Genomic DNA, 72,089 nt, shown 5'->3' with positions numbered 1-72,089 from the left:
ACCTTCAAATTGCAAAATTTTGCCAAATAGAGCCAAACCCTTCCAGAAATATCGAAATGTCAATCCGGGCATACGCCCAAGTCCAAAATTACCATCCGCACCTTATAGAGCCATCAAATTCGCGATCTGTGGTCAAATATACAAAGGTCAAACTTGGTTAACTCTTCCAACTTAAAGCTTTCTAGTTGAGAATCATTCATCCAAATCAATCCCGAAATACTCGAAAATCAAAACTGACAATACATGCAAGTCATAATATACCATATGAACATACTCATGACGTGAAACCACCATATTGAATGCAAATGCTTAAAACGATTGGTTGGGTCCTTGCCTTCTCCCCCACTTAAACATATGTTCATCCTCGAACGTGCCAAAAGTCATTCCAAAGCCATCAAACCACTATATAAACTCACCATACACCTACCCATGGGTTATCTTACGTCACCTCAATCCATATAAGCCCGACAACATATCCTAATTGATGATTCCCCCTCCAATCTTAGTCCATAAACCTTAGAACTCAATCTCCAACATCTGGAATTCATCATGAGACCCAATTCTCGCATCTATACATTGTATAAGTCTAACAAGTTGTATCAAGCCATAACCATAACTCAAGATATAATTACATGACACCATATAACGTAGATAATCAAAGCAATAACTTCTTACCAAAATAGCTACTCAATAACAAACTAGGTACCGGTAACTAACCTCATATCAAATAAAACCTTGTTCTAAACCTTCGTACACTGCCAATGATGAAGGAAACACGTAGAAACTCATAACCACTCATCAGATCAACAAGTCGTGGAGCTCTCTCGCCTGACAAGAAACATTGCCAAATTCTAAGCCGAATAGGGGCGTCGTTCTTCCAAACATACCTTAATCAAATTCGATAGCACTCATTCCAGGTCCCATAACCTCATATCATCTAGTACAAGCTGCTCGACTGACATGCAACACCAGCACTACCTTGAGCTACTTACAGTGCAATTTGTGCACCAAACAAGTAACAACTCGAATGTACCCAATGATGGAAAAAGAATCAAATGAGAGAACCGTCCTGCAAGCTTAACAGATACCACCACAAAGCCCAATGATATGAACTCATCACATAAAGGAGAAACAAAATGCACGAAATAAGCACAAAGGGTCATATCCCAACATAACTCTCCTGCAATGCGTGACTCAATCCAAACACCGATCCACCTGCAATACGTCGAGCCATGATGCTCACAATCAAAAATCATATGCATATCAACAAAAGAAACATGAAGCGCATGACCATTACCATGAATAAACTGATAGCACAATATACCACAAACAATAAGACCATAACCAGGGCGCAATCAACCATTCAATACTCAAAAAGCTATCTCGCTCGAATTCCACCATAAGGCCCAAGCAGAACTGTATCATGTATGTAAATAGTCAACGATCTCACAACCCATCGTAACATAGAAGAGTAACGCATGGACCATATTAGACACAAACAAGTTCAACTATAACCAAATGACACATCCCTTAACAATAGCCGTGCTAAGTAAACAAATCTGACCCAATGTAGAATACACATCCTCATTAGGCCTGCCAATGGCCTCCAAATCAAATTTGATCCTCCCAAAGTAGGTAGATAACCTCCAAAAAGTCCACAATAACCTATCCATAAAACATACGATCAGTTTTTAACTTCTTAACATACCTTCACCGTCTGCAACCGAGGAACAATCTTCCTCTAAGTACCATATCTGATCCCAACTTCACAACTCAAATAACAGACACATCTTTAAGGCATAATCATCTCGCAAGAAATACCCCCCCCCCAAAAAAAATCTCCCGCGCCCCGTAGCAAAATCCGAAAGTCAATAGTCAACAATGTGGCGGTTAGCGTAAGACTAGTCAAGTATCCTCAAGTCAAGGCACAATGCGCCATCTGAAATGTGCACCCTTCTTAGGTGATACCAGATAGTGCTACCATTCTTCTATGCATCTGAAACCGTCTATGCTATCTATAACTAATTACCTTCCCTTCAAAACTGGAACACAAACTTATACATGCAATTCTTAATCCTACACGTCACACCGCATCTATCATGCCATCATATGAAAACCTAAGAACCCCATTATCACTTTGGAATCACAAGTAGGATAGACACCCTATCAACCAGAAACCTTCCATGTGACCCCCATAGAGAAGAAACTCACAACACACAACAAAACTTCCTCATGCATGCAGAGTACGCTATCTGCAAGTCATGACCAAACCATCGCAAACTCTTCGGAATCCATTTGCACATAACCAAATCATTAGAACTAAATCCGTCTAAATCAACCAAGTCATATAGACTGCTATGAGCAAGAGAACTTCAACATGAAAATGCCTGCACTGAAGAATCCTTTAATGAATCTGAAGTTTTTTCTTTCACCTTTCTATTACCGCAATGTATAATCAATAATGATATAGAATTCTGCAAGTCTCGTCACCAACCAATGCAAGCCCCAAGTCCTAGCCAAACACAAATCCAAAAATCCTTAATTACCACATATGATTCCCGAGCCTATTGGAACCTTCTCGAAAGTCATTCACCTTGTTCTAATCCCCAATATGCACCGAACAACCCGTGCTCCACTAGCACATGGATATCTAAAATTAGCAACCAAGCAATTATTTTTTCTTGCACACTACATCCGCAATGAGTATCAAACCTAAATCATCCCAAGACCTCTATATTCTAATAAGGTGTTGTACGAACTTCATCCAACCGATCCCTTGCTCTAAATCATCCGCGATGAAATCTCTCTCAAATCATAGCCACTCCACAAGCTCATCCTACTCCGAGAGTTAATATTACGCCTGACTATGCAATACAATCGTGGATAGCAGACTACCCCACTTGGCTCGAAGCTATAGAACACATCATATGTAACTCATATCACCCTTCCTTTGTAGCTGCACCGGTCTCGCACTGTTAATCAGCTGAATACTTCATAAACACATGTGACTCTAGTCGTAAAACATTGCAAAGACTCAGCCAAGTGCATACTCACCCATGTGACAGTCAAGCCAACATTCCCAAGTGCTCTGAAATGATACTATACGTATTCCACTAAATAGAAGCCTCATACAAAATACACAACCTCAAATCCCACCGGCTAGCCTCAAATAAACATCTTCCCATGACCCTACCACGGTCACTACAACTAAGCAATCAATCCCAAGTCTGCACTCATCAACCAAATACAAGAATCCACTGCATCCCACAAAGGAACAACTGAAAAACTTACCACCACTTCCACTTCCGAGACTAGACGACATAATGCAATTATAATCAAGCATCCATAGACGTTCGTAGTCTATGCACAACACCACAACCCATCGGTACATAGCTTATACTGAGTGCGCAACATCACATATGAGTGAATGGAAGGAAATCTAAGGTATAAGCTTCAAGTTGAAACAATGTCGCATGACAAGGAAATGAATATGGGAAGTTTCATTGATGTCCTGTAGCCTCTCGAAGATATGTATGGACGTCATCATACCGATTTGAAAGACTCTACTAAACTTTCTCGTAACTCATCGAACTTATGAACCCATAGCTCTAATACCAACTTGTCACGACCCAAAATCAACAAAGGCATGATGGCACCTAACCAAAACTTATAGGTAATCCAAGTAACTGTCACACCCCAACCTTGGGAGGTGCGACCGGCACACGATGCCCCAAGGCTCATTCGAACAACCATCTCGATACTTAGACCTCTTCACATGGAATCTGGGCCAATAAGGCCTCCAAGTGTAATACCAAAATTAAAATATGCACAACTAATTATGAAAGAGACATTGACATTTTATACTTATTCATAACCGTTGCCAAGAAGGTCATAACCAACCCTTACATATATCTGAACACCAGTCTACAAGACTCTAAGAGTGCCAAAAATATTTTTAGACACAACTTGGCCGGGACAAGACCCCTACGTACCCAAAATGACTAGAACATACACTTCAGTACCTATCGACATCTAAAACAGCTACTTAGGAGAAGTGGAGTGAGACAACCAACTACTGAAATCAGCACCCTATGAGGGAGGGACGTCAACGGGCCTATTCGTACCTATGGGCATGACCACAACGCACAAAATAAAGGGCGCCAATATGGAAGATGTACTGAGTATGTAAAGATGATAATATACATGTATATTGAAGGCATAACATAAGAAGTATGTGCACACAACTTTAACCTGAATACCAAAGACAAGCATCCCGGGGTGCACAGTGTCCAACCATGAATCTCAAATGTATGAAAGTTTTGTAATATTGAGGCCACTCCTTGGGGATGTGCATTATATACATATTATAGTACTATTCTGCTGCTCTTTGGGGCATATCATATCATATATTTTAGTACCCAGCCTCAAGAGACCTCAGTTATACCCTCTCTCAATAGAACTCAGCATACCTCATCTCAAACGGACTCGGTCATACCCGACTACACAAGGGCTCGATAAAATCTTATATCACATCACTCCATACCCGGCCTCATAGAGGACTCGTGCATACCCGACCTCAGGAGACCTTAACTGTTCCTAGCCTCACTAGGATTCGGCGTAGTTGGCCTTAAGATGACTCGATAGCCTCACATCACACATCATGTTTCATCATACCCAACTGATTAGTGGTTGCACAATAGGTGTCATACCCGAACGACTATAACGAGGCTCGGTAAAATAAAATAGATACACATGTATATAAGTGTAATACAAGATCAATTTCAGGAGACATTAAGATTAAACTCAGAATGAATCATATTTTCCAATCTAAAGATACTATCTAGGAACACCTCAGACTTAAAAGAAACGCCACCAGCAAGGAATGTACAAGAACCAAAACAACATTATCAGGAAGGGCTTCGGACAATCCACTCTAACCACATAGAAGTTTTTCAGAAGGAAATGCTTATATGAAGTCATGCAAAGAAATAAATGTAACAATGCTTATAGTAAGTAACAACGAGTATTGATATATGCAACTAATACAGTCTACAGCTGGACAATGAACACAAAAGTCCTCAATTATCGGATACCTCCTCAAATGGAATACGTAATGGTCAATACCAAATCAATGTCACATCTTAAGTTAGGAAACTCATGAGTACACAGACTCCTTATCAAGCATTTCACATGATTCTTCCAAGGAGAGCGGCCCGATCCCATAAGAGAGTTTCATAGAACTGCCGAGGCGAACATCCTGATCCCATAAGAGCGTGATACATAATTCTACCGAGGCGAATGGCCTGATCCCATAAGAATGTGATACATGATACTACCGAGGCGAATGGCCCGATCCCATAAGTGTGTGTTATAATATCCTACCGAGGCGAATGACCCGATCCCATTAATACGCTCAAATTACACCTAAATGAAGGGTGTAAGGTGGCCGATGTCAAATGTAATAACCCAAATAGGTTGGGGTCGAATCCCACAGGGAATAGGTGCAAAAAGGTTACTTGAATAGTGTGAAACTTGACTTAAGTCGTAATCCTACTCCGGTAGCTTAAAAGAGAGCGTTGTAATTATGAGTTATCGAGAAAACTATTTTGTTATGGTATTGTAATCAAGTTGATTAAGGAAACCAAGGTTGTGTCCCCATCAATGGAATGTAATGCTATCGGTGTTAATATGATATATTCCTAATGGAAGGTCCTTTGATATGCAAATGGTTTCTAAATGACTACCCAATATTTTCCAATAGTTAAGTAGTATTTTCTCTTTATGATTTTCCCAAATATAAAAGAGTTACAATTAAGAACAACCAATTTATGCCAAATAGAACCCACTTATCCCTAAGCGATTCTATTAAACAAGGTTTAAAGCCTTGAGTTTTTGCTATTCAATTCTACCAAACCCTAACCCACTTTTCCAAGTAAAGATATAATGAAATGGCATTAGTCAGTGTTTACAACCACCAACATTAAATGAAGCATGATAAATGAATAAATGCCAACCAACCATTATATATATATTCAAAGGTAAACATCCATTAACATTACAGCCATTTAGGGCCCACAACCTTAGTATTTAAAACTAGCTATTCTGTTACAACCCAAATTCGCATATCATAGATCACGCCGTAAGGTAGTCGACGTAAATCCAAGAAGAGATTATCTTTGAGATGATAATAAGTTAATCATATTGGTCTTAAACGATACAAGGGTGTATAAGAGTGGTTAACAAGTATTTGAAGTTAAACGAATCAAGGATGTTGTAACCCGTATTTTCGGATAACACTAGAGGTGATTAATTGTCCCAAGAGGTAATGTTTTAATGTATTTAAATCATATAATATCCGTATCATAAGTCTTGAAGTCAAGCGAGTTATGAAACAAAAGTTGATAAAAGTTGTCGCAACTTAGGTTTATAATTTTACTTAAACTTTAGGTCAAATGTTATTGCATTTTTCACCAAATGTGCTTGGAATTAAGGGGTGATCTACCTATCAAATTGAAGATCTATGAGTCTAGTTTCCAACGCATTAAACCGTTCGTCGATACGATCTCGGAATAGAGAGATATTTGCGTTTTCGCGAGAGTGCGCCAAGCTGCTCTCTATGGGGCCCACAAAGGCGGTTTAAGACATTTGGACATATATAAGATAACTCAACCCCGTTTTAAGTCATTATTTTTCAGTATATTCAGACCTTATAACCCTAAAAACATTCTCTCAAGGTTCTCTCATGATCCAAGACCCAAACAAAGGGCAAACAACACAAATCAAATGTCGGGAATCCCGTGGTGCTAGTAAGTTTCTTATTTTTCTTGTTGTTGCTGATTTTTGTGTTGTTCCAGCACGTGTGGGAGGTTGTTTTAAGTGCTTTATTTTCTGTAAATACACCTTCAAGTTTTTAAAATCAACCCTAGGTGATTTCAAGTCTTCTAAAGTAATTCTAGTGCCGAAAAACCCGAATTAATTGCTAGTTTCGCTTCCTTGTTCTTGTGGCAGAATTGAAGGGATATTTCGTGGAAAATTAAGGTCAAATTGGAGTTGTTCTTTCTGTTTAAAGGTAAGGAACCTCTTACTCTATATATATTTAAGATTATCCAAGTTGCAGCTAAGTCGTTGAAGCTAGAACTTGTGAAATATATATCGAAAGGCTTGGTAGTAATGTTGTTGGTTGGTGGACTGTTTTGGAGGCTCAATATGATTATTAATGATGTTGTTTGGGCTGTTTGGTGATTGTATTGACTTGTGGGAAGTCATATAAATAGGGGAGGTGCTGTCCGTTTCATCATAAAATAGGTTGTGGTCGATACATAATAGTTACGACGCTTAAACGATAATGATAGTGTCATTTCTCTTATTGTAGACTAAGGAGTTGTGACATTTGTATAGCTTGAGGTTGGGCAGTATATACAAGGTATGTGAGGCTATCCCCTTCATTCTTTTGCACGACTCCAATTGTACATAATGTAATGAACGAGCTCCCAAAGATACTCTACTCTTAGAAGCTAGCAGTACTTACATTGCTGCCCTTCTTATGAAACGATTGATATTGATGTTACTTCTCTTATTCTTATATTATCAATGTTGTTGGTAGTTCCTGATTCTTATAAGATTCTTGATGAAGAGTTAATCCTAATAACGTGTACGAAGGATACCGACCTTACGTCACTCCGAAAGGTTCAAATTATGATTCCAACGAGTCCAGCATGCATCATATATATGTATCTATTTTACTCTACCGAGCCGCGCTATAGTCGGCCGGGTATGGCACCTATTGTGCAACCACTGATCAGTTGGGTTTTACCGAGCTCCACGTGGCCGGGTACGATTCTACCGAGCCCTATGATGGCCGGGTACATTTTACCGAGCCTATTATGGCCGGGTACGATATGATGATGATGATGCCCACAAAGGCATATGTTTTAAACGTTTATGTATATATATATATGTATGTATCATGTATTTCATGTCAGTAGCCCTCAGAGGTACCCAGATGTCACAGGTTGTATATTCTCTATTCGTGTTTACATTACTGTTCTTACTTATGCTTTCTTGCCTCACATACTCAGTACTTTATTCGTACTGACGTCCTTTTTATTTGTGGACGCTGCATGTCGTGCTGCAGGTCCTGATAGACAGGTAGACGTAGCTCCCCCACCACAGTAGGCTGTCCAGTTCAGCGGTTATTGGCGAGATCCCTTCTCCGGACTTGCCGTGGTCTTGGTATGCATTTTTGTTATAGACCTTATGGGTATGTCGGGGCCCTGTTCCGGCAATGTTGTAGCACTTATGTTCTTTTAGAGGCTCATAGACAGGTGTCGACTCATGGTAGCTCGTACCTTATATATAGTTTCTTGACAGTCTTGTCGTCCCATGTTATGTATGTTCATGACATTATCTTTCATTGTTGGATGTTCATGATCCATGTCTACCATTTATATTGATCTTGTCGGCCCTTAAAGATAATAAGGAAGGTTAGATAAAATGTACGTTGGTGCTCGGCAAGTATGGCCCGGGTGCTAGTCATGACCCTCCAGTTGGGTCGTGACAAACTTGGTATCAGAGCAAGTCTGTCCTAGGGGTTGTCTATGAGCCGTGTCTAGTAGAGTTTTGATTATGGATGTGTAGCGCGCCACATTTATAATCAGGAGGCTACGTGACATCTAGGGTTGTTACCTTCTTCCTGAATCTAGATCGTGCGTAGAGTTGAGTCGTAAGTGTTCATATCTAATATTCACCTTGTTTTCTTTTAGCGATGCCTTCGACTAGGAAGCAAGCGATTAGTAAACGGCTTGATACAGCTGTGGGAGAGGGTAACATTCAGGTGCCTCCATCCATAGCAGGCCAAAGTGAGCCTCAGAGTGAGATGCTGTCTCATACCTCTCTGTCTCCTCCAGAGGATATTAGGAGGCACCCAGTACATCCAGTTCCTCCGTCTGGCACTACAGACCACGATATGCGCAGTGCGGTGCAGTTGTTGACTAGCTTGGTAGCTGCTCAGGCTCAGAGGCAGAATACCGGTGCTACTGATAAACCGGTTAGTGCGAGAGTTCGTGATTTTATTAATCTAGACCCTCCAGTGTTTACCGGATCAGACCCCAAGGAGGACCCGCAAACATTTATTAATCAGGTTCATTGTACATTGTGGGTTATGCATGCTAGTGATACGGAGGCAGTAGAGTTGGCTTCTTATCAGTTACGAGATTTAGCGATTTTATAGTATGATAGTTGGGAGAGATTTAGGGGTCCAAATGCTCCTCCAGTCGTGTGGAAGGAATTTTCTGAGGCCTTTCTTCGTCACTACTTGCCAGCTGAGATACGACGAGCTAGAGCTGATAAGTTCTTGAACCTTCGACAGGGTAATATGAGTGTACGAGAGTATAGTATACAGTTTGATTCTTTAGCAAGGTATACTCCCCATATGGTGGCCGAGATGAGTGATAGGGTGCACCTGTTCGTGAACGGGTTGGGACCACATCTGATAAATGAGTGCACAACAGCCTCCTTGGTAGAGGTCATGGATATTTCCCGTATTCAGGCTTATGCCCAGACCCTTCAGGATCATAAGTTATATGCTAAGCTCTCTAAATGTAAATTCTTGCTGAACTCAGTAGCATTCCTTGGCCATGTGATATCTGATGAGGGTATTAGTGTCAACACTCAGAAGATCGATGCAGTGAAGAATTGGCCGAGACCTACAACACCGTCAGAAGTTCGCAGCTTCCTGGGGCTAACAGGATATTATAGGCGGTTTGTAGAAGGGTTTTCCTCTATATCAGCACCATTGACTAAGTTAACACAGAAAGCTACCAAGTTCCAGTGGTCTGATGCTTGTGAACATAGTTTTCAGGAGCTAAAGAATCGATTGACATCCGCGCCAGTGCTCACTCTCCCAGAAGGAGCAGAAGGTTATGTGGTATATTGTGATGCCTCAGGTATAGGTTTGGGGTGCGCATTGATGCAACGTGGGAAGGTGATTGCTTATGCATCAAGACAATTGAAGAAGCATGAAAAGAATTACCCGACTCATGATTTGGAATTGGCTGCAGTAATATATGCTTTGAAGATATGGCGGCACTACTTATACGGCGTCCATGTTGACATCTACACAGATCACAAGAGTTTACAATACATCTTCAAGCAGAAGGAGTTGAATTTGAGGCAGCGTAGGTGTCTTGAATTACTGAAAGACTACGACATCGAGATATTGCACCATCCTGGTAAAGCCAATGTTGTGGCAGACGCTCTCAGCCGTAAGTGAATGGGAAACCTAATACATATTGAGGCAGGTAGACAAGGGTTGACCAAAGAGCTTCACCTGCTGGCCAATATGAGAATCAGATTGTTGGACTCTGATGACGGAGGTGTTACTGTACAGAATACAGCAGAATCATCTTTGGTAGCCGAGGTAAAAGCACGGCAATATGAAGATCCTACCTTAGTAAGATTGAGAGAGGGAATTCAGCAGTGTAAGATTACAGCTTTCAAGATCGGAGGAGATGGGACACTGAGATACCAGGGCCGATTATGTGTACCTAGTGTGGCAGGGTTGCGAGAGAAGATTATGATTGAGATTCACCAGTCCCGATATTCTATCCATCCTGGCTCGACAAAGATGTATCATGACGTTAAGGAGCAGTATTGGTGGGATAACATGAAGAAGTCTATTGCAGAATTTGTAGCCTAGTGTCCTAATTGTCAACAAGTAAAGATCGAGCATCAGAAACCTAGTGGATTGATTCAGAATATAGAGATTCCGACCTGGAAATGGGAGGTGATTAATATGGACTTCATTATTGGATTACCTCGCTCTTATCATAAGTTTGACTCCATCTGGGTGATAGTTGATCGACTTACAAAATCTGCCCATTTTCTACCAGTTAAGACAACTTACACGGCTGAAGATTATGTGAAGTTGTATATCAAGGAGATTGTTAGGCTTCATGGTGTGCCGGTATCTATTATATCAGACCGAGGAGCTCAATTTACGGCTAACTTTTGGAGGTCTTTTCAGAAGGGTTTAGGCACACAAGTAAATCTCAGCACTGCATTCCATCCGCAGACTGACGGACAGGCTGAACGTACCATCCAGATGCTTGAAGATATGCTACGAGCATGTGTTCTAGATTTCAAGGGGAATTGGGATGACCATCTGGCACTTATAGAATTTGCCTACAATAATAGCTATCATTCCAGTATTAAAGTGGCCCCGTATGAGGCACTGTACGGGAGGAGATGTAGATCACCAGTTGGATGGTTCGAAGTCGGTGAGACAGAATTATATGGGCCAGATTTGATTCACCAAGCCATTGAGAAGGTGAAAGTGATACAAGAGCGACTGAGGACGGCACAAAGTAGGCAAAAGTCTTATTCCGACGTCCGACGTCATGATCTGGAATTTGAGGTTGGTGATTGGGTTTTCCTGAAAATCTCGCCGATGAAGGGTGTTATGCGTTTTGGGAAGAAGGGTAAGTTGAGTCCGCGGTATATTGGGCCGTACAAAATTCTTCGACGAATTGGACAGGTTGCTTACGAGTTAGAATTGCCATCTGAATTGGAATTTGTCCACCCGGTATTCCATGTATCTATGTTGAGGAAATGTATTGGAGACCCTTCTCGGGTCGTCCCTATCAAAGATGTACAAGTTACAAAGGATCTATCATATGATGAACTGCCAGTGGCTATATTAGATCGACAAGTCCGCAAGCTGAGAACAAAGGATGTAGCTTCCGTGAAAGTATTATGGAGGAACAAGAATATAGAAGAAATGACATGGGAAGCAGAAGAGGAGATGAAGTCTAAATACCCTTACCTATTCCAGAGTGAAGATAACGAGGATGCCGGGGGAAAGAAGGACGCATTATAAGGTGAAACGGCTCTATGAGGTAAGCAATAGCTTGTGAATACTCTTTTTTTTAATACAAAATGGTGATATGCAGATAATGTACATATCCATAATGCTTTGTATAGTCTTGTATGGCCATAGGTTGGGTTTAACTGCTTGCAAGTTTTGCTAGTGTCCATTTTATAACGGAAACTCAGCCGGAAATCTCCGTCGGAATCCACGATGAGTTAGACACCCCCATAAACCCTTACATTCGAGGACGAATGTTCCTAAGGGGGAGAGGATGTTACAACCCAAATTCGCATATCATAGATCACGCCGTAAGGTAGTCGACGTAAATCCAAGAAGAGATTATCTTTGAGATGATAATAAGTTAATCATATTGGTCTTAAACGATACAAGGGTGTATAAGAGTGGTTAACAAGTATTTGAAGTTAAACGAATCAAGGATGTTGTAACCCGTATTTTCGGATAACACTAGAGGTGATTAATTGTCCCAAGAGGTAATGTTTTAATGTATTTAAATCATATAATATCCGTATCATAAGTCTTGAAGTCAAGCGAGTTATGAAACAAAAGTTGATAAAAGTTGTCGCAACTTAGGTTTATAATTTTACTTAAACTTTAGGTCAAATGTTATTGCATTTTTCACCAAATGTGCTTGGAATTAAGGGGTGATCTACCTATCAAATTGAATATCTATGAGTCTAGTTTCCAACGCATTAAACCGTTCGTCGATACGATCTCGGAATAGAGAGATATTCGCGTTTTCGCGAGAGTGCGCCAAGCTGCTCTCTATGGGGCCCACAAAGGCGGTTTAAGACATTTGGACATATATAAGATAACTCAACCCCGTTTTAAGTCATTATTTTTCAGTATATTCAGACCTTATAACCCTAAAAACATTCTCTCAAGGTTCTCTCATGATCCAAGACCCAAACAAAGGGCAAACAACACAAATCAAATGTCGGGAATCCCGTGGTGCTAGTAAGTTTCTTATTTTTCTTGTTGTTGCTGATTTTTGTGTTGTTCCAGCACGTGTGGGAGGTTGTTTTAAGTGCTTTATTTTCTGTAAATACACCTTCAAGTTTTTAAAATCAACCCTAGGTGATTTCAAGTCTTCTAAAGTAATTCTAGTGCCGAAAAACCCGAATTAATTGCTAGTTTCGCTTCCTTGTTCTTGTGGCAGAATTGAAGGGATATTTCGTGGAAAATTAAGGTCAAATTGGAGTTGTTCTTTCTGTTTAAAGGTAAGGAACCTCTTACTCTATATATATTTAAGATTATCCAAGTTGCAGCTAAGTCGTTGAAGCTAGAACTTGTGAAATATATATCGAAAGGCTTGGTAGTAATGTTGTTGGTTGGTGGACTGTTTTGGAGGCTCAATATGATTATTAATGATGTTGTTTGGGCTGTTTGGTGATTGTATTGACTTGTGGGAAGTCATATAAATAGGGGAGGTGCTGTCCGTTTCATCATAAAATAGGTTGTGGTCGATACATAATAGTTACGACGCTTAAACGATAATGATAGTGTCATTTCTCTTATTGTAGACTAAGGAGTTGTGACATTTGTATAGCTTGAGGTTGGGCAGTATATACAAGGTATGTGAGGCTATCCCCTTCATTCTTTTGCACGACTCCAATTGTACATAATGTAATGAACGAGCTCCCAAAGATACTCTACTCTTAGAAGCTAGCAGTACTTACATTGCTGCCCTTCTTATGAAACGATTGATATTGATGTTACTTCTCTTATTCTTATATTATCAATGTTGTTGGTAGTTCCTGATTCTTATAAGATTCTTGATGAAGAGTTAATCCTAATAACGTGTACGAAGGATACCGACCTTACGTCACTCCGAAAGGTTCAAATTATGATTCCAACGAGTCCAGCATGCATCATATATATGTATCTATTTTACTCTACCGAGCCGCGCTATAGTCGGCCGGGTATGGCACCTATTGTGCAACCACTGATCAGTTGGGTTTTACCGAGCTCCACGTGGCCGGGTACGATTCTACCGAGCCCTATGATGGCCGGGTACATTTTACCGAGCCTATTATGGCCGGGTACGATATGATGATGATGATGCCCACAAAGGCATATGTTTTAAACGTTTATGTATATATATATGTATGTATCATGTATTTCATGTCAGTAGCCCTCAGAGGTACCCAGATGTCACAGGTTGTATATTCTCTATTCGTGTTTACATTACTGTTCTTACTTATGCTTTCTTGCCTCACATACTCAGTACTTTATTCGTACTGACGTCCTTTTTATTTGTGGACGCTGCATGTCGTGCTGCAGGTCCTGATAGACAGGTAGACGTAGCTCCCCCACCACAGTAGGCTGTCCAGTTCAGCGGTTATTGGCGAGATCCCTTCTCCGGACTTGCCGTGGTCTTGGTATGCATTTTTGTTATAGACCTTATGGGTATGTCGGGGCCCTGTTCCGGCAATGTTGTAGCACTTATGTTCTTTTAGAGGCTCATAGACAGGTGTCGACTCATGGTAGCTCGTACCTTATATATAGTTTCTTGACAGTCTTGTCGTCCCATGTTATGTATGTTCATGACATTATCTTTCATTGTTGGATGTTCATGATCCATGTCTACCATTTATATTGATCTTGTCGGCCCTTAAAGATAATAAGGAAGGTTAGATAAAATGTACGTTGGTGCTCGGCAAGTATGGCCCGGGTGCTAGTCATGACCCTCCAGTTGGGTCGTGACAAACTTGGTATCAGAGCAAGTCTGTCCTAGGGGTTGTCTATGAGCCGTGTCTAGTAGAGTTTTGATTATGGATGTGTAGCGCGCCACATTTATAATCAGGAGGCTACGTGACATCTAGGGTTGTTACCTTCTTCCTGAATCTAGATCGTGCGTAGAGTTGAGTCGTAAGTGTTCATATCTAATATTCACCTTGTTTTCTTTTAGCGATGCCTTCGACTAGGAAGCAAGCGATTAGTAAACGGCTTGATACAGCTGTGGGAGAGGGTAACATTCAGGTGCCTCCATCCATAGCAGGCCAAAGTGAGCCTCAGAGTGAGATGCTGTCTCATACCTCTCTGTCTCCTCCAGAGGATATTAGGAGGCACCCAGTACATCCAGTTCCTCCGTCTGGCACTACAGACCACGATATGCGCAGTGCGGTGCAGTTGTTGACTAGCTTGGTAGCTGCTCAGGCTCAGAGGCAGAATACCGGTGCTACTGATAAACCGGTTAGTGCGAGAGTTCGTGATTTTATTAATCTAGACCCTCCAGTGTTTACCGGATCAGACCCCAAGGAGGACCCGCAAACATTTATTAATCAGGTTCATTGTACATTGTGGGTTATGCATGCTAGTGATACGGAGGCAGTAGAGTTGGCTTCTTATCAGTTACGAGATTTAGCGATTTTATAGTATGATAGTTGGGAGAGATTTAGGGGTCCAAATGCTCCTCCAGTCGTGTGGAAGGAATTTTCTGAGGCCTTTCTTCGTCACTACTTGCCAGCTGAGATACGACGAGCTAGAGCTGATAAGTTCTTGAACCTTCGACAGGGTAATATGAGTGTACGAGAGTATAGTATACAGTTTGATTCTTTAGCAAGGTATACTCCCCATATGGTGGCCGAGATGAGTGATAGGGTGCACCTGTTCGTGAACGGGTTGGGACCACATCTGATAAATGAGTGCACAACAGCCTCCTTGGTAGAGGTCATGGATATTTCCCGTATTCAGGCTTATGCCCAGACCCTTCAGGATCATAAGTTATATGCTAAGCTCTCTAAATGTAAATTCTTGCTGAACTCAGTAGCATTCCTTGGCCATGTGATATCTGATGAGGGTATTAGTGTCAACACTCAGAAGATCGATGCAGTGAAGAATTGGCCGAGACCTACAACACCGTCAGAAGTTCGCAGCTTCCTGGGGCTAACAGGATATTATAGGCGGTTTGTAGAAGGGTTTTCCTCTATATCAGCACCATTGACTAAGTTAACACAGAAAGCTACCAAGTTCCAGTGGTCTGATGCTTGTGAACATAGTTTTCAGGAGCTAAAGAATCGATTGACATCCGCGCCAGTGCTCACTCTCCCAGAAGGAGCAGAAGGTTATGTGGTATATTGTGATGCCTCAGGTATAGGTTTGGGGTGCGCATTGATGCAACGTGGGAAGGTGATTGCTTATGCATCAAGACAATTGAAGAAGCATGAAAAGAATTACCCGACTCATGATTTGGAATTGGCTGCAGTAATATATGCTTTGAAGATATGGCGGCACTACTTATACGGCGTCCATGTTGACATCTACACAGATCACAAGAGTTTACAATACATCTTCAAGCAGAAGGAGTTGAATTTGAGGCAGCGTAGGTGTCTTGAATTACTGAAAGACTACGACATCGAGATATTGCACCATCCTGGTAAAGCCAATGTTGTGGCAGACGCTCTCAGCCGTAAGTGAATGGGAAACCTAATACATATTGAGGCAGGTAGACAAGGGTTGACCAAAGAGCTTCACCTGCTGGCCAATATGAGAATCAGATTGTTGGACTCTGATGACGGAGGTGTTACTGTACAGAATACAGCAGAATCATCTTTGGTAGCCGAGGTAAAAGCACGGCAATATGAAGATCCTACCTTAGTAAGATTGAGAGAGGGAATTCAGCAGTGTAAGATTACAGCTTTCAAGATCGGAGGAGATGGGACACTGAGATACCAGGGCCGATTATGTGTACCTAGTGTGGCAGGGTTGCGAGAGAAGATTATGATTGAGATTCACCAGTCCCGATATTCTATCCATCCTGGCTCGACAAAGATGTATCATGACGTTAAGGAGCAGTATTGGTGGGATAACATGAAGAAGTCTATTGCAGAATTTGTAGCCTAGTGTCCTAATTGTCAACAAGTAAAGATCGAGCATCAGAAACCTAGTGGATTGATTCAGAATATAGAGATTCCGACCTGGAAATGGGAGGTGATTAATATGGACTTCATTATTGGATTACCTCGCTCTTATCATAAGTTTGACTCCATCTGGGTGATAGTTGATCGACTTACAAAATCTGCCCATTTTCTACCAGTTAAGACAACTTACACGGCTGAAGATTATGTGAAGTTGTATATCAAGGAGATTGTTAGGCTTCATGGTGTGCCGGTATCTATTATATCAGACCGAGGAGCTCAATTTACGGCTAACTTTTGGAGGTCTTTTCAGAAGGGTTTAGGCACACAAGTAAATCTCAGCACTGCATTCCATCCGCAGACTGACGGACAGGCTGAACGTACCATCCAGATGCTTGAAGATATGCTACGAGCATGTGTTCTAGATTTCAAGGGGAATTGGGATGACCATCTGGCACTTATAGAATTTGCCTACAATAATAGCTATCATTCCAGTATTAAAGTGGCCCCGTATGAGGCACTGTACGGGAGGAGATGTAGATCACCAGTTGGATGGTTCGAAGTCGGTGAGACAGAATTATATGGGCCAGATTTGATTCACCAAGCCATTGAGAAGGTGAAAGTGATACAAGAGCGACTGAGGACGGCACAAAGTAGGCAAAAGTCTTATTCCGACGTCCGACGTCATGATCTGGAATTTGAGGTTGGTGATTGGGTTTTCCTGAAAATCTCGCCGATGAAGGGTGTTATGCGTTTTGGGAAGAAGGGTAAGTTGAGTCCGCGGTATATTGGGCCGTACAAAATTCTTCGACGAATTGGACAGGTTGCTTACGAGTTAGAATTGCCATCTGAATTGGAATTTGTCCACCCGGTATTCCATGTATCTATGTTGAGGAAATGTATTGGAGACCCTTCTCGGGTCGTCCCTATCAAAGATGTACAAGTTACAAAGGATCTATCATATGATGAACTGCCAGTGGCTATATTAGATCGACAAGTCCGCAAGCTGAGAACAAAGGATGTAGCTTCCGTGAAAGTATTATGGAGGAACAAGAATATAGAAGAAATGACATGGGAAGCAGAAGAGGAGATGAAGTCTAAATACCCTTACCTATTCCAGAGTGAAGATAACGAGGATGCCGGGGGAAAGAAGGACGCATTATAAGGTGAAACGGCTCTATGAGGTAAGCAATAGCTTGTGAATACTCTTTTTTTTAATACAAAATGGTGATATGCAGATAATGTACATATCCATAATGCTTTGTATAGTCTTGTATGGCCATAGGTTGGGTTTAACTGCTTGCAAGTTTTGCTAGTGTCCATTTTATAACGGAAACTCAGCCGGAAATCTCCGTCGGAATCCACGATGAGTTAGACACCCCCATAAACCCTTACATTCGAGGACGAATGTTCCTAAGGGGGAGAGGATGTTACAACCCAAATTCGCATATCATAGATCACGCCGTAAGGTAGTCGACGTAAATCCAAGAAGAGATTATCTTTGAGATGATAATAAGTTAATCATATTGGTCTTAAACGATACAAGGGTGTATAAGAGTGGTTAACAAGTATTTGAAGTTAAACGAATCAAGGATGTTGTAACCCGTATTTTCGGATAACACTAGAGGTGATTAATTGTCCCAAGAGGTAATGTTTTAATGTATTTAAATCATATAATATCCGTATCATAAGTCTTGAAGTCAAGCGAGTTATGAAACAAAAGTTGATAAAAGTTGTCGCAACTTAGGTTTATAATTTTACTTAAACTTTAGGTCAAATGTTATTGCATTTTTCACCAAATGTGCTTGGAATTAAGGGGTGATCTACCTATCAAATTGAAGATCTATGAGTCTAGTTTCCAACGCATTAAACCGTTCGTCGATACGATCTCGGAATAGAGAGATATTCGCGTTTTCGCGAGAGTGCGCCAAGCTGCTCTCTATGGGGCCCACAAAGGCGGTTTAAGACATTTGGACATATATAAGATAACTCAACCCCGTTTTAAGTCATTATTTTTCAGTATATTCAGACCTTATAACCCTAAAAACATTCTCTCAAGGTTCTCTCATGATCCAAGACCCAAACAAAGGGCAAACAACACAAATCAAATGTCGGGAATCCCGTGGTGCTAGTAAGTTTCTTATTTTTCTTGTTGTTGCTGATTTTTGTGTTGTTCCAGCACGTGTGGGAGGTTGTTTTAAGTGCTTTATTTTCTGTAAATACACCTTCAAGTTTTTAAAATCAACCCTAGGTGATTTCAAGTCTTCTAAAGTAATTCTAGTGCCGAAAAACCCGAATTAATTGCTAGTTTCGCTTCCTTGTTCTTGTGGCAGAATTGAAGGGATATTTCGTGGAAAATTAAGGTCAAATTGGAGTTGTTCTTTCTGTTTAAAGGTAAGGAACCTCTTACTCTATATATATTTAAGATTATCCAAGTTGCAGCTAAGTCGTTGAAGCTAGAACTTGTGAAATATATATCGAAAGGCTTGGTAGTAATGTTGTTGGTTGGTGGACTGTTTTGGAGGCTCAATATGATTATTAATGATGTTGTTTGGGCTGTTTGGTGATTGTATTGACTTGTGGGAAGTCATATAAATAGGGGAGGTGCTGTCCGTTTCATCATAAAATAGGTTGTGGTCGATACATAATAGTTACGACGCTTAAACGATAATGATAGTGTCATTTCTCTTATTGTAGACTAAGGAGTTGTGACATTTGTATAGCTTGAGGTTGGGCAGTATATACAAGGTATGTGAGGCTATCCCCTTCATTCTTTTGCACGACTCCAATTGTACATAATGTAATGAACGAGCTCCCAAAGATACTCTACTCTTAGAAGCTAGCAGTACTTACATTGCTGCCCTTCTTATGAAACGATTGATATTGATGTTACTTCTCTTATTCTTATATTATCAATGTTGTTGGTAGTTCCTGATTCTTATAAGATTCTTTATGAAGAGTTAATCCTAATAACGTGTACGAAGGATACCGACCTTACGTCACTCCGAAAGGTTCAAATTATGATTCCAACGAGTCCAGCATGCATCATATATATGTATCTATTTTACTCTACCGAGCCGCGCTATAGTCGGCCGGGTATGGCACCTATTGTGCAACCACTGATCAGTTGGGTTTTACCGAGCTCCACGTGGCCGGGTACGATTCTACCGAGCCCTATGATGGCCGGGTACATTTTACCGAGCCTATTATGGCCGGGTACGATATGATGATGATGATGCCCACAAAGGCATATGTTTTAAACGTTTATGTATATATATATGTATGTATCATGTATTTCATGTCAGTAGCCCTCAGAGGTACCCAGATGTCACAGGTTGTATATTCTCTATTCGTGTTTACATTACTGTTCTTACTTATGCTTTCTTGCCTCACATACTCAGTACTTTATTCGTACTGACGTCCTTTTTATTTGTGGACGCTGCATGTCGTGCTGCAGGTCCTGATAGACAGGTAGACGTAGCTCCCCCACCACAGTAGGCTGTCCAGTTCAGCGGTTATTGGCGAGATCCCTTCTCCGGACTTGCCGTGGTCTTGGTATGCATTTTTGTTATAGACCTTATGGGTATGTCGGGGCCCTGTTCCGGCAATGTTGTAGCACTTATGTTCTTTTAGAGGCTCATAGACAGGTGTCGACTCATGGTAGCTCGTACCTTATATATAGTTTCTTGACAGTCTTGTCGTCCCATGTTATGTATGTTCATGACATTATCTTTCATTGTTGGATGTTCATGATCCATGTCTACCATTTATATTGATCTTGTCGGCCCTTAAAGATAATAAGGAAGGTTAGATAAAATGTACGTTGGTGCTCGGCAAGTATGGCCCGGGTGCTAGTCATGACCCTCCAGTTGGGTCGTGACATATTCATACAAGAATCCAAGAACAAAGAAATAAATAAAGTCATAAAGCTTACAAAGAGACAAGATTCTCTCTTCAAATGCTTCCAAAACAATGGTGTATTCAATGCTCTAAATGAAACCTTTTTTTCTAACAAGATGTCCCACAAAAACCCTAGTTATTCTCTTTATAATGGGCTAAAAGTCGGGGTCAGGATATGGCAAAAATACCCCTGCAGATCACATCTGCGATCGCAGAATGGGTCACAGAATCACTTCGCAGCCCGCATAATTACAATACCATCGCATAATTAAGTGTCCAGTTAACCAATTATTCATCGCAGATCTGTTATGCGGTCCGCACGTTGATTTCATGATCGCAGATATTGCAGCAAAATTGCTCTCGCAGAACTCTTCCTTGCACTTATGCGATCATTTTTCTGTCTGCACAAGCTTTATGCGACCACATAATAGATCGCAGACTCCTCTCTAAAAACCTGGGTACAACTGCTTCATTCTGTGGTTGGTATGCGGCCCGCACATCACTTTTGCGGTCGCAAACCTGCCACATTTCTACCCTTCTATGGGTTTTTGTCATCTTTTCTGTGTTCTTGGTTCTTCATGTCTGGTATGCTGCAAAACACCAAAACTACATAAGAAATAACTTAAAATGCTTTATAAGACAAGCGAAAGTCTATGCAATTAGTATCAAAAGAGCCGCAATTCTACGGCACATCAACACCCCTAACTTAGACGCTTGCTTGTCCTCAAGCAACTAAAACAAATTCATCCTATCATATACTAATCTATTTCCGACAGATCACAAAACAGCAGTTACTGTAGATTATGCTGACTGTTAGCTAACAAGCATGTAACTTCTTTTATTCACCCTTCGTGGAAGACAACGATCATTTAGCAACTCTAATAATCAATTTTTAAACTTCGGGCCTCAAACGCAATGACAGAGTGCTATCCACAGCTAGGTATGCATTTGTATCCTACTTCAAGAACCTAACTTCTGCTAAATCTTGCAATTCATGCGTGCTCACAACAAAGAAAATCCCCAACTCAACAAATATGTACAAGGGATCAAACAATCTTGCACTCAGAAAGAAGGCTAAATGCTACAAGTATCAGTCCATATGCTTGCCCTTATTTTAACTCACTGCTATCTCAGGAATAATTGGTTGTAAATCACAAAGGACTTTTCACAGGTTGTAGTGTAAGCTTCGGGACGGGTTGGACGAATATTTGGGAATGTAGTGACTGTACCCTCCTTGAATTCTACATATACTTTGTTTCTTTACCACATAGCACTTATTGACCTCAAGTTACCGACATAGAACCACCTCAACATATTTCTTCAGTTTTCACAAGACTCCACAATTTTTTTTTATATATACAAATATTTTTCTTTTGTTTTTCCTTTGGAGCTTGAATATCTTCATATACAAAACTTTGATTTTTTTTCTTCTACACGCACAGAGCAACCTTACCAATTTCCAATTAACACTGACACCCCCAATTTATGCTGTTAGCCTCATTATTAATCGTTCAAGGAAGGATTGTTTCAACAGAGGGAATTATTTCCCAAAGGGGTAAAGGTTTGTAATTTAGTGGCCAAGTAAAAGGTTGAAGGCTCAACGGGGTTAACTAGGATAATCGATGTACCGGGGAGGTTAATTTGGTAAGCAATTTGTTAGCAATCACAAAGAGAGCCTAAGATCATTTCAACACCCAATCATCAACCTGAGAATTGCATTAAGAAACCAACCGGGCAAGTTCTGGACATCACAAGTTAAGCACATGCATTATTTATACAAATCCTCACTAACTCACAAAGCATGAACTGTTCGACTCTGCATAATTTCCGCCCTCAAGTGAATACAAGGCAACTCAAAGCTTCATCACATGATATTTGAGATTCTTAGTAAGCACAAAGTCAAAGGGTGAGCCTCGATTTCACAAGAATGACTAACCGTTTATTTAAAAAATTAGAAGGGTGCAAGTTATTCAACAAAACTTGTTACATGCTTGAAGCTACAACAAAAACACCAAACAAGTCAAAACATTTTGTGCTACCAAGGGTTCTACTTCATTGTTATATAGAAATCTATACTATTAAGCATGCATTGTCCCCAATACATTGAGAAAGTAAGAGCAAAGTTTAGGGACTTCCTAGGATGCACTGGGCCCTTGGAGGGGCTGGAACATCGGAGGCAGCTGTGGGGTTGGAGGCAGACACTGTGGAAGCAACAGGTGGAACCTCTGTTTGCCTCTGTTGTCCTGTTGATCATCATGCTCCTCAAGAAATCCCTCCTCATCAGTTTCCTCCTCATCAGTTTCCCCCTGATCAATTTCCCTCTCAGACCCTCTGGATTCCTCTTCTGAATGAGTGTCAATGTGCACAACAGAGTCCGAAGCTTGTGAAGCCTCAGTACCATGGGCCACCGGAGCTGACATGAGGTTTGTGAAATCAAGGTCAAGGCTCGGAATGTGGGAGGTACCAGTGCCTTGCTCCCCTTCCTCTGGATGAAAGGAGGTCAAATTAAACTCAAGGTTCTGCACCTTGTGCAACTCTGACTTCAGCTCAGCGACATCATTTTTGAGTTGAGGCATGTCTCAAGCTTCACCTCGCTCGACCCTCTCAAGGCACACTTCAAAGTGCTTGAGTCGATGTTCATAAGATTGATGTTGTTTTTGAAGAACACTCACTGATGTTTGGATAGGGCCCCGTGTTTGCCGGATGAGAGCTATAACTTCTTTCGTCAATCTGTCTATTTTGGCATTGGTATGTTGTGCCAGTAGACCAAGCTTCGAGAGTGCAGGAAATGAGGCAGGTGGTTGCGAAGTGGCTGGTCTGAGAGTGGATGTGGATGTGGCTGGTGCGAAAAGAGCGTCAGGCAGTGATGAAGCAGCAGGTGCTACTGAGGCTGGAGGAGGAGTGAGTGAAGGCTCCAGTGGATTTTCTATCACTTTTTCTATAGCATCATTGATCTGGGTGATGTCAATATCTTTAACAGCTTTTTCGATGCTATCATGTTTGGGGATAGGAGGAACTTTCCCATCTTTACACAAAGCATGGATCAAGCATGTGAAGGAGAGCGATGTTACTTTTTGGTTTGCCCGGATCCCAATCTCACGGAATATAATCTCTCCCACATCAATTTTTATACCCGACATGATGCATGCAATAAGGATTGCCTTCTCGATACTTATGTCGGTTTCATTTCTTGTAGGCACTAGACGAGAGCAGACAAAAGTGAGTGCAAATTGTTCAGTTAATGTAAAAGTGTTCCTTTTGATTATATGTTGTTTACATGAGGCCACAGTTGGTATTATTATGAGTTATGTTACATCGTTGGATTGTGTACATGTTTTTAGGATGTAATTCTGGGGCTCTCTTATAGGTGGATAGGCCTAATTACAAAGGAAACTCTGGTAAAATTTTTGGAAATTTAGGGAGTTAATTAAATTTGGGGTTGCTGGTGTAGGGTATGAAAATGGAGTTGCATAAGGTGCTAATAGTAGACCCTGATCCTCATTCGAGGACGAATGATCTTAAGTGGGGGAGGATATAAGGCCCCGTACAATATTTCCTAAAAAACCGTATTCCGTGATGCCAAAATAGGCGTAGAGGTTAATAATAGTAAAAATTCTTCGCGGCAAGCTTGCTAGATGCGGTTCAGACGTTTTGCATTAAACAGTGCGCTGGGGAGTTGAAGGAAATTGTTGGGCTGAAGTATGCATTTCTGCGGCCATTCTGTAGCCGTAGGACCACTCTGCGGACCACAGACTCGTCGTATAGTGGGCTAGTTTTCTGGGGCATTTTTTATGTCAATTTTGCTGCCAATATGCGACCGCATAACCGTTTTATGGGCCGCACTCTTGTCGCATATCCCGCCTTGGGATTTTTCGGAGGGAGGTTCTGCGGTGCACTATGCGATCGTAGAACCGTTCTATGGTGCATTATGCGGCCGCAGAACAGGTCTGTGGGCCACATACTCGGTCAGTTCTTTTCCAATTTTGGCACCCTAATTTTGCGGCCATTTCGTGAACCGCATAACCATTATGCAGTCGCATATGCGACCGTAGAACCTATTCTAGAACTTCATTTATGAGGTTTTTGAACCCGACCCTATTCCGTTAAAAAACCTACCTTCGACCATTTTGAGCATATTTTCTGATATTTTTAGAGTGATAGAGAGGGTCCTAGAGGGAGAAAGTGATCTTCATCAAATTGCTCTTCAATTCTCACTTTAAACCTTGAAGATTATCAAAAGAGGCACCTAGGTCTTCTTCATAAGAGGTAATATTCTATCATCCAAACTCTTAATTTCAAAATGTAACTAGAATGGGCCATTAGTAAGTTAATTCCTGAGGATGGGAGTGCTTACCTTGCATGCATGTGTTTCTAAGGTATGTGGGGAGGTTGTGAGTTAAAGATAGAAAAGAATATGGTGTGGGTTGGTGGAGTCTTTCATAAAAAGGGTCATGAAACCTTAATACACACATAGTGTTTAATAGAATGCTCAAGTGAGCTAGAATTATGATCATGTTTTCCTAATTTTAGGTTCAATTTTGCTATATTACTAAAATAAATTGAATTTGCTAATATTCCGGAATATATTAGAGTTTTAGGAGGCTCAATTGAGGTATGTTGGCTAAACCCCCCTCCTCTTAGAGTTGAATCCCACGGGTATTCATGCAATCGACGTAAGTCCCAAATTGAACGTCCTAGAAATTTCTATCTCGAATGTGCTTGCTTTGAAAATATATGTGTAATATGTATTCCCATGCTTTCATCATGTTATCTCTTCATCTGAGAAAATGTTCAAAACTTAGAATATGTGCTAAAAATGCCTAGACTTCAAGTCAAATTCGATTAAAGACTGCTATGTCAAATTGTGTGAAAAGCCTCTATGTGCCTTAGATTCTAAATTGCTCACATGTGAAATCATAAGCCTTGAATGAAAAACCGTGTTGTTATTGATGATAGCAATAATGTTGGAATGTGGAAAAGAACTTGAATCATGAAATATGGCCAAGCGCAAAGAATAACTTTATAATTGGGGCCACTAGTTCCATTGTATTTGAAATAGGGGAAAGAAATATGAATTGAGATGATTAATTGAAAAGGGGTGATTTCTCAAATACGATGGCCTAGCCGATCGGGCCGAGATTGGACTCCGTGTAAGAACACGGTGGTATTGTGTATGTAATTGTGAATATGTTAGATGTCTCAAATGAGATGGCCTAGTCGATCGGGCCGAGATCGGGCTCCGTGTAAGAACACAGTGGTATTGTGTATGAAATTGTGAATATGGTTGATGCCTCAAATGAGATGGCCTAGACGATTGGGCCGAGATCGGACTCCATGTAAGAACACGGTGGTATTGTGGATTGTGGCATATTGGTACTAAAAACCATCCTACCTAATAATGCGTGAATTGACTTTAAAAAAATCTATGTGATCCTTAACTTGATGTTGTAATGTTATTTAAAGCTCATGTTGCATTCTTTACTGTCTCCCCCTGTATTGTTGTTCATTCTATTGAGATAGTGTTTAGTTATACATACTAGTACTATTCGACAGTACTAACATCCCTTTTGTCGGGGGCACTGCATCTTTAAATGGATGCAGGTGGTTTAATAGCAGACAGTATTGATCACATATAGTGTTGTATCCTCTTCTTAGCGGACTCGGTGAGCCCCATTTCATTCCGGGGTCATGTACTGTACCTTTTGTTTATTTTGTGGTCACTTTTTTAGGTTTAGCCGGAGCCTTGTTGTCGGCACCATCTTTACTTTCTTTTGTATCTTTAGAGGCTCCGTAGACACTATGTGGGTTGTATATGGGTGCTAGAAAGGTCAAACAGATTATGTTCTATTTTTGATTTTTGTTCCACTAAATCAAAAAATGTATGTATTTGAAACTTAACAGGGAACTAGAAAAATGAAATGGTTTAGTAATGTCTATATATACGGTCCTTCTATTGTTTAGCTAATAAAAGCATGCCTTCTCTTATCATGGGTGAGTTGGGTAGAAAGTATCTAACGGGCTTGCTCGGCCAGGTTCACTCGGTTGAGCGCCGGTCGCACTTTTTGAGGTTGGGGCATGAAAAACTTGGTATCAGAGCCTAAGGTTTTAAAGTGTCCTAGGATGTCTCGGAGCTATGTCAGGTAGAGTCCTTCTTATCGGTGTGTTTTTGACCACATCTATAAGTTGGAGGCTACTTGGACATTTAGGAACAATACCCTTCTTTGATATTCTGGATCGTGCGATGAAACTAAATGTGCAACTGTTCCTCCTCTAACTCGTGCATTCCTTTAACTTTCAGTATATGGCACCTAAGAAGAGAGCAAGAGTTGGCCAATGAGCCAACGCTGCCTTAGGAGTAGAAGTTGACCCTTTATTTGATGATGCGGGTGAACACCCGAGGGGTGAGGATAATCCTTCGACTACTACACTACCTGATTCCACTACACCGGACCAGGCCACACCAGTTCCTACACCTACTGAGGGTGCAACGGTTCCTCTATCTGATAGTCCGATTCCACCTCTAAGCCCCAGCTTTCGGCTCTGGTATTTCTGATGGGGATCTTAGGGGAGCTATTCAGATGCTGACTCAAATAGTGTCTTCTCAGGCCCAAAGGTTGAATGTTGCACCCACATCTTCTAGCCCATAAGGGGATTCTACTAGTTCTAGGGTGAACATGGTTTTGCAGTTGGATCCTCCGGTGTTAACGGGTGCTAATCCTGAGGAGGACCCACAGGACTTCATTGATGAGATGCATAAGACTCTTTGGGTTATGTGCGCTACTGAGACGGAGGGAGTGGAGTTGGCCGCCTACCGCCTACCGCCTGAAAGGGGTGGACTATTCTTGGTTTGAGCTGTGGGAGGACTCTCGGGAGGAGAGGAGCCCTCCAGCGAGATGGAGTGAGTTTGCTGATGCCTTTATAGACCATTTCCTACCTGCCGAGACTAGGGCAACCCATGACGCAGAGTTTGAGAATCTTAAGCAAGGGAGTAGGAGTGTGTGGGGGTATCACAAGGAGTTCGCGCACCTGTCAAAATATGCTATTCACATGTTGCCTACTATGGAGGCTAGAGCGCGCCGGTTTGTGCAGGGCCTTAGCACCTTGGTTATCAATGAGGCCGCTATAACTACCTTGAATTCAGATATGAACTATGGGAAAAAGGTAGCATTTTCTCAAGCTACAGAGGACTGCAAGTTGAAGAACAGAAGGGAGCGAGAGAGTACCAGCAAGGCCCGATCCGCGGGAAACATTGGGGAGTCATTTGATGGGGGAAGATCAGCTTTCAAGGGAGGGTCATCAAGGCCATCCTAGTATTATGCTCAGTCTTCGGCCAGTGCACCGCCAGTGGGGCACTGTCAGCAGCAGGTTAGTCACTTTAGGCCCAATCAGGGCAGCATGGGACCCGACCATCAGGGCCAATCAGGAGGGAGATTCCCGCAGCAGCGGAGGCCCCCATGCCCCAGGTGTGGGAAAATGCACTCAGGGATCTGTTACATGGACTTACCTATATGTTACGAGTGCAGATTGAGGGGTCATATTCAGAGGGAGTGTCGTTCACCCTGCCAGGGTACGGGCAGTGGCACAACACAGCCATCGAGTTCTGCAGCTGCTACATCTTCAGCACCCCCTCCAGCTCGAGGCCCTCCGGCACCAGTAGGGTGTGGTGCAGCTAGGGGTGGTGCATAGAGTTTAGGAGGACCTAGCCGTTTCTATGCTATTAGTGGTTTCCAGAGTGTAGAGGGTTCTCCAGATATAGTCACAGGTATATTGACTTTCCAAACTCAATATGTATATGCTATTATTGATCCCGGTTCCAGCTTGTCTTATGTTACCCCTTGTGTTGCTATGGAATTTGGGATAGAACCGGAATAGCTTCCTGAGTCGTTCTCTGTATCTACTCCGGTTGACGAGTCTATTATGGCCGCACGAGGTTTTAGGGGTTGTGTTGTCATGGTGCGTGGTCGGGACACCGTGGCCGATCTCATTGAATTGGGGATTGTCGATTTTGATGTAATTATGTGGATGGATTGGCTTTATTCGTGTTTTGCTAAGCTCGACTGCCAAACTAGAACTGTGAGGTTGGAATTTCCAATTGAGCTGGTTATTGAGTGGAAGAGGGATAATGTGGTGCCGAAGGGTAGGTTTATTTCTTACCTTAAGGCCACGAAGATGATTATCAAGGAGTGTATCTATCATTTGATCCGGGTTATGGACACCAGTGCTGAAGCGCCTGCACTCGAGTCTGTGCCAGTTGTGAATGAATTTCCAGAGGTCTTTCCTGATCAGCTCCATGAGATTCCGCCAGATAGGGAGATTGATTTTGGGATTGATGTGATGCCAGGCACGCAACCTATATCTATTCCGCCTTACAGGTTGGCACCTGTAGAATTGAAGGAACTAAAGGAACAATTAAAGGATTTGTTAGAAAAGGGGTTAATCCGACCGAGTGTGTCACCATGGGGCACTCCGGTCCTCTTTGTGAGGAAGAAAGATGGATCACTGAGGATGTGTATTGACTACCGGCAGCTCAAAAAAGTCACAATCCATAACAAATACCCACTACCAAGAATAGATGATTTGTTTGATCAGTTACAAGGTGCTAGATACTTCTCCAAAATTGATTTACGATCCGGGTACCACCAATTGAAGATCAGGGAGCAGGATATTCCGAAAACAACTTTCAAAACCTGATATGGGCACTTTGAATTTATGGTAATGTCTTTTGGGCTAACAAAGGCCCTGGCAGCTTTCATGGTCCTTATGAATCGGGTTTTCAAGCGTTTCCTCAACTCATTTGTGATAGTGTTCATTGACGATATTCTTGTGTATTCACTAGGTCAGGAGGACCATGCCGATCATCTCAGGGCAGTTTTGCAGACTCTTCATCATCACCAATTGTATGTGAAGTTTTAAAAGTGTGAATTTTGGCTCGAATCTGTCACATTCTTAGGTCATGTTGTTTCTAGAGAAGGAATTAAGGTTGATCCTCAAAAGATTTTAGCAATAAAGAATTGGCCTAAACCTACAACGCCAACCAAGATTCGCTGTTTCTTGGGCTTAGCATGGTATAGGAAGTTTGTGGATGGGTTCTCTACTCTTGCCTTTCCGTTGTCTAAATTGTCTCAAGAAGCGGTTAAGTTCCAATGGTCCGATGCTTGTGAAAGGAGCTAGCAGGAGTTGAAATCGAGATTTACTACGGCGCCGGTGTTGACCCTGGCAGAGGGTACAGAAGGGTTTGTGGTATATTGTGATGCTTCAAGGATCGGGCTTGGTTGTGTATTAATGCAAAACGGCAAGGTTATAGCCTATGCTTCTAGGCAACTCAAAAATAATGAAAAGAATTATCCAACTCATGACATAGAACTTGCGGCGGTAGTTTTTGCATTGAAAATTTGGCGTCACTATTTGTATGGGGTCCATGTGGAGGTATTCATGGACCACAAGAGTCTTCAATATATTTTCAAACAAAACGAGCTGAATCTGAGGCAGAGAATATGGCTTGAGTTACTCAAGGATTATGACATTGATATTCAATATCACCCGAGAAAAGCCAATGTTAGCACACTTGGAGGTATATCAAAGGCCATTGGCCAAGGAAGTCCATATAGTTTGGGAGTTCGTCTTACAGACTCTAGGAGGGGTAATTGTGCAAAATAGGGCTGAATCATCGCTTGTTGTGGAAGTCAAAGAGAATCAATACAACGATCCATTTTTGGTGCAATTGAAGGAGGGTATTCAAAAACATAAAACTATGGCTTTTACTCTTGGCATGGATGATGGTACACTAAGGTACGAAGGGCGGCTATGTGTTCCGTATGTAGATGGTCTCTGGGAAAGAATCATGACCGAGGATCACGCTTCTAGGTATTTCGTGCATCCAGGTTCTACAAAGATGTATCACGACCTCAAGGAAATCTATTGGTGGAATGGCATGAAAAGGAATGTGGCGGACTTTGTGGCAAGGTGTCCGAATTGTCAGCAAGTGAAGGCGGAACATCAACGGCCTGGTGGGTTGGCACAGAACATAGAAATTCCAATGTGGAAATGGGAGATGATTAATATGGATTATGTGGTAGGATTTCCGCGCACTCCGCGCAAGTTTGACTCAATTTGGGTGATCGTGGACCGACTCACGAAATCAGCACACTTCTTGCCTGTTAAATCTACCGATATAGCGGAACAATATGCTCAGTTGTATATAAAGGAAATAGTCAGTCTACATGGCACTCAAGTTTCTATCATTTCTGATCGAGGGACTCAGTTCACGGCCAATTTTTGGAAGACATTTCAGCAAGGTTTGGGTACTTAGTTAAATCTTAGTACAGCCTTCCATCCACAGACCGACAGGCAAGCAGAGCGGACTATCAGACGCTTGAGGACATGATGTGTGCTTTTGTTCTTGATTTCAAGGGTAGCTGGTATGATCATTTGCCACTCATAGAGTTTGCTTATAACAACAGCTTTTATGCAAGTATTCAGATGGCACCATTTAAGGCATTGTATGGTAGGAGATGTAGATCTCCCATTGGGTGGTTTGAGATTGGGGAAGCAGAGTTGATAGGGCCAGACCTCGTGTATCAGGCTATGGAAAAAGTTAAGACCATTAAGGAGCGGTTGGGAACTGCTCAGAGTCGTCAAAAATCCTATTCGGATGTTCGTCGCAGAGACTTAGAGTTCAAAGAAGATGATTGGGTATTTATGAAGGTTTCCCCTATGAATGGAATAATGCGGTTTGGAAAGAAAGGGAAATTAAATCCGAGGTATGTTGGGCCATACAAAATTATCCAGAGGATCGGTGAGGTGGCGTACAAGCTTGAGCTACCACCCGAGATGTCATTAGTGCACCCGGTATTCCATGTTGAAGACGGTAGTTGGAGATCCGTCCTCTATTATGCCGCTTGAGACCATTGAGGTTAATGAAGAATTGTCATATGACAAAATCCCAGTTGCCATTCTTGATAGACAAGTCTGAAGGTTGAGAAATAAAGAAATTGCCTCCGTGAAAGTGTTATGGCAAAACCAGCAGGTGGAAGAGGCCACTTCGTAGGCCGAGGAACAAATAAAGAAGAAGTATCCTTACTTGTTTGAATAGCTGTGTAATCCTTTCTTTTTATAAACTTGTCGCCTATGAATTTTGTATCACTTGTTCAGTTAATGTAAAGGTGTTCCTTTTGATTATATGTTGTTTACATGAGGCCACGGTTGGTATTATTATGAGTTATGTTACATCGTTGGATTGTGTACATGTTTTTAGGATGTAATTCTGGGGCTCTCTGACAAGTGAATAGGCCTAGTTACAAAGGAAACTCTGGCGAAATATTTTGAAATTGAGGGAGTTAGTTAAATTTGGGGTTGCTGGTGTAGGGCATGAAAATGGAGTTGCATAAGTTGTTAATAGTAGACAGTAATCCTCATTCGAGGAAGAATGATCTTAAGTGCGGGAGGATGTAAGCCCCCTTAAATTTTTTCCTAAAAACCCGAATTTCGTGATGGCAAAGTAGGCGTAGAGGTTAATAATAGTAGAAATTCTTTGGCCATTCTACGGGGAGTTGAAGGAAAATGTTGGGAAGAAGTAGGCAGTTCGGCGGCCATTCTGCAGCCGTAGAACCACTCTGCATACCGCAGAATGGTCGCAGAGTGGGACAGTTTTCTGGGGCATATTTTATTTCAATTTTGCGGCCATTATGCAACCGCATAGCCGTTTCACGGGCCGCACTCTTGTCGCATATACCGCCTTGGTATTTTTCGGAGGGAGGTTCTGCGGTGCACTATGCGATCGCAGAACCGTTCTACGGTGCATTATGCGCCCGCAAAATAGGTTTGCGGGCCACATAGTGACCGAAGACCGAGTCAGTTTTTTTCCAGTTTTGGCACCCCAATTTCGCAGTCATTTCGCGGACCGCATAACCTGTTCCGGAGCTTCATGTTTTGGATTTTTAAACCCGATCCTATTCCGTTAAAAACCTACCTTGGACCATTTTGAGCATAATTTTTGATATTTTTAGAGTGAGAGAGAGAGTCCTAGAGGGAAAAATTGATCTTCCTCCAACTGCTCTTCAATTCTCACATAAAACCTTGAAAATTATCAAGAGAGGAACCTAGATCTTCTTCCTAAGAGGTAAGATTCTATCACCCAAACTCTTAATTTCAAAATGTAACTTGAATAGGCCATTAGTAAGGTAATTCATGGGGATGGGAGTGCTTACCTTGCATGCATGTGTTCCTAAGGTATGTGGGGAGGTTGTGAATTAAAGATAGAAAAGAATGGGGTGTGGATTGGTGGAGTCTTTCATAAAAAGGGTCATGAAACCTTAATACACACAATGTTTGATAGAATGCTCAAGTGAGCTAGAATTATGATCGTTTTCCTAATTTTGGGTTCAATTTTGCTATATTGCTAAAATAGATTGAAGTTGCTAATATTCCGGAACATCTTAGAGTTTTAGGAGGCTCAATTGAGGTATGTTGGCTAAAACCCCCTCTTCTTAGAATTGAATCCCACAGGTATTCATGCAATCGACGTACGTCCCAGATTTAATGTCCTAGAAATTTCTATCCGGAATGTGCTTGCTTTGAAATTATATGTGTAATATGTATTCCCATGCTTTCATCATGTTATCTCGTCATCTGAGAAAATGTTCAAAACTTAGAATATGTGCTAAAAATGCCTAGACTTCAAGTCAAATTCGATTAAAGACTGCTATGTCAAATTATGTGAAAAGCCTCTATGTGCCTTAGATTCTAAATTGCTCACATGCTAAATCATAAGCCTTGAATGAAAAACCCTGTTGTTATTGATGATAGCAATAATTTTGAAATATGGAAAAGAACTTGAATCATGAAATACGACCAAGCGTCCAGAATAAATTTATAATTGGGGCCACTCGTGCCATTGTATTGGAAAGAGGGGAAAGAAATATGAATTAAGATAATTAATTGAAAAGGGGTGATGTCTATAATGAGATGGCCTAGCCAATCGGGCCGAAATCGGACTCTATGTAAGAACACGGTGGTATTGGGTATGAAATTGTGAATATGGTTGATGTCTCATATGAGATAGCCTAGCCGATCGGGCCGAGATCGGACTCCGTGTAAGAACACAGTGGTATTGTGGATGAAGATGTGAAAATGGTTGATGTCTCAAATGAGATGGCCTAGCCGATCGGGCCGAGATCAGACTCCGTGTAAGAACACAGTGGTATTGTGGATTGTGGCATATTGGCACTAAAAACCATCCTACCTAATAACTTTGGAATTGGCTTTAAAAAAAATCAATGTGATCCTTAACTTGATGTTGTAATGTTGTTTAAAGCTCATGTTGCATTCTTGACTGTCTCCCCCTGTATTGCTGTTCATTCTATTGAGATAGTGTTTAGTTATACATACTTGTACTATTCGATAGTACTAACGTCCCTTTTGTCGGGGGCCCTGCATCTTTAAATGGATGCAGGTGGTTTCATAGCAGACAGTATTGATTACAGATAGTGCTGCATCCTCTTCTCAGCGGACTCGGTGAGACCCATTTCATTCCGGGGTCATGTATTGTACCTTTTATTTATATTGTGGTCACCCTTTGAGGTATAGCCGGAGCTTTGTTGCCGGCACCATCTTTACTTTCTTTTGTATCTTTAGAGGCACCGTAGACACTATGTGGGTTGTATATGGGTGCTAGAAAGGTCAAACGGATTATGTTGTATTTTGGATTTTTGTTCCACTAAATCACAGAATGTATGTATTTGAAACTTAACAGGGAAGTAGCAAAATGAAACTGTTTAGCAATGTCTATATATATGTTCCTTGTACTGTTTAGCTAATAAAACCATGCCTTATATTATCATGGGTGAGTTGGGTAGAAAGTATCTAACAGGCTTGCTCGGCCAGGTTTACTCGGTTGAGTGCCGGTCGCGCTTCCCGAGGTTGGACATGACAGTATCAATCTCAACACGCTAGACCAAACATGATCATGCACCCATGCTGAACCCACATAATGCACCACATAATTTGTACGCCCATAATAGCATCCACCAACCATAGAAGCTGCAAATTCACTAACCGGATGCTCGTAGTATACCTTATAATGCGCATAAGCCCTGATCCAATCCTCGCGATACTACAACGATGAAAGCGACACGTAGAAGATCATAACCACCGGCCAATCAATAAATCATGGAGTCTCTCCACTTGACAAGAAGCAGTACCTCATTCTGAACTGAATACTGACATTTTCTCTCTAATATAACTTTCATAAATCTGATTGCACCGATTCAGGTCCAATAACGTCGCCTCACCCAGTACAAGCTGCTCGGGCAATAAGCCACCTCAAACACCATATAAAATATCATATGACGTTGTCAATGCGCCAACAAGCTACAACTCGAATATGACCCATAAAGAAGTACGAGCTCTGGCAAAGAATTACCCAGCCCACATAATGAATAAAACAACCAAAATAAGCATAAGAAACCATACTCAACATCTCACTGTTACGGTGTGCAACCCGATCCAAACATCACACTCATGGCGGCATGCCACCCGGTCCACACATAACACTCAATAAGGAAATACCCTTCAAGCCCTAATGTTCAAACCTATGAAATACTCGAATGTCAACCACAAGCATGCTAAGTGCATAAATACAACCTTGGGGAGACGGATAGCGCCATACACTACAAAACTCGAGCTCGACTAAGGTGCAATAAATGACAAGCTACACAGGAACACAACACACGTGTGAATAATCAAGTCATCTCACAAACCACGTCACATAAAAGAGTAGCGCTTAAAATAGACGATGCCAGGAATACCATCCACTACGCCCGAAGACCCGTCCATATGACGAATGAAAACATCTCATATGGTATGAAATATACATTCACATTAGGCCTACCAACGGACCTCAAGACGATTCCGATCGCCTCCAAATGGGTCTATAACTTCCCAAAGATCTACAATGACCATATCCATGACACATATGATTAACCGTCAAATCAGGAACAAACTTCCATAGTCCTCAACCAATGAAATAGAGCGCCTCTCGGACATAAACTCTCCCATCAGCAACAGTACTAGAATCCCCATACCGCTCACTGCACATATCATGCTCCTACGCAAGAGTACAAGAATTTCATCATAATCTCTTGAACCACTAATAGAATAAAAACTTCATCAGCTCGAAACCTTTGACTTAGAACATTTCAGAAGAAGGATCGTCACACACAACCAACATCCCATTCCCGCAAAAGATGCAAAACTCAAGTCGTGCTCTAAACCACCATAATTCTTCTAGAATCCATTTACACATAACAAAGCCATCAGAATCAAATGCCTCCAAATCAATCAAATTGCAGCGACTGTCAAGCCCGTGCGTACAACCACAAATCACCTGCGTAGCCTTACCATACCGAGGGAACCGATTGTTTCAACAACCATGCCGATTCAAACCACTACTAACTTACTCAACTTCTTCCAATTTACTCATGATTTGCCTTCAAAATAATAGCTCTATTCAAACCCTTAACATACCACAAACAACACTCATCCCGAGTGACCCCAAATCACGAGACCACATCGTCTCAATACACATAAGCCATCTAATACTCTCCTCATGCACTCAATATTATCTCCAACTGACACACCTATTCTGAAAGACCTTCTACGAATCCGAAGTTGTTTCCTTTCCCTCTTCCTAACACCGCACCACAAACTCGATGATAATATAGAAATTCTCCAAGTACCCTTCACACTCTACAGCAAAACCCAAATCCTCAACCACATAACGAGCCCGAAAATCCTCGAGCACCACCTTAATTCTCGAATCCACTAGTACCATTATTGAGAGTCGCCTTCTCTCATCCAGTCCCGATTATATATAACCACACTACTAGTGCTCCGTTAGCACATGAACACTCCCAAGAAGAAACCGAAAGAGACTTTTCACTTGTACATCACTCTCAAAGAAAAAACAATTCTTAATCATTCCCCAACCTTCACATAAACTGGTAAGGCAAAAGTATAGCACACACCCATAAAAAGCTCTTGCTCGAATTACCCCTAATGTTCTCTTCCCTAGTTACAACTGATCCACTAGTGTACCAACGATCAAAAATTGCACAGGCATACAACCACATGATCCAATCATAGAAGGTGGGCTCCCCCACTTAGCTTTCCTCTACAATCACATAGATCTAGACCCCACAACGACATCTTCTTCCTAGTTACCACGATCCCACACCATTACTCAGCCAACTTTTTACAAGCTCTTGTTGCACCAATCATAACACATCGCGAATTATCAGCCACAATCTCACGCACAACCTCCTGATAGTCGTACCATCTTCTTCAAGCGATCCAAGATCATATCGCAGTACGTGCCTCCTGTTGGGTAGAAAGTAGAACTCTTCGTAGGAACTTCATCAAAATCACACAACCACTAACCTACTCATAGGAGATAGCCCATCCGTGTAACCACATATCGACCTCCTCCAACGTCATTGCTATAGTTACATCCATCATGAGATCATTTAATCTCCCTGGGTCCACACTGATCCCCCAGCCGTAAGACTCCTTTCATTCACTAACATCACCCAAAGGTCCAACAATATATTTGAAACTCGAAGCAGTATTGCTTCCAAAACAATAATCGAATACTCACAGTTTCCCTACATTCCAATCAAGCCATTCTCGTCACATCAAAAATTCCTAAGTACAGAGACAACCCGAGGGATCATCTCCCTCGAACCATTAACACGGAAAGCGCTGATTCGATCGTGAAGTCACAACACACAGCCATCTCTAATAACATCCTTGTAGGTTCCATCTCACAACACAGTGCCCAGAGGAAAACAAATGAATGCCAACATGCCGATGAGCCTCAATGCATTTAATAAAGGACGGCGACACCACAATATTAACAATAATTCCACCAAATTCAGAAATATCAAATCTCGACCGTAGGAAACACCAATACTAGGCTGAATTGACAAAACACTCCTCCATAAGGCGATGACAATGGTCTGCCCACATTCGCAGGGAAAAGCATCCTACACTGCATTGTAGCATTCTCACAACTTGTCGGTGCTCACTGATAACAAATGCCCGACATCTCGTACGAATGAGTAGGAAGGAACCGAAGGCATAAAATTCAACAAAATCAAATCGCATGGTGAGGAATCAAGGTAGGGCAGTTCTCCTAACAGCCATGTAGTCTCTCAAAGAAAAGTACAGACGTCTATGTACCGATCCGCAAGACTCTACTAGACTTGATCGTGACTCGCGATAGCTAAGTGAACCGAGTGCTTTGATATCAAGCTGTCACGACCCAAATCTTAATATTGGTCATGATGGCGCCCAACGTCACCGTTAGTCAAGCTAACAGTGAACTATCAACTTAATTATTCATTTTATTATTTTAGAAATCATGAATCTTATTAGATAGAGATATCAATGCATTAAAAAATAGTAGATAAGTACAATGTAATTACAATATAAAGTAATAGTATGTCAATGTCAAGCAAACCATAAACAAATTCTAGAACACTCCAAAACCCGGTGTCATAAGTGCATGAGCATATAGTAGGAAGTATAGTAACAATACAACATCTGTCTGGAATACAAGAAGTAAATAATAATGATGAAAGCTCTGTGTGCTGAAAATCATAGCATGGAATGCAGATCACCATAAAGTCCCCTCAGTGCTGCGCCTACGCGCCCAAATGACCACCAAATGAACATGTCAGATCCTGCACATTTAGTGCAGAAGTGCAGCATGAGTACGTAAATCAATGCGTACCCAGTAAGTATCTAGCCTAACCCCGATGAGGTAGTGACGAGGGGTCGACATTGACACTTACTAGTGGTCCAGTAAATAATATATAACTAAGTAGACAAGTATGAAACATGGTAAGTAAATAATGAGTACAAATATTGGAAAATAATACGGTCTATAGCTGAACAATGAACACAAAAGTCCTCAATTATCGGATACCTCCTCAAATGGAATACGTAATGGTCAATACCAAATCAACGGTCACATCTAAAGTCAGGAAACTCATGAGTACGCGGACTCCTTATCAAGTATTTCGCACGATTTTACCGAGGCGAGCGGTCCGATCCCATAAGAGTGATTCATAGAACTGTCGAGGCGAACGACCCGATCCCATAAGAATATGATATGTGATACTGCCGAGGCGAATAGCCCGATCCCATAAGAGTGTGTTACAATATCCTACCGAGGTGAACGACCTAATCTCATAAGAATGTATTATAATATCTTGCCGAGGCGAATGGCCCGATCCCATAAGAGTGTGTTAGAATATCCTGCCGAGGCGAACAACCTGGTCCCATAAGAGTGTGTTACAATATCCTGCCGAGGAGAACGACCCGATCCCATAAGAATGTGTAACAATATCCTGCCGAGGCAAACGGCTCGATCCCATAAGAGTGTGAAGCTTTTACGGGTCTATGACCCCACTCTCGTATATACATTTAAGTTATGGAATTCAAAAAAACTTTTCGATGAGTACGCACAACACGGGAGATATCCGCAAGAGAAGTAAAACTCTTACGGCTAATCAAGTAGCTCGTCAAATATCTAAAATAGTGAGTCCAGTCTCAGGTCATAATGTATATTAGAGTAATTAAACAGGCAAGAATAACCCAATTAGTACAATTAAAGCATTGCGTGAATCTAAGTCTACCCGGACATAATCAGGAGCTCTAGCATACACACGAAGACTCGTCACCTCATACGTGCATACCTCCCACAACATGTAGCACATAACAAATATAACACCTATGGGGTAATTTCCCCCTCACAAGGTTAGACAGGAGACTTACCTCGCCTTGAGGTTCCAATAACCGGCTCCAATGCCTCTATAATTCCTCAATTCAATGCCAAACGATATGGAACTAGTCAAACAACATGCAAGCCGATAAAAATATACCCCAACAGTCATAATTAAATAATTTATAACAATTTCCAACTTCGCTTGAAAGGTCAACAAAGTCAATCCTTGGGCCCACGTACTCGGATTCTGAATATTTTTTAAGATAAAGTTTACCCATAATGCCACAAACTCAAATATATGATTTATTCCTAATTTCATGTCCAATTTTGTGGTCAAAATTCAAAAATACCATTTTTAGGTTTTCTTCCAAAAATTCCACAATTTCTATCAAATTCCATGTTAAAATCCATATATAACCTCCTTTTATCACTTGATCACAACCACGAACTTAAATTCTCTCTACATGGGCAACTACAAAGAACAATAACTTCACAGACAAAAATGGTCACTAATCCCCCGTCCGGTGGTGAAAAGCCACGCGACCAGTCCCAACAATTGTGTATCAACCATGCCCACAAACCCTAGGTAGGCGCCCCTATAGTTTCTTCCCCATCAGCTGCAGAAATCAACAATGGTGGAATTATCAGCTCGCCTAAAAATCGCCATAAGAGAGCAGGAATAATCCACAACGTCTCTGGGTCAAATCGACCAATTCATAGTCATGGCGATGGCTCAACACATCATTTACAATCAACCCACAGAGTCTCAGACAACACCATAATAGGAATCCTCCACTCTGAGCAGGGGAACAATGCCGACAAACAGTTGTTGGTCGCACATGGAGCTGCAAATGTCCAAATTGGTCAAAGACAATGTCAATCCGCTACAATTGATCTGGATATTGATCCCAAAACCTCAAACAACAACCACACTGAACAATTCGTTACAACATGGCGGAACACAATATACGCAGAAACGAATATGCCATATGTTCGACGAAATGCCAAGGTCAGTTTTGATGTCAATTTAATGAACAGATGAATGGTTGAGCTTCATAAAGTCATGTTGAGATTAGTCATCATGAAAAATCACAAAAACTCTCAACAAAAGGGAGTGATGCAAAGATATCACCTATAGCAGCAACATTGTTACAGGGACATATTTCTACTATGCGTTATGAGCTTCGAGATGAGCTCAATCCATGTGAGATACATGTCACCAACGGTAACAAGGTCATTAACAAGCCACTAAGCGGCCCTACTCCATTGCCTTCAGGATGTCATAAGTACAGGCAAGATACAAAACAAGTAGGGTCACAAACTGCCAATTGTGGAGAATACACTAGTGAACCATCCCAACACCATCTCAAAAATATCCCTCCCAACCAAAATCCAACTACTACTGAAAGCCTACCTCCACTGCAATATATTAGCCAACAACCTCCCTCAAAACCTACATACAAGGTCCCAAAGATTTTTGCTAATTATGATAAACTAATTCACCCACAGACTAGTAAAAAATCTTCAACTTCAGACCAACAGTTCCAGATTCAACCAGCCAAAATAGATGCCTAACCCAATCCTAAAGATAACAATATAAAGCCAAATAAGCCAGCAAACTACCATGCACCACCACCTCCAACTATCACCCAATCCTTAGCTACAAAATTGAGAGCCAGGCAGGCTACGTAAATAGCTCCAATAGAGTTCACACCACCAAGAATAACCACAAAACAGGGTCAAGCAGCTATAATCTTCACTAAAAATGATTATATGATCACTTTAGCCAACATATGTCAATACACAATCATTGGTAAATTCGTCAACACTATGCCTAGAATGGAACAGATAAGGAGAAGCTTCACATATCAAACTGAGCTCAAAGGAGGAGTTAAGGTAGCACACTTCAATGCCAGAACACTGTAAATTGACCTAGACAATGAGTACGACCACACATCTGTCTGGACCAAAAACTTCATGTACATCCAGGGTCAAAGAATGGAATTACAGGCATGGACTCCAACCTTCAAGCCTAATGAGGATACTCCAATTTTACTAGTTTGGATAGTCATCCCTGAACTTCTATGGCATTGCTACTAAAGAGAGGTATTGTCAATGTTGTTATCACCAGTTAGTAAGGTCCTTCACCTAGACCTTGCCTCAATGCAAAAAACCAGGGGAAGGGTAGCCAAAGTAAGGATGCAAGTGGACTTAACACAAACAAAACATCACCATGTGTGGCTTGGATTTGATGAGAATTAGGATGTCAATGGGGATGGCCAGTGGTTGGAAGTGGTGTATGAAGATCTTCCACCTTACTGCTTTCATTGCAGACACTTGGGACATGAAGACTACTACTGCTCTAACAGGAAAAGAGAGGAGGAAGAAAAGAGTAAAGCTGCTGCAGATTCATTAAACAAAAGTGATAGCCAAAATACAATCAGGAATACAAATACAAATGGACCACAGAAACAACAAGATCTGTTCTAGTTTTTGTCGAACGATCATGAGTTACTGAGTGGTTTGCTCGGGCCAGTACGACACTGGGTGCCAGCCACACCTCCTCAGGTTTGGGCGTGACAAAGTGGTATTAAAGCAGGTCGTGTCCTAGGAATCTACAAGTTCGTGTCTAGTAGAGTTTCACTTATGCGTGTGATGTGCTCCACACTTATAATTGAGATGCTACAGGGCATTTAGGAAATGGTACCCTTATTTCATTTCCAGATCATGCCATAGAGCTGAGTCATAAGAAGTCCGTATGAAGCTCCCGCTGGATTGTGTACACACTAGAGGTGCAAGTATTATAGTAAAGCTTTAAGGTATGGATGTGAATTCCACCTATGTGGAAAGGAGGTTATGAAAGCGAAAAATGATACGATGTGAGATTTAAAGGTACGTAAGGTAAATGTGAAGAAGGTACGAGATAATCAAGTGCAGAACGTTGTGAATAGTCCAAACTTTTGATAGAGGGTTAGAAGCACCGTGATTCAGTATCTAGAAATGATAGTGGTGTCGTCAGTAGCATATTTTCCACCCTATGGTTTCCAAGAACCAAGAGGTCTAGTTAATAGAGTAAAGTAGAGTTATAGATGACGTGATGTTTCGCTTGAGGTTCCAGAATAACATAAGAAAATCTATGGTGCTAGCAAGTTAAAGGAATGTTGCGAATAGTATAAATAGATATGTGTTGGTCGCAAGCTAACGTATGTGAGAGAGACAAGGTTTTAAGTAGATAAGAGTAAGGATAAGAAAAGGTGAGCGAGAATTTGACGAGAATAGGTAAGGCCTCGGGATTAAGCCCATCAAAATAAGAGAGTTGATGGTTTCCGTAAGTTATAGAAAGCTCAGTATAGCCCGAATGAATTGAGGATTTTAAGACTAGGAGAATTTAGAAGAGATGGAGTGCTGCCCTGGTAGTAGAATAAGAGTGTAGTTGTGATCAATGATAGGAGGATGACGTTTAGGCCTTTAATTGCATAATGATTCGAGGAGAAGTGATTTTATTAATTGTATGGGATTAGAATACACCCTTTAAGATGAATCACATTAAGATGCTATGAAATATGGTTATTGAAGTATAGTAGCGTCCCTATGAAGGTCAAGCAAATAACTTCAGATGTTCCCTAATGAGATGTGAGCCCTGGTGACGGTGTATTACGTAAGAGGTTTCAAGTTATCGATGGTAGATTATAGATCGATATTAAGGTGAATCAATAATAAATGAATAAAAGTTCCAAAGTATGAGATGAGATTAGGCTGTCATTCTTAAGATGAACACTAATAAGGAAGTATTAAAGGACTTAGATTTATACATATAGGATAAGCAGCGAGAGAGTAACTTGGAGTTAGGTAGCAGACCTCGGTAATAATAAAACAAATTAAGTATTATGGTACAATATGACCAACCTAGATGCATTAAAGCCATAAGGATAGACAACCGAGGCTATGAAACAAAATATAGCAATAGTTGTATGTTCCACAAAGTACCAAGTTAGTTAATAAAGAACCAACCGACCAGGATCAAGATCTTGAAACGAAAACGTGGATTATGGGTTTATTTCAAGAAACATCGTATCTTAAGGACTCGAAATCTGATGGATCAAAAATGAGGTGAATGTTAACGATCATAACTATAAGAAATACTATTTATTCACTCAAAACAAGTAAATATTGATGTTGTACCTATTTGATGAAAGTTCGGATTCTAGGATATTAAACGAGCAAATTTAGATCAAGAAATGTGTTCTTGAATGATCTTTCAAGAACTACAATGTTCCTAAAGTCACCACTTGGAATCAACTAACATGATAAAGAAATACCACCCGCAATTGAAAACAAGATAAAGACTATCACCACCTTGCTTGGAACCAAAAACAAGGATAAAAAAACAAAATAGAGAAAAATACTTTATTGCAAATAAGGGCAAAGCTCTGAAAAGGGGATTATTATTCTATAAAGCATGATAACCCTTTATATTTTCCCTAGGATATCTTCTTTTATGACTGTAATAATATTCTAATAAGGAAATAAAATAGCTAAAGACAAGAAAAGTAAGATCCCCATTCTTCAAGGAAAAGAAACTAGAATCCTAGTAAAAGGAAAAATCCTTATTCTAAAAGGAATAAGATAAATCCTATTTTAAGAAGGGAGGGTCTTCGCTTTTTTAAATCAATCTTGGACTTTTTGAACTTGAAAACACGTCCACACATCTATTCTTGGGCATATAGGAACTTGTTTTTGGCAAGTTAAATAACAAAAGGCTAATATAGCTTCTTGATTTGCATCATTCTCCTGGTTGAAAAGGACTCGTCCTCGAGTCTATAGACTCTATAAACGGTGAAAGGTCAACAACATTAGATATTCGTGATACCCCATAATCGTTCGGAAGATCCCTAAACTTTGATTGAGTAACAATTTTTGCCCATCAGTTTGAGGATGATTAAATTAGCTATAAACTTTGTACCAAGCTTAGTCCATAATGTACGCTAAAAATGACTGAGAAACTTAGTGTCGTAATCAGAAGCAATGCTTCTTGGAATGCCGTGTAACTTGACAATATTGTTAAAGAAGAAAATAGCCACATGAGTTGCATTACTTGTCTTGTTACATGGCATAAAGTGTGCCATCTCAGAGAATCTATTAACAACTACAAAGATAGCATCCTTACCTCCTTGAGTCCTTAGCGTTCCAAGCATAATGTCCATGCTAATATGTTCCCACGGTGTTGTAGGAATTGGCAAAGGCTCATATAATCCCTTATTGCTCCCATGCATTTTTGCTTTTCTACATGTTTCACAACGCTCAATCAGCCTCAACACATCTTTGTTCAATTTAGGCCAGTAGAAGTTTTCTTGAATCATCTTCATTGTTTTAGAATGGCCAAAATGACCAGCTAATCCACCCTCATGTGCTTCCCTCACAATGGACTCCCTTAAAGAGCTTTGTGGTATGCAAAGCTGCGTTCCATAGTAAAGAAACCCTTCTCTAATCACAAACATTATTTGTGGACCCTCCAAGCATCTCTTCCAAATATTTATAAAGTCTAGATCTTCTTCATAAAGCTCCTTGATGTGGTCAAATCCAAATACATTGGTTTGCATTGTAAGAAGTAAACACGGTCTTCTACTAAGAGCATCAGCCACTTGATTGAGACTTCTAGTTTTGTGCTTGATTACAAACTGAAAATTCTGAAGGAACTCTACCCATTTTGCATGCCTTGTGTTGAGGTTTTGTTGGTGACTAAGATATTTTTGTGTCTCATGATCAGAATATAGCATAAAGTCTATTGGTAATAAATAATGACTCCAATGTTATAACACGTGAACAATAGCACAGAACTCTTTTTCATAGGTGGAGTACTTCAATTTAGATCCACTTAGCTTCTCGTTAAAATAAACCACAGGTTTACCCTCCTGGCTAAGAACTCCTCCAACACCAACACCTAAAGCATCACATTCAACTTCAAATAAAACATCAATGTTGGGAAACTGAAGGATATGATCTTGTGTCATCTTCTTCTTTATCAATTAAAAATTCTTCTAAGCTTCCTCATTCCACTTGAAGATTCCTCATTTCAAACACTCAGTTATAGGGGTAACCAAAGTACTGAAACTTTTGATAAATCATCAATAGAAAGAAACCATTCCATGAAAGATCCTTATATCCGAAATTGACCTAGGAGTTGGCCAAATTATGATTGCCTCAATCTTGCTTGGGTAATCTTGAATACCAACACTAGTTATTATGTAACCAATAAATCAAACATTGTTAGTATGAAATATGCACTTCTTGAGTTGTGCATATAGCTTCTCTCTCCTTAAATTTTCAAGAACCTACTCCAAGTTCTTCCCATGTTCAACATCTTATTTGCTATAAATTAGGATATCGTCAAAGTACACAACAACAAAGTTCCCAATGAATGGTCTAAACACATAAGCCATAAACCTCATGAATGTTCTAGGAGTGTTAGACAAACCAAAAGGCATTACCAACCAATCATACAAGCCTTGGCTAGTCTTGAAGGCAGTTTTCCATTCATCACCTTCTCTCATACGAATCTGGTGATATCACACTTCAAATCAATCTTTAAAAAGATCTTAGAACTATGTAATTGGTCAAATAGATCACCTAACCTTGGGATTAGGAAATGATATTTAATAGTGATCTTGTTGATTGCTTGACTATCAACACACATCTTCAAAGTGCCATTTTTCTTAGGAACAAGCAAAGCAGATAAGGCACTGGGACTAAGGCTCTCCCTTATTAAACCCCTCTCTAATATCTCTTCGACTTGCCTTTGGAGTTCAGCTTGTTGTGTACGATTCATCCTACAAGCTGCTTTGTTTGGCAATGATGCTCCCGTTATACGGTAAATTGGATGTTGAATATTGCGCATGGGTAGAAGTTCTAACGAAACTAGGTTCCATCACGACTAGGTGGGATCTAGGGTCGTGACAAGTTAGTATCAGAGCTCTAGATTCGTAGGTCTACTTGTCATGAGCAAGCATCTAGTAGAGTCTTGCGGATCGATACGATGACGTCCATACTTATCTTTGAGAGGCTACAAGGCATATAGGACAACTTCTCTTTCTTTTTCATCATTATCGTACGAATTTGTTTCAGCTTGAAGTCTAGATCTTTACTTTCTTTCTGTTCGATTCATATGTTATATAGAGTAATAGGTATTAGTTGTGCACCAACGTCTTGTGATGTCGTGGATGAGGTGCAAGATATGTTTCTATGTTGTGAAGGTAGGGCAGTGTGGAGAACATGAGGCTAGGTTTAGACATAGCTTTGGCTCAAAAAATTCAATTGTATGAGTGTGTACCTTTGGACTCTTACATCCGGTAGTGTCCCTAAACATGGGGCTGATGGCTCAGTGAGTGGAAATATAGCTAGACTGAGAACTACACTTACATGGTTTGGATGTGACGATAAGGATTTTCTTTGGATGCAAAGGGCTATGGATTCTTGATTATCGTCTCGGTGTGTTGTATAGTCTTAAGAGGTGGATGTGTTGGTAGATCTTTCAATTGTTCATTTGAGGAATGAAATGGATTCTAATATCTTGATGACGAGTGTAGACTTGGGAAGATTAATTGATTGCCTAATGGTTTTGACCATGGTTAAATCATAAAAAGTTGTCAATTTGAGGCTAAGTAGGTGAATTAATTCCTACATGAGAATTTGGGGTTGTACGGTTCTTATGAGGCTCCTATATAGAGTTTTTCTTTTTTCTGGTGTAATGTATGTATTACACTATGAGTTCAGATCGCTTGAGGAAGTTGGCAGGACTATCACAAGGATTATGCATTTGGGCTGGTGTTTTGAAATAGTATCACTGGTGATATTTAAGCTTATGAGAAATTCAGCTGAGTAACATGCGAGACTATGAAAGTTAATAAGGATGATGTGATTCTTCGAGTTAACAAAGAACCAACCGACCAGGATCAAGGTCTTGAAACGAAAAATGTAGTTTAAGGGCTGATTTCAAGAAACAATATATCTCAAGTTTAAGGACTCAAAATCAGATGATTCAAAAATATTGTAAAAGATAACGATCAGAACTATAAGAAAGACTATTTATTTGCTCAAAAAATGTAAATATTGATGTTGTACCGGTTCAATGAAAGTTCTGATTCTAGGATATTAAACGAATGAATGTATATCAAGAAATGTTTCCTTGAATGATAAATAACTAATAAGTTCCTAAAGTCACCACTTGGAATAAATTAACGTGATAAATAAACACTACCCACAATTGAAAAAAAGATAAAGACTATTACCACCTTGATTGGAACCAAAAACAAGGATAAAGAAGAAAAACTAGAGAAAAATACTCTATTGCAAATTAGGGCAATGCTTTAAAACGTGAATTATTGTTCTATAAGGCATGAGAACCCTTTATATAGACCTGGGATTTCTTCTTTGATGAGTGTAATCCTATTCTAACAAGGAAATAAAATAGCTAAAGACAAGAAAAGCAAAATTCCCATTCTACGAGGAAAAGAAACTGCAATCCTACTAAAAGGAAAACTTCTTATTCTAAAAGGAATAAAATAAATTATATTATAATAAGGAAAGGGTCTTGGCTTCTTGAAATCAAACTTGGGCTTTTTGAACATGAAAAAACGTCCACACACCTATTCTTGGGCATATAGGAACTAATTCTTTGCGAGCTAAAGAATAAAAGGCTAATATAGCTTCTTGATTTGCATCAACGGAGGAGTATTGTGGGTTATCATATGATGTGTTTGTGACTTCAAGCCAAGTTTGGGAGTCTACCACAGACAATCAGATCATATGGGCATACGTTACTGTAGTTCCTAGACTTGAATACGCTTGTGGGTTTGACACTATTTGAGAATGGTGTCAGGCAAGGAATTGATGGATGCATTGATGTAATATACGTTATCGATATATGAAGGTCGCGGAGTTATGTTTGGAAATGATTCCTTGTGCTTAATTCGTGTGTTTTGCTTATCCCTTGTGGGATTGTCACGCTCATCCTCGGGAAGCGTGACCGGCACTCAACCGAGTGAACCCGACCGAGAAAGCCTATTAGATACTTCCTACCCAATTAACCCATGATCAAGAAAAGACATGATTTCATTAATTATACAGTAGGAATCTCATTCATACAATCCTAAATCATTTCATTAGTCATTGCGCCTTTAAGTCTCAAAATACACATTTCTTATAGTTCAAGTGGAACAAGTGATCAAACACAACATAACTTGTTTAACATTCCCAACACCCATATACAACCCACATAGTGTCTACAGAGCCTCTAAAGATACAAAAGAGAGTAAAGATGGTGTCGGCAACAAGGCCCCGACTATACCTCAAAACGTGACCATAATATAAACAAAAGGTACAATACATGACCCCGGAATGAAATGGGACTCACCAAGTCCGCTGAGAAGAGGATGCAACACTATCTGTGATCAATACTGTCTGCTATGTAACCAGCTGCATCCATTTAAAGATGCAGCGCCCCCGACAAAAGGGATATTAGTACCGTCGAATAACACTAGTATATAAAGCTAAACACCAACTCAATAGAATGAATAATAATAATACAAGAGGAACAGTCAAGATTTCAATAAGGGCTTCAAATAATATTAGAACAACAAGTTAAGGATCGTATACGTTTCCAAGTAAATTTCCATATTATTAGGTTGGGTGATCTTTAGTACCGATATTCCACAATCCACAATACCTCCGTATTCTTACACGGAGTCCGATCTCGACCCGATCAGCTAGGTCGTCTCATTTGAGACATTACCACAATTTTGTTATAATTTGCAGCACAGTACTACCATGTGTGCGGCATGTCATCTGATCACGGCCCGATCGGCTAGGCAATCTCATTTGAGACATCAACCATTTTCACAATTTCATCCACAATACCACCGTATTCTTACACGGAGTCCGATCTTAGCCCGGTCGGCTAGGACATCTCATTTGAGACATTACCTTTTTTAGTCAATCATTTCACATCGTACTTCTTTCATATACTTTCAATTCATTGGCACTAGTGATTATGATTACAAAGTCATTCTTGTCACGTGGCCGTATTTCATAGTTCCAGTCCCTTTTTTTCACATTCAAATATCATTATCATTATCCACAACAATAAGGCTTCCCATTCAAGACATTAATTCACATATGAGCAATTTGGGAATTTTAGGCACATAGAGGCTTTTCATATAATTTGGCATAACAACCTTTATTTCAATCTTGATATGAAGTCTTAACATTTCTAACACATATTTCACATTTTTAACACATCCTCAAATAACAAGATAACATGATGAAGTATTTAGAATAAATATTGAACTTACATCCTTCAACACAAACACAGTAGAAATCGCCAATTCTATAATGATCAAGGGCTTACTTCCAATTACATGAACACCGTGGGATTTGATTCTAAGAAGGAGGAGATTTAGCCAACATACCTCAATTGAGCTTCTCAAACTCTAAAATGACCCGGAATTCTTAGCAACTTCAATCTATTTTAGAAATATAATAAGTTGGACCAAAATTAGGAAGATGGTCATGATTCTAGCTCATTTGAGCATATTATCAAACACTAGGTGTGCATCAATGTTTTAAGGCCCTTTTTATGGAAGATTCCACCATTCCCCAACCCATTCTCTAACATTTTTAGCTCACAATCTTCCCACATACTACAAGGATATATGCCTGCAAGGAAACCACTCACATCCCCATGAATTACCTTACTAATGGCCCATTCTAGTTACATTTTGAAATTAAGAGTTTGGGTGATAGAATCTTACCTCTTAGGAAGAAGACCTAGGTGCCTCTCTTGATAATCTTCATGATTTTAAGTGAGAGTTGAAGAGCAATGTGATGAAGATCACTTTTCCCTCTAGGACCCTCTCTCGCACTCTAAAAATATCATAAAATATGATCAAAATGGTCTATGGGATGTGTTTTAACGGAATAGGGTCGGGTTTAAAAACTCCAAAATTGAAGCTCCGGAACAGGTTCTGCGATCGCATAGTGGTTATACGGTCCGTGAAATGACCGCGAAAATGGGTGCCAGAGCTGGAAAAAAATTGATCGGGTCTGCAGTCACTATGCGGCCCACAGACCTGTTTTGCGGTCGCATAATGCGCCGCAGAACGGTTCTGCGATCGCATAGTGCACCGCAGAACTTCCCTCCGAAAAATCCTAAGGCAGGATATGTGGAATGAGTACGGCAGCAAAATAGTTATGCGGTCGTATAATGGCCGAGAAATTGGGCATCAAAAATGCCCCAGAAATCTGCCCCACTCTGCGACCAGTCTGTGGTCTGCAGAGTGGTTCTGCGGCCACAGAATGGACCACAGAAATGCGTACTTCTGCCCAACATTTTCCTGCAACTCCCAGCGCAGTTTTCAATCCATAAAGTCCAAACCGGGTTTTTACTATTATAGAATTTCTTTTATTTTAACCTCTATGCCTACTTTGGCATCACGGAAACTGGGTTTTTTTTTAGGAAGAAAAAAAAAATTACGGGGCCTTACAGGGATGGGTTCATAGCATTGTGCTTTTGTTGTTGTATCTGTTAACTTGTTGTGGACAATTTTCGTATTTGGTTCTCTCCCCATTATTGGTCATATTCGAGTTGTTGTTTGGTGCACAAATTGCATTATATGTAGTTCTATGTGGCATTTGGTGTGGCCTATCAGTCCAGCAACTTGTTGTGAGTGAAACAAGGTTATTGGATCTGGAATTAGTGCAATAAGATTTGGATTATGTATGTTTGGAAGAAGAATGTCATTAGTAAGCTCAGAATTTGGCAATAGTTCTTGTCGGGTGAGGGACGACTTATTGATTTGAAGGGTGGATATGAGTTTCTACATGTTTATTTCATCACTAGCAGTGTTGCGGAGGTTTGGAACAAGGTTTCATGTGATATGAGGTATATTACTGGGGTTTGGTTGTGAGCACCTATTATGGCCAGGGGATATTGCTATGAGTATATGAGGTATAGGGTACATTGTGTGGTTATATTTTGGGAGACATTTATGGTTTGACCCAGCTTATGGGGATTGTACAACGTATATATACAAGGATCAGATCTTAGAGGGAGTTCCAGAAGTTGGAATTGAGTTCTAATGATTGTAAGCTAAGGTTTGAAGGAACAATCTCCAGTCAAGATTTCGTTATGGGCTTATATGGATTGAGGTGATGTGAGATCACCCATGAATATGTGTATGATGAGATTATACAGCGATTTGGAAGCTTTGTAATGACTCATGGCACGTTCGAGGACGAACGTAAGTTTAAGTGGGGGAGAATGTAACGATCTGACTGTCGTTTTGACCTTTAAAATTTCTTTTGGTTGCTTGAGACCTTGAGTAGATTCATATGATTCATTATGACTAGAAAATATGGTTGGTTTTGATTTTTGAGTGGTTCAGGATTGATTTGGAAGAGTGATTCTAAATTTGGAAGCTTTAAGTTGGAAGAGTTGACCAACTTTTGACTTTTGAGTAAACTACCTCGGAATTGAGATTTTACGATTTCAATAGGTTCATATGGTGATTTTGGGCTTGGGCATATGTTCGTATTTAAATTTGGATGTTTCTATAAGGTTTTGGCTTAATTTGTCGAAAGTTGCCAATTTGAACGACTGGAGAGTTCATAGGTTTGACTGCAAGTTGACTTTTGTGTTATCAAAACCATATTGTTGTTTTGAGACCTTGGGTAGTTTGTTATGTTGATTGGAACTTGAGTACAAGGTTTGGTTGGGATCCAGAATGTCTAAGGGTGATTCAGATGCGTTTGGCGAAGTTAGAACGTTTGATAGTTAAGAGAATGATTTAATTTTTGATTATTGGTTTTGATGTTGTTTGTGATATTTTGAGCCTTTGCATAAGTTTTAGTACGGAGTAATCCTACCACAAAATCCATATTAATCATTTCCCACTACCATATTGGATTTTCTATATTTTATGCCAACCCACCAGGCCGTTGGCGTTCGGCCTTGACTTGCTGACAATTCGGACACCTTGCCACAAAGTCTGCCATATTTCTTTTCATGCCATTCCACCAATAGACTTCCTTGAGATCAAGATACATCTTCGTAGAACGTGGGTGCACGGAATACCTAGAAGTGTGAGCCTCGGTCATGATTCTTTCCCGGAGACCATCTACAATTGGAACACATGGCCGCCCTTGGTACCTTATTGTACCATCATCCGTGCCAAGAATAAAAGCCATTGTTTTATGTTTGTGAATCCACTCCTTCAACTGTACCAACAATTGATCATCGTATTGCCTCTCTTTGTCTTCCACAACAAGCAATGAACCCTATTTTGCACAACTACACCTCCTTCACTAGTGTCCGCAAGACGAACTCCCAAACTAGCTAAATGGTGAACCTCCCTGGCCAACGGCCTCTGACATGCCTCCAAGTGAGCCAAACTACCCATAGATTTTCGGTTAAGAGCATCCGCTACCACATTGGCTTTCCCCAGGTGATATAGGATATCGATGTCATAGTCCATGAGTAACTCAAGCCATCTTCTCTTCCTCAAATTTAGCACCTTCTATTTGAAAATATATTGAAGGCTCTTATGGTCTGTGAATACATCCACATGGACCCCACTGCCGCAAGTTCTAAGTCATGTGTTGGATAATTATTTTCATGATTCTTGAGTTTCCTAGAAGCATAAGCTATCACCTTGCCATGTTGCATTAATACACACCCAAGCCCGATCCTTGAAGCATCGCAATATACCACAAACCCTTGTGTAACCTCTGGTAGGGTCAACACTGGCGTCGTAGTCAATCTTGATTTGAACTCCTTGAAGCTCCTTTCACAAGCATCAGACCATTGGAATTTAACTGCTTTCTGAGTCAATTTAGTCAACGGAGAGGCAAGAGTAGAGAACCCCTCCAAAATCTTCATGTAATACCCTGCTAAAGCCAAGAAACTGCGAATCTCGGTTGGCTTTGTAGGTCTAGGCCAATTCTTCACTCCTGAAATCTTTTGAGGATCCACTTTAATTCCTTCTTTGCAGACAACATGACCCAAGAATGTGACATATTCGAGCCAAAATTCACACTTTGAAAATTTCGCGTACAGTTGGTGCTGATGAAGAGTCTGCAACACTGCCATGACATGATCGGCATGGTCCTCCCGACCTTGTGAATACACAAGAATATCGTCAATGAACACTATCACAAAGGAGTCGAGGAAAGGCTGAAAACCCGATTCATAAGGTCCATGAAAGCTGTCGCGGCATTAGTTAGCCCGAAAGATATTACCAGAAATTCAAAATGCTCATACAGGGTTCTGAAAGTTGTTTTCGGAATATCCTGCTCCCTGATCTTCAATTGGTGATACCCAGATCGTAAATCAATTTTGGTGAAGTATCTAGCACACTGTAACTGATCGAACAAATCATCTATTCTTGGTAACGGTTACTTATTTTTGATTGTGACTTTGTTGAGCTACCGGTAGTCAGTACACATACTAAGCGATCCATCTTTCTTCCTTACAAAGAGAATCGGTGCGCCCCATGGTGACACACTCTATCGGATGAAACCCTTCTCTAACAAATCCTTCAATTGCTCCTTTAGTTCCTTTAATTCTGCTGGTGCCATCCTGTAGGGCGGAATGGATATAGGCTGCATGCCTGGCATCACATCAATCTCAAAATCAATCTCCCTATCTAGCGGAATCACAGGGAGCTCATCAGGAAAGACCTCTGGAAATTCATTCATAACTGGCACAGACTCGAGTGTAGGCGCCTCAGCATTGGTGTCTGTGACCCGGATCAAATGATAGATACACCCCTTGTTAATCATCTTTGTGGCCTTAAGGTAAGAAATAAACCTACCCTTCGGCACCACATTATCCCCCTTCCAATCAACAACCAGCTCATTTGGAAATTCAAACCTCACAGTTCTAGTTTGGCAGTCGAGCTTAGCAAAACATGAATAAAGCCAATCCATCCCCAAAATTACGTCAAAATCGACCATCCCCAATTCAATGAGATCGGCCACGGTGTCCTGACCATGTACCTTGACAATACAACTCCTATAAACCCGTGCGGCCATAATAGACTCGCCAACTGGAGTAGATACAGAGAACGACTCATGAAATCGTTCCGGTTCTATCTCAAATTCCATAGTAACATAAGGGGTAACATAGGACAAGGTGGAGCCGGGATCAATAAGGGCATATACATCATGAGATTGGACAGTCAATATACCTGTGACAATATCTGGAGAAGCCTCTGCACTCTGGCGACCACTCATAGCATAGAAACGGCTGGGTCCTCCTGAACTCTGTGCGCCACCCCTAGCTGCACCATGCCCTGCTAGTGCTAGAGTGACTCGAGCTAAAGGGGGTGCTGAAGATGTAGCAGCTGCAAAACTGGATGGATGTGTTGTGCCCCTGCCCGCATCCTGGCAGGATAATCGACACTCCCTCTGAATATGACCCCTCATTCTGCACCCATAACATATAGGTAGGTCCATATAGCAGATTCCCAAGTGCATATTCCCACACCTGGGGCATGGGGGCCTCTGCTGCTGCTGGAATCTCCACCCTGATCGGCCATGCTGGTGGGGTCCCCTGCTGCCCTGATTGGTCCTAAAATGACTCCCCTGCTGCTAACTGGGCCCTGCTGGCGGTGCATTGGCTGAAGTCTGAGCAAAAGACTAGGATGGCCCTGATGACCCTCCCCTAAAAGCTGATTTTCCCCCACCAAATGACTCCCCAAAGTTGCCCGCGAACTGGGCCTTGCTGGTACCCTCTCGCTCCATTGTGTTCTTCAATTTACTGTCCTCTATAGCTTGAGCAAATGCTACCATCTTCCTATAGTTCATATCTGAATTCAAAGCAGCTATAGTGGCTAAATTCATAACTAAGGGGCTAAGGCCCTGCATAAACCGCCGCACTCTAGACTCCATAGTGGGCAACATGAGAATGGCATATTTAGACAGACGCGCGAAATAAATATGATACTCCCACACACTCTTACTACCTTGCTTAAGGATCTCAAACTCTGTGGCATGGGCTGCACTAGTCCCGGCCGGTAAGAAATGGTCCATGAAAGCGTGAGCAAACTCACTCCACCTCGCTGGAGGGCTCCCCTCTTCCCGAGAGTCCTCCCACAGCTCAAACCAAGAATAGGCCACCCCTTTCAGTTGGTAGGTGGCCAAATCCACTCCCTACGTCTCAGTAGTGCATATAACACGGAGAGTCTTATGCATCACATCAATGAAGTCCTGTGGGTCCTCCTCAGGATTAGCACCCGTGAACACCGAAGGATCCAACTGAAGAAACCTGTTCACCCTGGAACCACTAGAATCCCCTTGCTGGCTTGAAGAAGTGGGTGCAACATTTGATCTCTGGGCTTGAGAAGCCACTATCTGTGTTAGCATCTGGATAGCTCCCCTAAGATCAACATCAGAAACATCAGAATCGAAAGCTGGGGCTGGTGATGGAATCGGAATATCAGTTGGAGGAATCGCTGCACCCTCGGTAGGTGTAGGAACTTGTGTGGCATGGTCAGGTGTAGTGGAATCAGGTAGTGTAGCAGTTGGGGGAATATCATCACCCCTCGGGTATTCACTCGCATCATCAAATAAAGGGCCAATTGCCACTCCCGAGGCGGCATTGGCTCCTTGGCTAGTTTTTGCTCTCTTCTTAGGTGCCATGTACTGTACTGAAAGTTAAAGCAATGCACATGTTAGAGGAGGAACAGTTTCACAATCCGTTTCATCGCACGATCTAGAATATCAAAGAAGGGTGTTATTCCTAAATGTCCAAGTAGCCTCCAACTTATAGATGTGGTCGATAACACACCGATAAGAAGGGCTCTACTAGACACGGTTCCGAGATATCCTAGGACACTTTAAAACCTTAGGTTCTGATACCAAGTTTGTCACGCCCCAAACACGGGGAGCGCGACCGGCGCTCAATTGAGTGAACCCGGTCGAGCAAGCCTGTTAGACACTTTCTACCCAAATCACCCATGATTAAGAGGAGGCATGATTTCATTAATTAGACAGTAGGAATATCATATACATACAATAAAAGAACCTTTCTATTAGCTTCTTGACCTTTAATATCTCAAAATACACAACCCTTTATAGTCTAAAGTGGAACGATAAATCAAAAACACAACATAATCTGTTTGACTTTTCTAGCACCCATGTACAAACAAAAGAGAGTTATGATGGTGACGGCAATAAGGCCCCGACTAGACCTCAAAACATAATAACAAAATGTACAAAAGATACATGACCCCGGAATAAGGTGGGGCGCACCAAGTATTCTAAGAGGAAGGTGGACTGCTATCACTGATCAACACTGCCTGCTATGGAATCACCTGCATCTATTTAAAGATGCAGCGCCCCGGCAAAAGGGACGTTAGTACTGTCGAATAGTACTATTATGTAAAGCTAAACACAATCTCAATAGAATGAATAATAATACAAGGGGAAACCAGTCATGAGTTCAATAAGAGCTTCAAACAATACTAAAACGTCAAATAAGGATCACATAAGTTTTCAAGTCAATTTCCATGTTATTAGGTTGGGTGATATTTAGGGCCGATATTCCACAATTTCACAATACCACCGTATTCTTACACGGAGTCCGATCACGACCCGATCGGCTAGGTTGTCTCACTTGAGACATCAACCATAACCACAATTTCAATTATCTTTTTTCAGCACAGTGTGCGGCATGGCATCCGATTACGGCCCGATCGGCTAGGCCATCTCACCCAAGTCGTTACCTTTTTCAGTCAATCAATTCACATCGTACTTCTTTCATATCCTTTCAATTCATTGGCACTAGTGATCATGATTACAATGTCATTAAACACATTCAACACATTAAATTCACATATGAACAATTTGAAAATCTTAGGCAAATAGAGGCTTTTCATATAATTTGGCATAACAGCCTTTATTTCGAACTTGACATGAAGTCTTAACATTTCTAACCCATATTCCACATTTTGAACACATCTTCGAATGGAATGATGACATGATGAAAACATTTAGAATAAATATTGAACATACATCCTTCAACACAACCAAATTAGGAATAGCTAATTCAATAATGATCAAGAACATACACCAATTACATGGACATCGTGAGATTCGATTCTAAGAAGAAGGGGGTTTATCCTTAAACTTTACCACATTCCTAAATTCTTCCTACTGTGTACATGATCTTCCTACTGTCTAATTAATGAAACTATGTCTTCTCTTGATCATGGGTGAGTTGGGTAGAAAGTATCTAATAGTCTTGCTTGACCGGGCTCGGTTGAGCGCCGGTCGTGCTTCCCATGTTTGGGGCATGATAAACGTGGTATCATAGCCTAAGGTTTTAAGGTGTCCTAGGATTTCTCGGAGCTGTGTCTAGTAGAGTCCTCCTTATCGGTGTGTTGTCGACCACTTCTATAAGTTGGAGGCTACTTGGACATTTTTGAATAATACCCTTCTTTGATATTCTGGACCGTGTGATGAAACTGATTGTGAAACGGTTCCTCATCTAGCTCGTGCATTCCTTTAAATTTTAGTACATGGCACTTAAGAATAGAGCAAGAATTGGCCAAGGAGTCAATGTCGCCTCAGGAGTGGCAGTTGACCCTTTATTTGATGATGCGGGTGAATACCCGAGGGGCGAGGATAATCCCCCAACGGCTACACTGCCTGATTCCACTACTCCTAACAAGGCCACACCAGTTCCTGCACCTACTGAGGGTGCAATGGTTCCTCCAACTGTTATTCCGGTTCCACCTCCAGCCCCAGCTTCCATATCTGGTATTTCTGACGGGGATCTTAAGGGAGCCATCCAGATGCTGACACAGATAGTTGCTTCTCAGGCCCAGAGATCACATGGAGTTCACGCGCCTATCAAAATATTTTATTCACATATTGTCGACTATGAAGGCTAGAGTGCGCCATTTCGTGCAGGGCCTTAGCCCCTTGGTTATCAATGAGGCTACTACAGCTGCCTTGGATACTGATATGAACTATGGGAAGATGGTAGCATTTGATCAAGCTACAGAGAACCGTATGTTTAAGAACATAATGGAGCGAGAGGGTAGCAATAAGGCCCGATCCGCGGGGAACTTTGGGGAGTCATTTGGTGGTGGAAGATCAGCTTTTAGGGGAGGTTTATCAGGGTCATCCTAGTCTTTTGCTCAGTCATCCACCACTGCACCACCAGTAGGGCCCAGTCAGCAGCAGGGGAGTCATTTCAGGCCCAATCTGGGCAGTAGGGCACCCCACCAGCAGGGCCGATTAGGAGGGAGATTCCAGCAGCATCGGAGGCCCCCATTGATGTTTGGCTATAATTCCATATTTTTATTGCATTACTTACCTTACATTTAGGTGTTTTAATGCTAAACTATACTATATTTGTGCTTAACTGAGTTTATTTTATGTGTAGGTACTTTGGAGATAAAATTTGGGAGCAAAATAATATTGCAAAATGTATTTTATACATTACAATGATTAGAACATGAGTATGAAATTAAGACATAATGATAGGATGGAAGAAAACGGTGAAATAAACCAAGGGAGGTGAAGACATTACCTTGGAAAAGGATGGGCACATGGAAGGGAAGGTCTTTATGGCACAAAGCAATTGGAATGACTATTGTTGGAGGCAAAGAATGGACATTGTAACAATAAGAGTTGAAGTAGCGAAACATTTAATCCAAGCAACGTAGGCAATTTTCCTAGCGTGAAAGCTCACGCCGCATGGTCCAACGCGAGAAATTCAGGCGTTTCACGCTACGAGGCCCGAGTTTAGTTTTCAAGCCTATTTTGTCTCCTATTTGGTTTTGAACTTAGTTATATCATCTAGGTCTTTACCCTACACAAATAAATAGTCATTAAACACCATTTTAAGGGGGATCAGACGTTTTTTAGAGGAGATCGGATTTTAGACCTGGGGAGAGCACATAGCCGCCATGGAGGTCGGAATTTATCAGATTCCATCTTTCTTCCATCAAACTTAGTAATCCTTACTTTTTCTTGATGATTTGTTGTTTTGCTACCATGTCTATGTGGAGCTAAACTTCACGTTCTAGGGTTGTGGTTGGCATGAATATTGAAGTTTATTAATTATATTACCGTTAATTTGAGTTATCATCTTTGGTTGTTTCTCTAATTCTGTGCATAATTGCTTAATTATTTGGACATCAGTTATGTTCTATTTACTATCAATTATTTGGACATCAGTTGAGTTCTATTTACTATCTATGCTATTCTTGGTAAAGTCGTGTTTAGATTAGAGTAGAATTAGAGAAAGCTTGTTTCTAAACCCGTGGCCCTGGAAAAGATTTCACGGTTATGATAGGAATACCGTAGGAATATAGGGTTGATATATTATGGATAGACGGATAGTATTGTGGGAACATGCTATTTATTTGAACAATACGGTCAACTAGAAATCGTAGATAATTTGGATTAACAGGTGTAATTACAAACTCAATAGGATTGATAAACCCACCACAACACTGGAATCTATATCTCCCTTGGTTACGTGTTTAATTTTCGCAATAGTAGATTAATAGAAAAACGTCACTCTTAAATATCTTGGACGATTAATTGATTTTAGCTTTCTTAGTTGACAATTGATCTAAGTCTTTGTGGGTTCGACATCTAACTTTCGAGTCACTTTATTACTTGAGGACCATGTATACTTGCGTGTACTTGGGGAACCAGCAAGTTTTTGGCACCGTTGTCGGGGACTTAGTTATTGATTGTTTATATAAGTTTAGCTATTAATTGATTTTTGTTCAAATTTTTAATTTTCTTATTTAGTTAGTATTTTTTTTCTTTTACTTACTTTCACATGGCATCTTGGAATGTAAATTGTTCGAATGATGGTTATTCTCATTTTGATGATCATTATCCATATTGTGGAGGACCCCACTGGTGGAAAAATTGTCAGAATATCCTCGGGAGCGAGTTGTGCGCACAATCTCAATCCTTTGAGTGGAATATTTGTATTATGTGTGGTGGTCAAGGTGGTTATTGGGATGGCTGTCCTAATTCTTTTTATCCTTCTTCAAGCCCTAATTATGATGTTTCTGATAATTTTTGTGAGTTTGATAGGAACAAAGTGGAGAATGTGGAATATGATGCTCATATAATGGATATGATGAGGAAAAATAATGGAGCAAACTCAATTTTTAAGGGAGCAAACTCATGAACGTCGAAAAGAGATGGAAAATCTCAAGGCAATAAATAAGAGAATAAAGGCCAAAATAGAAAAATGGGTTGAAACATCCGATGATCAACAAGCTGTAGCCTTAGTTGATAGTCAGGAAGAGCTTCAAATTAAAGAAGAGAGTGAGTTCCAACAAGAGAAAATTTTCAAAGAAGAGGAGATTTTGAGCCAAACTTTGTTAATGGAACAAGCTGAACGATTAGAAATATATGAAGCTCGACGTGAGAAACTTACAAATGGGATAAGAGACTTAATAGAAGGGAGAGTTGAATTGGGACAAGAGCTCGAAAAATTTGGTACTTCTATTCACAACTTGGGAGCTCAATTGATTGCAAAGGTTTATGCGTCTAACGTCCAACAAAATAGTTCTGAGCTGTGTGAAACTGGAAAGGAGCTTATACGCTAAATTGAGGAGCTAAGAGCGGAGAGTCAATCATTCGACCATACTTTTATTAATGATGTCCGTGTTGAGGAAAGCACTCTAGAGTCATGTGATGAAGTAGATAATATTATATATGAAGACTCTAGTCTATGTACATATGAGAATGTAAAGAATGATGCAATTCTATATTTGGGGCGTACTGGTCCTCATTCCATGTATTTTTCAACGTTGTGTTTGGATGATGACATGGAAATCGAGTTATCTGAGCCTTTGGAGGAGTCAATGGACGAGGAACGGGGTGCCTATATTCTTGAATTTATTGTACTAAAAAGCAAAAATTACATTCCTCATCCAAAGGTCAAGAGGTGTCGAGCGAAAATTTTATTGCTTGGCCTGGTTGTTTTTGTAGCCCCGCCGAAGGAGCATAGCCATAGACTGGATACCCTATTGAGTGCTCAATTCATAAGTTCGAGGTGGAGGAAAGAGTAGTTCAAGTCGTGCCGCGACATTAAATTAGGTGCTTGTTGAGAGGCATCCCATCTTTACTTCTTTCTTTTATTTTTATTTTTATCTTATTATTTTTGTAGTGTTTTTCTTGTTTTGTAGGACTATGAGCATAGGAGGCAAAGCCATTGGAAGTGTGAAAAAGGACTATGCATGGGGAAAGTCTGAGTACCCATGGGAAAAATATAGGATTTTTCCCGACGATGGATCTACTAGACAGTTTTCTTGAGGGATTTAAGTCTAAAGAAAAAGGACAAAAAGATTTTCTTTGTAGGTAGTGTAGTAATTCCCCCTTGGTTTTTCTTTGTGTCGCGGTTCTTTTCCAAGGGTTTTGTTTGAACCGGGTGTAGTTAGTTTTATTTTTTAGGAGTAGGAGCCATTGTGCTATGAATTGAATTGAAGCAATATCTCAAGACTTTGTGATGCCTTGAGAATAGTGAGTACTTTGGTTGCGACGCTTAGGCTCAGTTTTTGACTATTGCATAAGTACCTTAAATTCTATAAGCTTAACTTTGCTTAACTGCTTTGACTAGACTGTCTTGATGAATGCAATCCTGAGTGAGTTATGTGCCATGTGTGTGTGAGGTTTGTGTGTTATTCTATGCATTGCATTTGATGTCTAGAACTTGCACACTGTGTTTGCAAAGCAAAATAGTAGTTTTGTTCAGTCTTGGAAGTGATATAGGCGTTTCTTTGTTGAGCCAGATATGTGTAGTTTATCAGCCTAATTGTTATGTAACGTAGTTAACCCCTTCGAACCTGCAATCTTGTTTCCTTGGCAACCACATTACAAGACTTACCCATTTGTTTGATTTAACCATTTTTTTTAATCCCTTTAACCTCTCATGAGCACTTGAATTATTATGAACTTTTTAAAAGTTAAATCATGGGGTGGTTGGTTTGGCTTTTGAGTGGAACTAATGAAATAAGAAAAAAGGTGCACTGTTTTGAAAAAATACGAGCCACTTGAACTGAAAAAAAGAAAAAAGAATATAGTTGTATTGCTGTGAAAAATACTCCTTAATAGTGGTGACTCTTGATGTAATTTTGCTTAAAGAAGTATGGAGTTAATATACATTGATGTGAAGGTGGAGTTATGGTTTGACATAAGTATGGGGTTTGAATGTTAAAGTACATGTATTAAAGTGCTTACGGAGGTGTAGTCACTTTTATATCCAAATATATCCTACCCAACCCGCAGCCTACATTACAACCAATTCAAGTCCTACTTGGTCCTATACTGAATGAGCTCGGTTAGTAGAGTAGTATACTACAAGCAAGCCTATGGTACATCTTTTGTGTCATATGAATGTTATTTCTAAGAGTGAGTGAATTCTTTCCATCTTGAGTTCCTAATTGTTCTTAAATTTTATTGTATGTGGAATTATCTCTTTTGTTGTGTGAGGGCACTTGGTCAATTACATTACCAAGTGCCCCCATATTGAGGGAAGCACTCTAGAGTCATGTGATGAAGTAGATCATATTATAGATGAAGACTCTAGTTTGTGTACATATGATGATATAAAGAGTGATGCAATTCTAGATTTGGGACGTACTGGTCCTCATTCCATGCATTTTTTAACATTGTATTTGGATGATGACATGAAAATCGAGTCATCTTAGCCTTTGGAGGAGCCAATGGACGAGGAACGGGGTGTCTATATTCTTGAATTTGATGTGACAAAAAGAAAAAAATACATTCCTCATCTAAAGGTCAAGAGGTGTAGAGCGAAAATTTTATTGCTTGGCCTGGTTGTCTTTGTAGCCCCACCGAAGGAGCATGGCCCCAGACTGGATGCCCTACCGAGTGCTCAATTCATAAGTTCGAGGTGGAGAAAAAAGTTGTTCAAGTCATGCCCCGACGTTAAATCAGGCGTTTGTTGGGAGTCAATCCATGTTTACTGCTTTCTTTTATTTTTATTTTTATCTTATTATTTTTGTAGTGTTTTTATTTTGTTTTGTAGTATTATGAGCATAGGAGGCAATGCCATTGGAAGTGTGCAAAGGCGAGATAGATGGTAAGATCTAAGTGTGGGGTGCCCACACAAAGGATCATGCCTGGGGGAAGTCTCAGTACCTGTGAGCCGCTGTTGCTTTGGCCTTTGGCCTTTCAGGGAGTTTCTTGTCCACCCTCATTATTGTTTTGCTTTATTTGTGCATTGGGGATACTGCACTCTTTTAAGTGTGGGGTGGGAGAATTCTCTAACTAATTCGTAGTAGCATGTCAGAAAAATGTTAACTTCTTATTTTTGTTTTCGTAGTTGTGTAGTATTTTAGTAGCTATGAAAAATCGAAAAAAGAATTAAAAAAAAGAGTAGAAATATAGGATTTTTCCCGACGATGGATCTACTAGACAGTTTTCTTGAGGGATTTAAGTCTAAAGAAAAAGGACAAAAAGATTTTCTTTGTAGGTAGTGTAGTAATTTCCCCTTGGTTTTTCTTTGAGTCGCGGTTCTTTTCCAAGAGTTTTGTTTGAACCGGGTGTAGTTAGTTTTATTTTTTAGGAGTAGGAGCCATTGTGCTATGAATTGAATTGAAGCAATATCTCATGACTTTGTGATACCTTAAGAATAGTGAGTACTTTGGTTGCGACGCTTAGGCTCAGTTTTTCACTCTTGCATAAGTACCTTAAATTCTATAAGCTTAACTTTGCTTAACTGCTTTGACTAGAGTGTCTTGATGAATGCAATCCTTAGTGAGTTATGTGCCATGTGTGCGTGAGGTTTGTGTGTTATTCTGTGTATTGCATTTGATGTCTAGAACTTGCCCACTGTATTTGCAAAGCAAAATAGTAGTTTTGTTCAGTCTTAGAAGTGATATAGGCGTTTCTTTGTTGAGCCAGATATGTGTAGTTAACTCGCCTAATTGTTATGTAACGTAGTTAACCCCTTTGAGCCTGCAATCTTGTTTCCTTGGCAACCACATTACAAGCCTTACCCATTTGTTTGATTTAACCATTTTTTTATCCCTTTAACCTCTCATGAGCTCTTGAATTATTATGAACTTTTTAAAAGTTAAAGCGTGGGGTGGTTGGTTTGGCTTTTGAGTGGAACTAATGAAATAAGGAGAAAGGTGCACTGTTTTGAAAAAAATAAGAGCCACTTGAACTGGAAAAAAGAAAGCAGAATATAGTTGTATTGCTGTGAAAAATACTCCTTAATAGTGGTGACTCTTGATGTAATTTTGCTTAAAGAAGTATGGAGTTAATATACATTGATGTGAAGGTAGAGTTATGGTTTGACATAAGTGTGGGGTTTGAATGTTAAAGTACATGTATTAAAGTGCTTACGGAGGTGTAGTCACTTTTATATCCAAATGTATCCTACCCAACCCGCAGCCTACATTACAACCAATTCAAGTCCTACTTGATCCTATACTGAATGAGCTCGGTTAGTAGAGTAGTACACTACAGGCAAGCCTATGGTACATCTTTTGTGTCATATGAATGTTATTTCTAAGAGTGAGTGAATTCTTTCCATCTTGAGTTCCTAATTGTTCTTAAATTTTATTGTGTGTGGAACTATCTCTTTTGTTGTGTGAGGGCACTTGGTAAATTACATTACCAAGTGCCCCCGTATTGAGGGAAGCACTCTAGAGTCATGTGATGAAGTAGATCATATTATAGATGAAGACTCTAGTCTGTGTACATATGAGGATGTAAAGAGTGATGCAATTCTAGATTTGGGACGTACTGGTCCTCATTCCATGCATTTTTTAACATTGTGTTTGGATGATGACATGAAAATCGAGTCATCTTAGCCTTTGGAGGAGCCAATGGACGAGGAACATGGTGCCTATATTCTTGAATTTGTTGTGCCAAAAAGAAAAAATTACATTCCTCATCTAAAGGTGAAGAGGTGTAGAGCGAAAATTTTATTGCTTGGCCTGGTTGTCTTTGTAGCCCCACCAAAGGAGCACTGCCACAGACTGGATGCCCTACTGAGTGCTCAATTCATAAGCTCGAGGTGGAGAAAAAAGTTGTTCAAGTCGTGCCCCGACGTTAAATCAGGCGTTTGTTGGGAGTCAATCCATCTTTACTGCTTTCTTTTATTTTTATTTTTATCTTATTATTTTTGTAGTGTTTTTTTTGTTTTGTAGGATTATGAGCATAGGAGGCAATGCCATTGGAAGTGTGCAAAAGCGAGATAGATGGTAAGATCTAAGTGTGGGGTGCCCACACAAAGGACCATGCCTGGGGGAATTCTGAGTACCCGTGAGCCGCTATTGCTTTGGCCTTTGGCCTTTCAGGGATTTTCTTGTCCACCCTCATTATTGTTTTGCTTTATTTGTACATTGGGGATACTGCACTCTTTTAAGTGTGGGGTGAGAGAATTCTCTAAATAATTAGTAGTAGGATGTTAGAAAAATGTTAACTTCTTATTTTTATTTTTGTAGTCGTGTAGTATTTTAGTAGCTCTGAAAAATCGAAAAAAGAATAAAAAAAAAGTAAATAAATTGGATTTTTCCCGACGATGGATCTACTAGACAGTTTTCCTGAGGGATTTAAGTCTAAAGAAAAAATACAAAATGATTTTCTTTGTAGGTAGTATAGTAATTCCCCCTTGGTTTTTCTTTGTGCCACAATTCTTTTCCTAAGGTTATGTTTGAACCGGGTGTAGTTAGTTTTATTTTTTAGGAGTAGGAGCCATTGTGCTATGAATTGAATTGAAGCAATATCTCATGACTTTGTGATGCCTTGAGAATTGTGAGTACTTTGGTTGCGATGTTTAGGCTCAGTTTTTGACTCTTGCATAAGTACCTTAAATTGTATAAGCTTAACTTTGCTTATCCGCTTTGACTAGAGTGTCTTGATGAATCCAATCCTTAGTGAGTTATGTGCCATGTGTGTGTGAGGTTTGTGCTTTATTGTGTGCATTTCATTTGATGTCTAGAACTTGCCCAGTGTGTTTGCAAAGCAAAATAGTAGTTTTGTTCAGTTTTGGAAGTGATATAGGCGTTTCTTTGTTAAGCCAGATATGTGTAGTTAACTCGCCTAATTTTTATGTAACATAGTTAACCCCTTTGAGCCTGTAATCCTGTTTCCTGGGCAACCACATTACAAGCCTTACCCATTTGTTTGAATTAACCATTTGTTTGAAACATTATTTTCTTTGCATATTTTATCGGGCTTTACACTTAAGTACTTTGAAATTTTGCGGGGTGTTACATTCTCCCCCGCTTAGGATCATTCGTCCTCGAATGAGGGTAAAAATACGTCATTAGCATCTTATGCAACTCAATTTGTTTCATACCACATTCGAGCAGCCCCAAATTTCACTAACTCCCAAAATTTCCAAAACTTTCGCCAGACTTTCCTTGTAACTAGGCCTATCCACCTGTCAGAGAGCCCCAGAAACACATCCTAACAACATATACGTATTCCATTCCTACCCAAAATTCAAAATTGAGGGTTAGGGTGTAGAGTCTTACCTCTAGGATGAAGACCTAGTGAGTTTCCCTCCTTAATCTTCCAAAACTTGAGCAAGAATTGAAGAACAATTATTGAAGAACACCTTCTCACTTTAGGGCACTCTCTCTCACTCTAAAATATCAGATTATAGCTCAAAAGTGGCCCAAAGAATATATATAATGAAATAGGGTCTAGTTTTAAAAACGCAAAAATGGAGCTCCGGAACAATGTATGCGATCGCATAACCGATATGCGGACCGCATAGTTGGTTACAATATAGCCAAAAGAACTGTCTGTGTATGCGGTCAATATGCGGTCCGCATAACCATTATGCGGTCGCATAATGCACCGCATAACAGTTATGCGGTCGCATAGTCGACTGCATAATTGCTTCCAATTAGCCCAATTAACTGCCTTACTCTGCGGCCATTATGCGGTCCGCATAGTGATTCTACGGTCGCATAGTGGACCGCAGAAATGCACTTTTCAGCAAAAAAGTTTCCTTTACTTTTTGGTGCATAGTTCAACCCCGCTTAGGATCATTCGTCCTCGAATGAGGGTAAAAATCCGTCATTAGCATCTTATGCAACTCTATTTGTTTCATACCACATTCGAGCAACCCCAAATTTCACTAACTCCCAAAATTTCCAAAAAGTTTGCCAGAGTTTCCCTTGTAACGAGGCCTATCCACCTGCCAGAGAGCCCAGAAACACATCCTAACAACATATACGTATTCGAACGACGTAACATAATACAAAACAGCATCAAATGTGGTCTCATAAGCAATATATATCCATAAAGGAACACCCTGAATGACAATTGGCCAAGTACGTGACACCAGTCGCCTCTTGGAATGTAGGGAAAATCAGTTTAACTCTAGATGAGAATATTCTAGCACCCTTGAATATGATATGGGTTTCAAAATACATGAAGTTGCATTATGCTCTTAACAGTAACTAGCACAAGGAATCTATGCCACAAGCCTACGATGATGAAAAAGAAGTTGAACACTTGTGAGATTATTATCATTCTGACAGCTTAACCCCTTTCCGATAGTTGATCCTATATGAGAGAACTAGAGATGCGACAAACTTGTCTTTCAAATTAATATACTCATGATATGTGCCAAAATCTGGAAGCATCTAATTTCAACCTTTCACGAGGGAAACCACATAGCTAGGACATCTAAATATTTGGGATGAAATCATGTATTGGTTAGAGAAAATGAACACTTTTCTATGAGATAGACATGTTTCTGCCATAATAACTCCCAGGCTGCAATACCAGGCCACTTCATGGATGACTACAATACTAGGTACAAAGTGAGATACTTAGTGTGAGATGATTTAGGTTAACATGAAAGTCATAATGAGATGGGCAAAAAATAAGATCTTCCTGTGACGAATTTGTGATAAATCTCAAATTTCTCAGAAACTTTATGCGGACAGTGGCCCCCTTTCAATTAACAGGTGCACATATTATAGGTGTTGAGATATGCTCTCATGTTACTAGACAGTGGAAAGGTTCCATGATATTACTCACAAAGCAGTAGAGTGACTGTTCAAGCCATATGAGCCACATACACCGGAGAGAGAAAGAGTGTCTTAAGAAGGATCTCAACACTAGGCTGCCTTACATTGGATTTGATACCACATAAGTAAACTTTACAATGGTGCATGCATAAGCACAAGTTAGCAGATGTTATCCATTTGATTAAAAAGGTTCTATAAGAAATTCATCAAGTGTAGTCCCTTGTTGAGAAGTTTAGGGAAGAAAGTGGGAAGTATTTCCCTAAGATTGTGACTCAATTTTAAAAAAATCATTATAAAACGCAATTCCTCAAGAGGTCGTAAATAAGAGAATTGTGATCGAGAGGCTTCACGAATACTGCATCTCGTTAAAAGAGTAGGTACGTGCAATGTTTTGTGATTCAGCGTTTTGGTTAAGACCATATTTATGTAGGCCCCTTCAATATGGATGTACATATACAACAAGGAAAATAATGTGGTGTTCACAATAAGGTAGGAAGGAGTGACTTACTTGGTGATTTTAGATTGACATGGTAGTACCTTAATTAATGCCCCTCGACTCCACATCCATAACATACATCGGTACCATAGTGACATACCCCTGAATGATATCTCCCACACTTCACACAACGGGGATGAGGCTAAACTGATTTGCCCCATTGACATGATATTCACCCTTTTTGCATAAGTCATAAGAATCCCTATTATCATTCCTCCAGGCCTTCACAGCGGGAGTAAAAATCTCTGTACCGGGTTCCTGTGTGGGCCTCTATAATTTCCCAAGCCTACCACCCCTAACACATTCCTAAGCATACTCACCACACAACACCAAATATTCCTTCCCGCATATCGGGCAGACCGGGATAGCTGTACCCAACCTAGGGCATTTGTTCTTCTTGTGCCCCCTCTTTCTAAAACCATAACATATTTCAAGAGTTATTCAACATCTCCCCAAATGGTGCTTCTTTCAAATCAAACATTCTGGATTATTGGTGCTAACAATCCTCGTTCATTTCTAAGGTGCTCTCACTACATGATCCGGTGGCGTGATACATCGATAGGAACAATGATAGTTTCCCTATCAACTGGTTCTTTCAATCTCTCCTCGTTGTCTCGAACCCGTGGGTTACTCATATGGAAAATAAGACATGATGAGGAATTTAGCTTCCTACCTTGAGCTCTATCGCACGATCTGGAGTATCAAAGAAGGGTGAAATTCCTAAAAGCCCAAGTAGCCTCCTCATTATAGATATGGTCGACAACACACCGATAAGAAGGACACTACTAGACACGGCTCCGAGATATCCTAGGACACTTTAAAACCTTAGGCTCTGATACCGGTGCTCAACCGAGTGAACCCGGCCGCGCAAGCCTGTTAGATTTTCTTCTACCCAAACTCATCCATGAATAAAGAGGAGATGTACTCCATTAATCAAACTTTCAAAAGATTTCATTTACAACTCTCATTTCATATTCATTAGCAACTTCATTCATAATTTCCAAAATATTACAAGTTTATAGATATAATGAAAAACATGTTTTCCAAATACCAGCATTTCTATTTTAATTCCCCACATCAAACACCACCCACAACCTGTCTACGAAGCCGCTAAGTACAATAGAAGAGTAATATGAAAATGCCGGCAACAAGGCCTCGGTTATACCTCAAAACACAGTACATGAGAAATAAAAGATACATGACCCGGAAATAAAGTGTGGCTCAACAAATCAGGTGAAAAGAGTGTACTGCAATCACTGATCAATGTCGCCTACTATAGAACCACCTGCATCCATTAAAGATACAGTGCCCCCGGCAAAATTGACTTTAGTACCGTCGAATAGCACTAGTATGTATAGCTAAAAGTCCTCTTTCAAAATAAAATGCCCATATAAGAAAAGGCAACACATAGAAACAGCAAGTCACAATCAACAATATCTAAATGTCTAGTTAAAACATAATAATTTTCAAAATATGAACTTCATATACAATTTTGGTTGGGAGATCATTAGCACCGACATACCACCGTCTTTGTTAGCACGGAGTCCGATCACTCCCAATCGGCAAGGCCATCTCCCCACAAACAATGTGGTTTGACATGTGATGCGAAAGAAAGTTGTTACAAAGAGTAGTACCACCATGTGCGCAACATGGCATCCGATCTCCACCCGATCAGCTAGGTCGCCTTCCCATATATGCCGTGTGGGTTGACTTTTCCAATTCACAGTTATTAGCAGTTTCATCCCAATTAAGGGGAATAATATCACAATTTCTCCAATATTTCAATTTCATCCCAAATAAGGGGAATAATCACAATCCATCCCTACACCGGCACATGTAGTTTCAGGTGTGGGCCTTATGGCCCACCCTTCCTCGATTTTGCTAATGATGCTCCCAAAAACATATTTGATTTGATTTGCACATAGAGGTAACATAAATACAATAGTACGCATCTCAACGTCTTTCACATTATATAAATTATCATTAGCATTTCCAGTCATTCACAACGACAATATTTCCTCGGCTCATTTGGCCATTCACAAGATTCTTTATTCCTGTCATGATGGCCGTATTTCATATTCCACACTTTCACCTCTTTCAATTTCAAAGATCACCATCAAATATTAACATATAAAATATTCCGGAAATCACAACTTTATGTTCATTAGAAATGAACAATTTAAGCACAATAGATTTCTTTCCGAGAAATGGAGTAAAATAATTGGCAATTGATGCGCAAGTTAAAATCATCAACAAGTAACACACCATTTATTCTTGAAATACTTTTCCCCAAAAAGGGCAATACACAATTTTCACTCACGAATATGTAAGAACGCAAAATACATTAAAAATATTCACAAAGCATAGTATTTGTTAAAACAACCACATATGGCATGACTTGAGTACAAAAGCTTTTAGGCAATTCTATTTTCGAAATCATTTTAAAACAGTTGTGTCGAGGCTCATTTCATATTCTTTATCACATCATCTCACTTCATTGGCACCATTGGCCACAAGTATAACTTTCATTCTTGGTACGTTGGCCACACTTTATATCCCCAATTCACTTATTTAACTTCTAACCATCTTTATAGATTATCAACAATAAGACATTTCCAATCAAGACTTTAGGTACACATATGAGCAATTAAGAGTCTTAAGCATATTGTGTTTTTTCACAAAAATTATCATCATAACCTTCATTTGAAACACAACTCAAAGACATAGCATTTTAATACACATATCATTCTTGAACACATTCCTAAAAGATAACATAATGTGATAGGAACATTCGATACACGTTTTGAATATATAATTCTCGACACTTTGCTTATTCGGGACAATCGAATTTATTGGGGACAACTCGGAACATAGAATAAGTAACTTGGGACAACTATACTTGGAACTTACGTGAACATCATGGAATTCAATTCTAAGAGAGAAAGTTTAGCCAACATACCTCGCTTTGAGCGTTCCTTAAATTACTACAACGTTCCGGAAATTCTAGCAATCCCAATCTATTTTGAGACATAACAAAATTGAACCATAAATTAGGAAGATATTCATGGACTCAGCTCATTTGAGCATTTTATCATACACTAGG

The sequence above is a fragment of the Nicotiana tabacum genome, chromosome 23, assembly GCF_000715075.1.
Source record: "Nicotiana tabacum cultivar K326 chromosome 23, ASM71507v2, whole genome shotgun sequence".
In the NCBI taxonomy this organism is placed as follows: domain Eukaryota; kingdom Viridiplantae; phylum Streptophyta; class Magnoliopsida; order Solanales; family Solanaceae; genus Nicotiana; species Nicotiana tabacum.
Note: the sequence above shows the minus strand (reverse complement) of the source record.